This window comes from Raphanus sativus, chromosome 4, assembly GCF_000801105.2.
Source record: "Raphanus sativus cultivar WK10039 chromosome 4, ASM80110v3, whole genome shotgun sequence".
Taxonomy (NCBI): Eukaryota; Viridiplantae; Streptophyta; class Magnoliopsida; order Brassicales; family Brassicaceae; genus Raphanus; species Raphanus sativus.
Window position 1 is genome coordinate 44,025,177 of NC_079514.1, and position 71,941 is coordinate 44,097,117.

Genomic DNA, 71,941 nt, shown 5'->3' on the forward strand with positions numbered 1-71,941 from the left:
TTATATATTCAATTTTATGAATTGACTAAAACATAAGAAAAACAATGAAAAATTCTTTATATATGATAAAGTTATTTAGTTTTCAATTAGATAACACATTAATAAGTTAAAACCTAAAAATGCTATAGATTCTTATTTTTAGATTGCCACAACCTGGGATGTAGTTTTACGTAAATCACCATATTTTTTTCTTTTAAAACCCAAAAATGCTATAATTTAAACTGATATATTGAACAAATACTAAACTATATTATTTGATTTTGGTGGAAAAGTTGGTTATAGGTTTAAATTGACATGAAACAAGGGAAAATTTGTTGAATATTCAAATTGAGACCAAAAGTTAAAAATATAATCATTCTAAAGAAACATACAATGGATATGAGAGTTTGAAAACCATGTGCACATAGAAATGAAAAATGACACTAAGACACATGACTATTTATTAAATAAATAGTATAGATAACCTCTAGAGGATGAGAAGGAGAATTGTTTCACATTTAAAATGAAAAAAAAAAGAAAAAAATAAAATAAAATGAATAATGAATTGTGGTGGTTGATATAAATTTATCAATGGTTGGGATGATAATTTTGCCATCTCATTTTGACCAATGAGAAAAATAGGTTAAAAGAATTTTGTATTATCTTATATTTAAATAACTATGATATTCTGAATTAGATAGCACATTAATATGATAACCCAAAGATACTTTGGATTTTTATTTCTTATTTTTAGCTATATTGCCTTTTAAATTGATATATTTTTATTTTAATAAATACTAAATTTTACTAGTTGATTCTTCGTTGAACATTGGTTATATTTTATAAATAAAACAGGAAAAAATTTCTGGATATGATGAATATACACAATCAAGTGAGTGTTATTGTAGAATGTGTATTTTTTTTTTATAAAAAAAATACACATTCTACAATAACATTCACTTGATATGACAATTTAAGGAGAAAGTTACATTTAAAGAAACATTCTATCTTTTGTTTACTTAAAAAGACACATTCCAAATTTTATACACTTTTGTGTACGGACGTTACTGTTGTGGACGATAATAACCTTATTTTCTTTTCTTCTTTTTAATGCACTTAAACTATTAACAAATGTGTGTGTGGACAAGAGAGACGTGGATAATAATAGTTCGAATATCAACACGTGGACATGAAAATTGTGGACAACATCTCTCATGCTGATTTCTTATTGTCACGGCAAAAATATCTCGCATGCTATCCACAAATCTGTTGTCCATGGATCTCATGTCCATCAATCTTCTACACATATATTTTCCACGTATGTCATGTTGTCCACATATCTTATGTCTATCCACGTATCTTATTGTCACAGCTGTTGTCCACATATCTCATGTCTATCCACCGATCTATTGTCCACAAACTAATGTATATCTATCTTCTACACATCGAAACTCATGTGTTGTTTGCAACAAACAAACTCTCTAGCAATCACTTTGACGTTTTCCCTGTTAGTCACCATCCACAAAACTCTCGTCCACCAGTTTTCAGTCCAAGCAACTCCCATTCACCTATCTCCGTCCACCAAATGCCCATCCACAAGACCACAAGACGTCTCCATCTCACCATGTCCACCGTTCTATATATACGAGTTGACAAAGCAACTGATGGGACAAGAGGTAGGATTCTTGATGAATCAGATTCTTTATTAGAGAAGGTTCGTCGACCCAATTTCTAGATCGAGAAAGTGGAAACAGAGAGAAAGAGATTATGGTGGTTGTGAAATCAAAATCTAAAGTTGCAATATGAAACGAATCGGCAGAGAAAAATAGGCGGCGGAAGAGAACATAAAAATTTGAACACATCGAGAAGGCGAGCTGAGAACGGCGAGGAGACACGACTTGGACGATAGATCTCGCGGTGGAGGATTATGACGGCTACGACTGAGAGCACGACATAGAGGAGAAGTTGGACACAGCTTGTAGACTCACGACGGCTATGGAGATTTTGAAGTAGGAAATTAACCATTCGTCAACCCTCCACCATTCTCCATTTTTTAATCTTTTTTTTTTTAATTTCTATTGCAGAAAGCTTTGTTCTTTTCTGTAAGAATTTGATTTTTGAGGGTTTCTTCTTCTTCGATCAATGTAATCATTAGGTATTTAAAAAATGTAATTGTTAAGTAGTCTGGTCAACTTCGTTTGTGATTTTTGAAGAAAAAAAATATTTAGTATATGAAAAAGGTTTGTTTAATGTTATGAAGAAAATTCTAGTTCTTTTTTTTTGACAACAATATTCTACTCTAACGTGATTCCACCGGTCTAGAAAGCCAAACCGGAAGTATCGAATCAACATATAACATAGCTGAAGGTGAACTCCTTGCCCCGTGTGCAAGCTTGTCCGCCATTATGTTATGTGCCCTTGGAATATGTCGAATAGTGAAATTGGGGAAAAAAGTCTTACTTCGGCGAAATTCCTCCATATGCATAGTGAATGCTGGCCATTCTTCAGGTGAGGACGCCATCTTCACCAACTGAGAACAATTCATAGCAAAAACCACATCTGAGAACTGCAGGGTCTTCATGCACTCCATTGCCCAAATCAGCGCTTCACACTCTGCGTGTAAAGGAGATAGGCTACGTCGGAGATTCATGGCCCCCATCATCTTGTCTTCTGAGTCTATCTTTCGGCAATACCACCCATGTCCAGTAAATACATCTTGTTCCTTCCAAGATCCATCGACAAAGCATACTCTAGTGGCTCCCAAAGTTTGACAATCGGTAGGTGACTGAACATTTCCATGAGGACTTGGTATCAATAACTGTGCCTCTGACCAAAGCGTTTCTTCAAGATCCGCTATCCGCAGTATTTCCTGCGGATTCCCATTTCTATTTGTGTAAATCTTATCATTTCTATTTTTCTAAATATACCACAAAATCCAAGGAAAATAATTTGAATCCACTTCTTTCGGTATCCTCCAGAATAGATAATCCAAACTTGTGAAGACTGATGTTGAGAGAAAATTCCTGGTGAAGATGGGATCCTTGATAAAGCCCAAGTTTGTAAAGCTGGTGGACATTCAAAAAGAACATGATGTGCTGTTTCATCCTCAGCACCACATATATTACAACGAAGATCACATTCAATACCCCGTGTCTTTAAATTTTTGAACACTGGTAATGTACCTGATTGTATTTGCCAAATAAAATGCCGCAACTTTGGTGAGCACTTTAGTTTCCATGCAAAGGCCATAGAGGTTTTATATTTGGTCAAAAGGGTGTTATCCTTGGACCCTTGTCAGGATACATTGTTTCCGTTCGAAATCCTGATTTAACCGAATATTTGCCAGATTCTGTAAACGCCTAGCCATATGAGTCAGGCCGTTGAGTTCGGCTCAATGCCATACCTCTGATAATCTTAACATCGTCTGGATGTATATATGCATTGAGAAGATCTACATTCCATGTCTTGTCTAGTGGATTGATGATGTGCTCCACTAATAAAGATGGATTTAGAAACTGAACCGAGTGTTTTTGTTGTGCTGATCTCGGGCGAGGAGCCGGAATCCAGGGATCATTCCAAACAGAAAGAGATTGCCCGGTTCCAACTCTTTTGATTAGCCCTTTTTTAACCAGAGATCTAGCTGAACAGATACTTCTCCACCCGTAAGATGAAGAGTAAGATCTGTGTTCATCCAGTGGATGAGAATTTCGGAAATACCTTCCTTTAAACACCTTTAAAAATAAACAATCCGGCTTATCTATTAGTCACCATAGTTGTTTTGCCAATAATGTCGTGTTTAGATCTTGTAGATCTCTAAAACTTAAACCTCCCTTTTCTTTGTGAGTGCACATTTTGTCCCATGAGAACCAGTGTATCCCTTTTTTGTTTCCGCTCCCCCCCCCCACCAAAAATGTGCTGTGGTGCTCGTAAGTTTTTTTGTAACCCCTTTTAGAAATCTGAAACAAGACATAACATGCGTTTGCATAGCTGAAGACACTGATTTAATCAACACCTCTTTACCCCCTCTTGTAAGAAATCGAAATGTCCTGCTGTTTACCTTCTTGTTGACATTTTCATTTATGAAACCAAAAATTTGTATTTTTGATCCACCAAGGCTCTCAGGGATACCCAGATAATTCCCCATACCTCCTAAACTGGAGATACCTAGCAAATCATGAATAATCGGTTTGTCCTCAGCTGGGACCTTGTGACCAAACTGTAGTGATGATTTTAAGAAATTAATTTGCTGTCCTGATGCCTTCTCATAATCTTTAAGTAACTTAAGAATTACACCACATTCCTGCACTGTCGCCTTACAAAAGAATAAACTATCATCCACAAAAAGTAAATGAGAAATTGCCGGGCTAGCCCGAGCTACCTTTAGGCCTGTTAACCTTTTTTCCCTCTCTTCCTTTTTAATGTTAGCAATAAGAGCTTCAGTACAGATGATAAATAAATATGGTGACAAAGGATCCCTTTGTCGTAGCCCTCTCTCGGGAACTATGTGTCCCTTAGGTTGTCCATTTAATAATACCTTGTAGGTCACCGAAGAAATACATTGCATCATCAGTGTAACCCAATCTGTCGAGAATCCCATCTTTAGTAGGATCTTTTGGAGAAAACTCCATTCAACTCGATCATAAGCCTTACTCATATCCGTCTTAATTGCTAAAAAATTTCCTTGACATGACTTGTTAGTTCGTAATCCATGAAACATTTCCTGCGCAATTAGAATATTATCCGATATTAACCTCCCAGAAACAAATGCCGATTGGGTCTCCGAAATCAAATTTGGTAGTAACACTTTTAGCCGCTGGCATAACACTTTAGAGATGATCTTATACCCTACATTACACAGACTAATGGGTCTAAGTTCTGTCATCCTATTCGGTCTTGCTGTTTTTGGAATTACACAAATATTTGTCAAATTCAATCTACCATCAAATATCCCAGTTCTCAAGAACTCATTCACCATAAAAACCACATCATCCTTAATTACTGACCATGATTGTTGATAAAACAGTGCTGTCATTCCGTCTGGCCCCGGAGCCTTTTCTGGGTGCATCATAAAAAGTGCTGCCTTTACTTCTGCTTCAGTAGCCTTAGCTAACAGTCTGCTATTCTGAGCTGCCGTTACCGTAGTCGGCACCTCCTCCAAAAAACTATCAAAACCTGATGGGGAAGAGGTAGTAAATAAATCATTGAAATAATTAACCGCCACTCCCTCAATTTCCTCTTCCGAGTTAACCCACGTGCCGTTTTCATTATGTAGACCAGTTATCCGATTTTGGATTCTCCGTTGTTTTGTCAATGCATGATAAGATTCTGTGTTTCTATCACCACAAGTGCGCCATTTGATTCTACTTTTTTGTTCCCAATATTCTTCCTCGTCCCTATAAGCTTCTTTTAACTTTCGGGACACCTCTAATACCTCTTCATTGGACTTTGAAAAATCATTTTGAATTTCCTCAAGTGCTTTTTGAAGAGTATTTATTTTGTCCTTCCCATATGGAGGATTATTCTTTCGCCAAACCGAGATCTCATGTCTACACCACCGTACTCGATCCACAATCCCAATCTTATCGTTTACCGGTGTCGATTGCCATCCCCTAGATATTGAATCCATTAGCCCATCCTCTCCTATCCATCTCTTATCAAACCGAAAAGAACCTCTAAATTTGAGAACTTTATCCTCGATCGAATCCACAATCGGTCTGTGATCCGAGCCTACCATACCAAGATACTCTACATGGGAATAGGGAAACATATTATGCAAGTCATTGTTACCAAGAGCTCGGTCCAACCGGCACTTAACATTATGTCCTTTCCTCCTTCCACTCTATGATAAGGTATTCCCAAGACTAGGAAATTCCATTAAACCACAATTGTCTATCATATTATTAAAACTCAGAAATGTATCCGCATGTCTTAGTACACCTCCTTCTTTCTCATGAATACCTCTAATCTCATTTAGATCTCCAATAATAAATCATGGGTCAGTTCTTGAAATACCAATTCTCGTTAATTTTTCCCAGACTGGTTCCCGTAGGTTTTGATTTTTTTTCCCCATAAACAAAGAATAAGCAAATTTGTTTTCCTTTATGTTCGGTTTCCACATCAATGATCCGGTTACTAGAGGATATAACGTTCACCTTATAACTGGAATCGTAAAAAAATGCCAAACCACCACTCCTCCCTTGAGGATCCACTGTATGAAGATGACTAAACCCAAAATGAAACTGAAAAGATTGAACAAAGTCAAAATTTTGTTTTGTTTCCGACAAGAACATAAACCTGGGTTTATGTTTATAATATATTTCCCGCAAATAACTAATAGTCCATTTACTCCCAAGGCCTTGACAATTCCAACTTAACATCTTCATCTAAATATGAATTTATAAATAAACTGGCCATCACTGACCAATAAACAAACTAACCACGAATCGAAATTTTGTTTTGCCGCGGATCCCCGACACCCATATTCTTTCCGACACCAATCATCCAACCAGAAATAACTAAAACCTATAACGCTGTATGTAAGATTTTCAGTTTTCATAGTTCTGAAAATATAATTCACACGAACCCGAGAAACCTGAATTCCCTTTTGGTGTGGAGGTGCTATTATCCCAACATTTAAATTTAATATATAATGATTCCTTGACTGATTAAACGAAACACACCATCCGTTCTTTAGTGTACTCAAAATCCCTACCGAATAAGGCATACTATTCATGTAACCTTTGCTGCTCTCACCATTATTGATCATGTTTAACCTTACAAAAGCTTCCCTATCAGTCCTTTCCGCACAGACTTTATCCTCCAAGTACTAATAACAAATTTTTTAACCTTCAGTTCACCGAGATAACATTGAGACAGGCGTGTAGAGTCATACCAAGACACCATCTCATACCCAATCCTTTCCATTCTCTCCTTTTTGTTCCCAGTGAGATCAAATAACCCAAAAATAATCATTCCAAGCCATTGTAATTTATCATCACCCATAATCCATAGAAAATTATTCCAAGATGTAACGAAGCACATTTGTCTAAACTTTATCAAAACACCACAATGTAACCGTAAGTCCACTGTTTTATTAAACCAGAGGCAGTTAACTAACAGCAGAGAACCATACAATAAATCATTGGAGAACCCAACCTTGCCTAAGACAGTGAAGGGAACAGAACCAGGAAATAAACACCAATGATAACCAGATGCAATGCTAACGGATTTCATAGACGAATCCCACATTATTCAAACAGAAAAGAAATACTAAAACATCTTACTCAGATGTCTTTGGCTTCATTGTAGCCTTCCTTGATGCCCCCGCACCTTTGTCACCAGTCTTCGCTCCCATCTTGGCCACATTTTTCTTGCGGGGTGAGACCAGACTTTGGACCAGGCGCATCTTCATAGAACCTCCAATCGCTAGTGGGCCTGGCTTTGCTCCTTTCTTCTTTGGTGGCTTCTCACGAGTCTCCTCATTGTTGTCTCGTCCCTCTTCTCCCATCTCGTCAGCCTCTATTTCCTGGTCTTGTGCTTCCACCACATCACTGCCAACTTCCTTATCTTGCACCACCACTTCTTCCTCCTCCATGAAGTCTGTGATCTCCCCTTGTTCCCACTCTTGGTATTCACCCTCCTCCACATCAACTAGTAGCTCAGAATCCGAGAGAATGGCGCCCTCCACCATCAGATTTGCATCATCAAGAGGGTTTGAATCAGGTTTCTCATCCTCCTTTGTCGTCTGCACCATCATACCCTCGGGTACCCGTTGCACTTGAACCGCTTCCATCTCATTCTGTTTCTCCCTTGACCCATCTACCGCTACTTCCTCCTTGTTTACCTCTAGCACTGTGTCCTCATTGAACAGAAGAGCCTTACAAGCTTTAGGAGTTTCACCTCGTTTCTTCACATCTGTAGATTGAGAGCCCATCTGATTTGAAGAGCGATTCTCGCTTTTAAAGGCGTCCATCATCAGTTTTTGGTGGCCATCCTCTCCATTTCGTGGATGCTGAAACCCACCATCCTGAGTCCCATTTCTCCTATCAGGGTAGCCATAGTTTCTGCCTCTAAATGAGGACCCATCGCCATTTCCTCTGGGGAGCCTTTCTTTGTACGCATGGTAGCTACCAGCTTGCTTGTAGGGTCCCGGCCTCTCCCTCATAATTCTCTTTCCCTTATTTCCATTTTTCAGATTGGCTCTGTAATGCTGCCCCTCTTTACCTGTGTCAGCAGAACCATTACCATATGTGACAGCACCTTTGTAGCTTGAAGCTTGTTGCCCCGCCACCGGTTTAGTCCCTATCTCGTCTTCCACGAGCGTCACCTCTTTCTTCATCGTAGGGCACCTAGTTTGGTCGTGTGTCATGCTAAAACACTCCTTGCAGAAGCCAAACAGCTTTTCGTACCTTAGCGACACCATAATCTCCACACCTTCCTCAAACTCAATTGCCATAGAGAAGACCAACGGTTTAAAACCATCGAGCTCCACACGAACTCGTCCTTCTCGTAAGTCAACCTCTCCTTGGACTTTACCGATTGCCTCACCCACACTTCTGAATGTTTGAGCGGCCCTAAACTGAAGGGGAATATCCATAACTCGAACCCAGAAGATGATTTCGTGATGGATAATTGGCCTCAAGCACCGGCTTCCACCTCACTAAAGACACCATCCAGTAATCAAAATGGAACGGCTCCATCTTGAGTACCTCAGCAATGTCTTCTTCTTCCTGAAAGACAAATTGGAACCGCCCTAAGCCCAAATCCGTTCCAACCACACGTTCCTCAACTTGCCATATACGAGGCAGCATGAACAGCAAGACCTTCATATCTTGTTTCTGAGGGTTCATGCACCGCCCAATGAGAGTCTTATCATAAGACGCGATCAAATCCGCATTGTCAAACCGAGGCACCGTAATCTTCAAGATTGGCTTGTTTGCCTCAACCTTTTTCCCACCAGACTTAGTAAGTCATTGACCTTGTGTCATGATGAACCGCACACACCGAAAACAAGAAAAGAGAGAGCTTGTTAGAATATTGCGATAACAGAGCAGTGATAATAGAAGTGATGAATACTACCAAGACTCGTAAACTCCTATATATACTAGGTTGCGAGAATCAAAATAGTTATTGTCCATATCAATCCAGCGATATTCTGAAATCTCCTCCCCTCTAGTGAAATAATAATAAATCAAAGAGTTTCCAAGTGAAAGGCAAATGCGGAGATACCAAAAATCCTTACAATCCTATCACAAATATCATATATCATTGCGGAGGAACACTTTCCAAACTTGTTTATGTGAAGTAATTGTAAATTTATAACCCCCTCTAAATTGATCTTACAATCGTTCCTGATATCCTGAAGAAATCTCAAATAAAGAACTCCAATAAAATTCCAATCCTGAAGTAAATTAAACCACCAATATCGTATTCTATCAATATTCGACAGAGAAAAAAATTCAAACCGTAATGGTAGATGCGCAGATTCTTCTTTCCCAAATGAGGTCATCGAAATTCTAGCCATCATCCATCCCAACCGTAATCCGTGGACAAATTTCCTATCAACACCCCTTTTAGCTCCGAGAAATAGAACCTTTGTGAAGAATCCCGATTTTCTTCAAACCCTAAGGATCTCATCGATCCAGATCTAATCGATCCCCGAACAAACCTTCTCCTCTGGATTCATTGAATGATCCATAACCCTCTTCAAGCCGAAATCATCGCCCCTTGCACCACCGAGATCGATTCGATTCATCCCCTTCTTGTTGCAATCGCCATCGTAGTCGCCATCCATTTTTTACATACAGAAAAATCTAGTTAGATAGGAGAAATAAGAAACAATAGAGAGAGAAAGTTGGTCAAAGGATAAAATAGACAATCAACACTATAAATGTGTGTCAAAGTAGAATGTGTCTTTTAGTGATATTAGAAATTGAAATTGTGTCTTCCAATGTAATTTTCTCTTTTATTTGCGAAGGATTATAAGTAAAGCTGGGTTCGCTGGTCAACCCGCCCCGCGACCCGCGGATCGAGTCATTTTTTTGATTCAAAAATTTCAACATGCATGACCCGCAAACCAATAATCTCATACCCGCACCCGCCCCGCTAAAACCCGCGGGTAAACCGCCCGACCCGCGGGTAATAATAATTATATTAAAAATAGTTATTTTAATTATATATTATTTAGTTTTTAAAAAATAATATTAAAATAAGGTGTTTCTAATTAAAATTATATAAATATTTTATATATTTTACGAAAATGGTTTTTTTAAAAATAAAATTCTTTTTTCTGAAAAAAAATAATTTTTTTAATAAAAAAATCATTTAAAATCACTTTTTCTAAATTTGCGGATTGACGGGTACCCGCGACTCATATTAGACTGATCCGCACCCGCCCCGCTTAAATTAATCATGACCCGTACCCGCACCCGCATATCAAAATTTTGAAACCGCTCGACCCGCACCCACCCTGCAGCGGATCAAATGAGGCGGAACCCGCGGGTTATGATTAAAATTCCCAGCCCTAATTATAAGTAGAACTGATGAATATAGTTGGAATGGTGTGTCGGGGGCTCTCTCTCCTCTTTAGAGAGAGAAAATCCTCTCTCTTTCCATCCCTGTTCTCAGACTCTTATCTTTCACAGGGAGAAAGAGATTTGTCTTTTGTTTTGATGTAAACTACTTTTGTTCGATCGAGAGATCGATTTGTTTTGGTTCGCTTAGGCGATTGTGTTTTCCGGTTAGCGGATAAGTCTTCGCTTTGGCGATTTGGATGTGTTTTCTTCAACTAAAGCAGAGCTTTTCTTCATGATTCTCCTTTTATCTATGTTTCTTTAGTTGAATTTTTTTTAGTGTGCGTTGGCCTTTTGCGATCTCAATATCTATCCCGTCGGTTTTTGATTGAAACCATGTTAATCGTTTCAACTTAACATCCTTTCACGTGAGTCAGTCTTTACCATCAATCTAGCCATATATGGGCACTCAAGGTAAAGCTTCTCGGACAAAGGATGATTAAGTTCTTATGGGTCTCTTAGGTCTTTATGAAGATGATTTAGTAGAGCTGGCATTTGATAATGGTCCAGCAAAAAAGCTTACTTCAATTGACTGAAAATTCCCCTGGTTCAATCAACGATGAATCATGGCTTCTTCGATCAAATAATCGAGGTTGGAGCGACAGGTCTTTGGCATCGGTGTTTTAACAAGAAAATCGACGCAGAGAGTTCCGAGCAAATCTCCATGAGCTTTACAGTGAAAAACAGAGTAAAGGCCGACTGCTGTTATTTACTTTGTTATAAATTCAGGGAGAAGCCTCGGCGGAGGAAAGGAATCCGAGAAGCAACTCAGGGAGTTCTCCGGTGGTGAAGCTCTGAAGCGGTGGCCGCACATCTGATACCTGCATGCTGGACACGTGTTTCCTAGAAAGTGCAGAGATGCAGGCGTGGATTCTGAAGCTTCTCGTTTTTTTTTTTAAATGGGCTCTAATTTTACTATCTGTTTGAGCTTTTAATTGCTGTAAAACCTGATGCCATCATGTAACAATGCTCATTGGGCATAGTTTAATGAAATCTATAGTTGACAAAAAAAAAAGTTGGAATGGTGTGTTTGTTAAGAAGACACGTCAGGAAATTTTGAGACCATTGTCGAAACATAGTGAAAATATTTGATTGGGTAGACACGTGTCCTTAACCCTGCGCTTGGAATCCCTGAAAGATCTGTTGGTAGAGATGAGTGTTACAGTTCGAATCTCGCGTCTTTCAAGAACTCGAGCATCAACCATTTCATGTACAAAATTCTCAACGTTGTACCAATTCGTTTTTTTAATTCCTAGTACTTTTTTGTTTTACACAAATAATATCAAGGTTATTTATTCTCAACTTCCATCGTTATAAGCACATATATCAACGAAGATGTTATCAACCGTTTCAAACAAGTCCGATACTATAACCAAACCTTGAAATTGGCCCAAGGAACAATCCCTTAGTCACTGTCTTCGTCGCTAGAACTCGAGCTATCCATAATGTCGGGCTCTGAAGATCCGGAGAAACCCGGCAGCTTCTCATCATTTCTTATAGCCTTGCTTTCAACGATCGAGGTAGGGGTTACAACAGAGGCAACAACACCAGCAGCTGGTTTTGGGTTTGTGGATTCGGGTACGAGTCCTTGTGCCTCCACGGTTTCCCTAGCTGCTCTTTCTTTAGCTTTCTTGGCTCTTTCTAGTACCTCTCCCTGTAAATGCATATCAAAATATCTATCAACAATCAAGGGTTTTGGTTTGTCATGTACATTTGTCTAACCTTTAATACATGTCAAATCTGACAAAGATGAGGAACTGTCTCAACTTGTTAATAACTAACATTTTGAGCAGCAATGTGATAAAGGTATTTGTCGACAATGCTCCGAGGAGTCACCGACAAGGAGAAAGAGAGTCGAAGTACCTGAATCTCTTGAACTTGCTTCTGTTGCTCAGCCTGAAACCTTCCAATATTACCCAAAACTTCGCCAACTGCGGACTCAATTCGCTCGTTGATAACCTCAGCTAGTGCCTTTCCCAGAAAGAAAGCATCTAACACATTTCTGTTTTCGTTTTCACCTTTACCCAGAAAAAAAAAACATTTTTTATTTTATTTTCTTGATGGCACACGAATCAAACCCATAAGAACATTAAATCTTTAATATTTCTAAAGAACTGTTAAAGATTAAATCTTTAATCTTTAAAGCTGTCAAAGTCACATTTTTATATGAAGATAATTGCAGAAATAAAGCTCAAAAATTGAAAAAAGGTTCTCAGCAAAACATGTACCTCCGTTCCCTTTGCTGCAGCAATTGCACTTTAAAGATGTTCTTCGAACCCTCCCACTTAGTCGTATCCCGCGAATCTCAAACATGGAACGAGGATTGCGGAAATCGAAGCGAACACGAGAAGGTTGATGATAGGCATTGGAGAGAGAGGACGAGGAAGAAAGTGGAACCGCGAAGCTGCTCATCTTTCGCTCTAGTCTCAACCCTTCCAAGAACCGATTGGTTCTCGCTCGTAGTCTACGGATGTCAAACAAGATCTGGATTGGAGTTAAACTGGGCCTAAAAGGCCCAATCTAGAACCTGACATCGATTAATACAAAGTACAAAAAAGAAAAAAACTCTCTAAAAATTCTGAAAGTGGACACATTTAAACTTTAAAATGACATTTATATCATAAAATAATTTCAAGCTAACTTATTTTTTCATCAAATAAAAAAACTAAAATGTATACATGTAAAAACAATGATGTGTCTGTTTTTTCTATAAAAAAAACTAATGATTTAATTAATAAAATAATAACATAAACATGAATTAATTGAAATTTTTGAAATTTTAAAAAAATCAGAAATATAAATAAAAAACAGAGAACTAAACTAAAAACAAAAATAAATAAGATTAAATTAAATATAGTAAATTAAATAAAAATTCAGACAATTAAAAAAAAATAAAGAACAGTTCACAAAATTCATTAAAATTTTAAAATTTTAAAAAATCAAAATAAATTTTTAATGACAAGATTATTTTCTTAAGAACACTGACATATCATTGTTGACAATAACAAGTTAAAACATATCAATGATAAAGATCATCGTTTCTCATATAACTATTAACAATGACGGTTTTAAACATATTTCTAATAATAGTTTCCAACATCATGTTGAAAATGACGATAAATATGTAAATAATGATGTTTTAGATGATCATCATTTAAAATGTTAGATATGTCAATAAGGATATTTTGACAAATATTCTTCTATTTTTGGGAAATTTTTTAAGTTTTTATTTATTTTTATTTAATTATATAAATTATTAATTAAATTAATTTAATTTATTTAATTTTTTGAATTATAATTTTCTGATTTTTATTCAATTTCTTATTTTTATTTAGGTTTTGATGTTTTAATTTCATTTTCAGAATTTTAATTTAATTTTATTTATTTTATTAATTAAATAATCCACTTTGGTTTTTCCGTTTAATACACCCTGCAGTTAGTAAGAAGTTCATTGTAAGTTCTCTAGCTTTAGGTTTTTGCTTTTGAGATTTAAGCTATAGATATTTTGGCTGCGACTTTATTTTTAAGTTGATGTGATTAATTTTTAAACATATCCAAAACACTAAATAAAAGTTGTAGAAAAATTGATTTCTACAGCTAGTATATTTTTTTTTTTTTTGGTATGCTCTAGTTTCATTTTTAAAAACTAAAGCATAATTGTTTCATAAAAGTGCTTTAGATAGTTAGGTAATAAGTAAGATAAAAATTCATCACTTTCTTTACTCAATAACACAAAATAAAATTAACACTAAATACTAAAATAAAACATAATATCAGTAGAAATTTCTCTTAGACTTAAACAACATTATGTCCAGTGTTATATAGTCTAAGATTGGTGAAGAAAATAAATCATAAGTAAAATTTTAACAAAGTTTCTTGAGTATACCTGCTTCCCGCAATGAGCGTCGAGCGACGCAGTTAAGTGTCGGCCGATGCGTGGTAGTGTGGTGTCGAGCAATGTTGGCCAGCCATCGATCGATTCTGGTTCTTAACTCATGAACCTCAGATCTTTTTTTTGTGGATTGCGATAGAGATTGTCTGATGTTTAAATAAAAATCGACAGATCTTGATCAGATCTAGGTCGATCTTCTGCCCAGTCGCAAAACATCATCGTCTGCGCTCCCCTTGCGATCAACCGGTCTTGCTACCGGATTGACAGATCCTAAACTTTTTTTCTGAAATAAATAAACAAAAAATCATTATAAAATAAAATTAAATTAAAACTAAAAATTATCTAACAGTGGATTGTTTCTCACTCATCTCTTATTTTTCAGTTTTAGCTTGACTTCTGAAGATAAGATTCAGTCCAGATGAGAACCTCCAAAGACTCTTCTCCTAACAGTGGGTTGCTCCAAAACTTACCTAACAATGGGTTGCTCCAAAACAAGTCAATATCTACTTCCTTCAGCTTCAGCACACTGCTTGTGAAAACCTCCGTAGACTCTTCTCCTTTTTCTATCATCTCAGCAATAAAGAGAGCTTGAACCTTTTTAAATGTATGTGAGAAGCATCTGATGCACATTATGTATTTCCTGACACTATCTGAGCAACGACGATCTAATGACAATTGATGACCGCCCTTGGTTATATTTCTCTTGTTCCAATTCTTTTTCTTTCTATTATTTCCTCCATATTGTCTGTTTCGGTTTCTGCGTACTGAGATACCTGAGGGGTGTCGATCGACACTAATGTTACTGACGAGACCTTTTTTACATCAACTTTGAAACTTGATTTTTTCATGAAAAAACAGCTGCATGCAGAGAATCGTCTCTTATCCCAATGCAGTATCCTAGATGCACATTTATGTTGGGTGGATAGGTAATTCTACTTTAGAAATAGCGCATGGAACCACAAACTTTTTAGGGTCATGTATCATCTTTACTCATATGTTTAGGGATAACAAGGTGTTAGGCCATCGACTTGTGCATTCTCTCTTCAATCAGTTCTAGTTCAATCATGTAACCTGGCAGTTCTTCCAGCAATGAGTGTCGCTCGATATTAGGTGGATGTTGATCGATGCTAGCCTTTAGTGAAATCTCCAGATCTTTTCCCGTAGTGTGCCAATCGTCATCAAGCTTCAGTTCCGAGTCATAAATCACATTTTCAGGATGTTCTTCATCCTTTAGCTCCAGAAATCTTCCATAATGATATCTCTATTCAAACCCAAATATCCAAGTTGTTCTGTGTTCAGTTCTTCCCTTTTCTTGTGCCAACTTTCAACGAAAAATGTCCCACTTATAAGTAATATATCATCAAGAAAATCGTAGAGAAAGACTCTTTCAATTTCCTCCCAACAGGTTAGAGATTCTGGCTACAATTAACTTAACCAGCTAAATGAATCCCCAAAGAGAGAGTAGAGGAAGATCTTCCAAAGTATGTGGTATTCAAATACTTCTTGATGTTCGCTCTTTGAGACTAGATCAACAAGTTCCCTAGTGTAGTTTATGGGACCTTCCTGAGAAATACCCTGTAAGGGTTCCTGAGATACCCAATCATACTATTCACGGTTCAGCTCAAAGTCATTCATCTCACTTCAACTACATCAGGGATTATAACAGCATATCCATGAATTGATTTTTTTTGCACTGTTGCGAGTGCGACTTTCTTGGTCTCATAAATTCTCATCAAAACTCAGTATGAGTACTTCGACCTTCTTTGTCTTCCCGCAAGAAGTGTCGACCGACCCTGGAAGAGTTTCGTCCGATACCTGGCTTACGCTGTCGATTGCTGTTTGAGGGGTGTTGATCGATATTGCCATCTTAGACTTATGGTATGCGTGTGAATCAGCAGGATCCTTTTTTGAAGGACTCAAAAGTTTCATCTCATTGATTCTGAGTACTGAGATGTATATACCTGAAACACAAGAAAATAAAAAAATCAGTAAAACTAAAAATAAAAACCTAGACAAAGTCCAACACATATTCTAATGATGATCAGGATCCCCAGCGATAAATTTGATGTGCTCAAGTTACCCTTAGAGAAACTCTCAAAAATAAGAGGTAGATTGCAATGCTTAGAGGTCGTATCCACAAAGACCTGATATTTCATGAAATAGACTTTAGTTTCAGATTAAGCTAGGTAAAAATAATAGAAAGTAGTAAATAATAAAGTAAATAGAGGAGTTGTTTGATGGAAGAGTGGTGCTCGATTTAGAGTTTCATTATGGTTATCAGAATTATAATCTATAGATGGTAAGTGGTTGATCCTAAAACTCGAATACATTAGTAAGATATCAAGTTCTTGATTCGGGTCCAATTAGATGAGTAGGTCATATGTTACAGGTCTCGCATGTGAACAAGGAACGAGTATCGATCGATACTACACAGTGTCGATGGATACTTTTTTGAAATAATTATACTGCAGGGCAGTTTTGAGTTTCTTTTTACAAGATAAGGCAGTTTATGCTCTTCATACACTTTCTCTTCTCCCAAAATATGTTTCACTCCTTTTCATTTCTAAAACAATTGAAATCTAACTAAAAACCTAACTAAATAATAAAATATTAATTTATGTTCTTTCTTGTCCTTTTATCTTTTTTCTTCGTCTTCTTCCTTTCAAGCTTTTTATTTTCTTCTAAACTAAAATATGATTCTTCAAATTATTTTTTCAAAATATCTTTGATGTAATTATTTTCTCTGTTGCTTAATGTATTTTTTTAAGATAGGCCAAGGCATATATCTTTTAATTATTTTCTCTGTTGCTTATTTTTTATGTTGCTTAATGTATCTTTTAAAAATATATTTGATATCATAATTTGTGCAGTGTACAAAAGAAGTAGAGTACATATTATTTTTTATAAAAAATTAAACATATGGACACTAAAACATATGAATAATGTTCGCTTTGATATGATTGAGCTTAGATTTTGGACTTATCAATGAGACGTTATTCAAGTATATATGTACACCAGAAATATATAACATTATAATATATAAAATTGTACATATGTACACCAAAAACTATACATGTGTCAGTCATAATTGTGCGTGTCAGACACAAGGTCAGAAATATATCAACACCTATGCTATCAAGATCTAAAATACGTCTTTCACGAAAATGAAAACATTTTTACTCACGTAAACCATGTTTCCCCGTCTTTATACATTCAAAGAAAAATCTCTCTCTTTAACATGTACATGCGTACACTAATATTATGTACACATCCATGTGGTCGCCCAATGTATAATATTGTCCACATGTATACTTATGCATAGATACCCACATGTAAGACCAATTTTTGTTTTTGACTTTTAATAACAAACGACATGTGTATACACATTGTAACGTGTATACGTGTAGAAACTTGAACAAACTAAAAGCTTAAGACAAATGAACATGTCATTTTTGTGTACATCTTGTAACGTGTACATGTGTACATTGATAATGCACCAATATATGTAAAGAAGTTGTACACATATATGTGGATTTAATGTACACATGTACACTAATGAATGTACACGACTTCACAATATGTGTACATCTAACATGTATTTTAAACATATGTGTGCGTGTAAATATCTGATAAAATATAATATGTATTTTGTACACAATCATTTTGTGTATAATCTATCTTATTAAAGCTGAAGTACAATTTCGGTGTGTTTGGATACTTGGATAAGAGTATTAAAAAAATTTGGTGTGTTTGGTTACTTGGATAGCATTTATAAAGAATAAGTTTGTTTGGAAACTTGAATTGTAGTTAAAAAAAATTGTTTGAAAACTTGAATTGTATTTTTAGTAAAAAAATATCTCTATCCAAATAAAATCATTAAATCCATTTAAACTTCCTATATTTTAGGAAACTATTAATTGATCATATATGTTTTCGTGATACACAATATTTTTCCCCTAGATTTTTAAATTAAATAAATATCATTCAAATATTATAAATATCGTAGGAGGTTCGAGTTGGATCATTTTTAGTCCGGGTTGGTTTGTAGCAACCTAAAAATCTATTCTATTAATTCTCCTGTATGACCAATTGATAAATGTTGTGTCCACCTTTTAAATTTTATAACTGCCATGAAATCAATATTATTAATTTTATAACTGCCATGAAATCGAAGGTTGTGTTGACCTTTTAAATTTTGTTATTAACTTCCTCTTAGTTAGTGTTAAAAAAAAAAAAAAATTTCCTCTTAGTTCCAACTTTTTCGGACCCATACGTTTTATTGTTTAACAAAAAAATGTAAATAGCTAAATCATTCTTTCTCTACAAAATAAGTTACAAAAAATAGCCCATTTCGAATTCAAGTCATGTTTTATTCTTTATTTTATTTAATTAAATTATAATCTGAATATAGAAAACTGGAGGGATTTGTTTTCTTTTTAATGCCATCAATAAAGCTTCGAAACATCATCAATATCAACGAACAGTCTGTTTCATTGTAAATGAGATTCGTAAACCCAAATATATTAAAACATGACATTATTACTATTACCCATTAAACAAATGATTTACGTGTAAAACATTTACACACTAAAAACATATTTGGTAACCATGTATATTTTCCAAATAAAAAAGCTCAAGATGTCTTTAAATTGTGATCCTTTGGATTCGAAAAAATTTTTTTATAAACTCATTTAGTTTAACGGATTTTAAATAAGTTATCAACTAAATAATATTTAGTAAATTTACTAAATGTGATTTTACTTAAATTTAATGAAGACTATATATATATTTAACAAATATATTAAAAATTATTTTTTTAAAATTATTTTTCAAAATTTTGTTCGGTTTTCAATGTAGGTTGGGTTTGATATTAATTTTCGGAAATAACACTTTAAGAATCGTTCGAGTATATAGTTTATGTCTAATAGAGTACGAGAGTTTGATTTTCGAGTCGGATCCAAATCAGATTTTTTGTGTATGAATATTCTTGACTAATTATGTGGGTAACTATTAAGAAAATATAACATGTTATAGACTTTACAAAAATAAAAATAATTTCTGAAATACAGGTACCATAAATATATAGTTATGCAACTTGACAGATTTAATATAGTTATCAAAAATTATATTAAATTAAATTAATATTAAACAAAAATATGATTACAAAAAACACAAATGCGGGTGCTGGTACAAATTATTTATTTGCGGGTTGTGCGGGTCATATTTTTTGACCAAAACAAAATTAAAACCCGCGGGTTGGCGGGTTTGACAGGCAATCCAGCCCTAACGTATATTGAATCAATTTTTAAATTGCTATTATTTAATAGAAATATATTTTGATTAAAATTTATACACAAATATGATTACAACGAAAAATAAAAATATAACCAGAAAAAAATACAAATATGAAAATTAAATTAAAACAAAAAAATATACCCGCCCTTTTAAGGGCGGGTCAAAATCTAGTACGATATTAAGCATGTACACATGTACAATTTGCATGTAATGTACACACGATTTTTATCACTCACATCAGAACTATAGTTTCACAGATCTCAAAAGATAGATGAAATAACAAAGATACTGATTATAAACATATTTTCTGAAAAAACAACATTCATTTTACAAAAATAAAAAATAAAGAACCCAAGAGGGAAAAATAAAAAAGAAAATACATGGGACCCACTTTACTCTGTTTTCTAGGAAGATATATGATAGTTGTCGGCAAAATCAGCTATTAAATTAGTGAGCGAATATTTAGTTGTAAACTGACTAGATTATTTAGAAAAATGAGAAATATTTAGAAGAAATTACCTTAGTAGTATAAACTGCCATATTATGTAATTAAAAACTTAAAAGTGCCCTGGAGTGAAAATAACTCTACTTTTTTAGGCAAGCATCAACGACCTAATTTATATGTTCACTAGCTTAGCTAGACGAGCTCTTTCATGCGCCTAACAACCTAGCTTAACAAAATTATTATCAGGTAATGAACCTACTTTCATAGTTGTCTATTTTCCTAAGTTCAAGGTTCTAGGTAGCTACTCTAGAACACAAGCATTAGATCAATTCTTTAAAAAATCCTATTAAAAATCACCTTAGCAGTTCTATATTTCATAATATCATATAAAACCATATAAAATCCCTAAACCTAACATATGGGTCTACTCAGACATGATAGATGAAAGCATAATCAAAGAACGAATAGAGGAAATAAAAATCAATGTAAAAATCAAAGGAATTCCAAGAGGACTCTGAAAGAATTAATCTCTTCTCTCCTAAACTAAGAGAAAGACTAAAATAAAAGCATAAAATCATAGCCTAAACAATGCTTTAGATGAACCTCGAACCAGTGGAATTAGAGAGTCAACTCAAAGCTCTATATTGTGCCAAAATATGAGCTCAGTTGCACAGTGGAAAGCCTCCTTCCATATCTAAACTTATGATGCATTTGCGCAGTTATGCAGCTGATCAAAAAGCTCTAGAATCTCCAAAGTTCTCCAAAACGTTACTAAACATGAAAATACCCTAAAACTGACTACAAACCCACATAATAGACTCAATAAAAGACTTATATCATGGTCTAAAAGTGGTATATTATATGTTATATAAGTAGCCATGAAAGCTCTCCCAAGTAGTGAAGACGTCTCCCAGTCTAGCTCAATGTCCAATATGTGGAAATCTATGGGGAAAATGGCATCGCCAATCTCAACATGTATGACTCTGAGAATCCCTCAAGCATTTACTCTAGAGCAATCTACGAGTGTGAACATGTCACTACATGGTTCTATATCCAAACCCAACTGAAAAGCCTTTGATACATGCATTATGCTCACTGCAGAGCCTGTGTCACACAAAGCATTTGAATACTTGTAGCCAGCAACGGTACATGGAACCACGAACTTCCCTGAGTCACACTTCTTTTCCAACTTAATCACCTTTCTAATCTTTGCTTCTATAGAGTGAAACATTAGATGGATGTCAGCCTCAGTCACATTTCTCTTACTGAAGTATGTACAGAGTGCATGCTTATGGTAGGAATCATAAAATTCTTCTTCCATATTCCCTTTGTTAGGTTCATGCATCAGATGGGCAACAATCTCATCCCATTTCCTCTTGTCAAATGTGGACAATTCATCTATAGTTGGTGAACATCAATTGACGTGTGTAGAGTGTCGTTCAACGTTATCTCCCAAACAGAAGTATTCTTGATTAAGTGAGGGCATCGATCGACGTAGTGGGGGGGGGGAGGGTCATTCGACGTTGATAAACATCGACGTTAAACAGGAAGCTTTCTACATGTAGACCATCTTCTTCCAACCTTTCATGCCTCATTTCCTGTCAAAAAGCATCTTTAATGATAGCGTTGACCTGACGCTTTCGTCCAACTTCACATTTCCTTTTATCAAGGCTTCTTGTCTCCTTACAGCATCATTTGTCTGGTTAACTTGAGTCTCCTGATTCCTCATATGGGTGTTTAAAGCTTCAAATTTATTGTCCAGGTTAGTGTACACAGCATCCAGCTTCCCATTAAAGTCTACAGTCATATTCCGTTGTCCCTCAAAGACCTGAGCAATTACAGATTCAAGCTTGATGTCACGTGTATCTGAATCAGGAGTAGTAGGAAGAAACTCCATAGTTCTTATTGTTGTTGTTTTTGTTGAAAGGCTTTTGGTATTGAAAGTTCTGGCTATTTCTGTAGTTACTTCTTTTGCCAATTCCATTGAAGTTTATGTTGCTCAGATGATTCTCGAAGACATGACTCTGAAAATCATAGTCATTGACAAAGTTCACATCCTCTTCCTTTTAATCGTCAACAGTAACCTCAACAACTTCTACACCCTTAACAAAACGGATCTGCTTCTTCATGAGATTATGAACCAAATCCAGCTTTGCCTTAACCTCAGCCATCTTCCCCTTGTCCAAATTATATGCAGACTTCTTTCTATCGTATTCTGTGTTCTTGCTGATATTGCTAGATGCCAAGTTATCTATTAATCTCACAACCTCTTCTGGTAGACTATAGCGAGACCTTTGAATAAGGTATTGAGTATTCGAACCTTTTTAAACCATGGTGTGGTCAGTCTCTCTGATCAGGCTTGAATCTGGTCTAGGTTTCTATGAAACACCCAACTGGTCCCTAGAGACATGGAGATCTTGTTCGTCAAATCTTCAGATCTAGCATCGTCGTAGAAGTTACATAGGAAGGCGTTTTTGATAGCTGTCCAAAAATTAAGAGACCATGGGTGCAACTACTTGAGCCAGTAAGAAACGTCTCCAGAAAAAAAAGTACTTGAAGAGCTTGTAGACAAAGTAGTCCTCATGGAATTCATTGACCTTAATCGTAGAGACCAAATCCTTAAACCTCTCTAGATGGTACATAGGATGCTCTTGTGGAAGCTCATGGTAAGGCTCCTGCCTCCACAAGAGTAAAGTACATTGGCTTTAACTCGAACTCGTTCTTCTGGAAGGTAGGAGGACGAATATTGAACCTGTTGGCATAGTACTGATCAGCCAAGGTCTTAGGATGAGCAGCCTGAAGTTTCCAGGAGCTGCAGCCTCAGCATTGGCTGCAATATTCTCTCCATCGGTAGCATCATTAGCTGCTGCTTTTTTTGTCAATGACTACAGCCCCATCAATTCTCTGTCCTGCTACATTATGTAGGTTACCATCTTGATCTCCATCAGCGTCTTGAATCAAGAAAATTTGTGCGACCATCTATGTTTGATGAATGTGGGCGTCAATCGGTGCTACTTAACTGTAGATCGATGCTACCTGCTTCTGATGGCGGATAAAATGTTTGAGCTGTGCAGGATTCGGATGACCAAAGAGTTCCCTTTCCTTGCTTTGTATACTGAGGGGCATGCAACTGAGAGAAACAAGAAAAAAAATTCAGTACCAAAGAAATTAAGAACTATACTATACCTTGCCACCTAGTTTAATGGTGAATCAAACACTCCCCGACAACGGCGCCAAATTTGATTTGCTCAAATTACCCCAAGAGCACTCTCTCAAATAAGAAGTCAAATACAGTACTTGGGAATCGAATCCACAGGGAGCGTGGATCACACAATAAAATATCAGCTATATGTAAAGGTAGAACATAAATAGAAAGCAGTAAAGGAAACATAACGAGTTATCGGTTTGCAAACAACAAGGGAGAAACTCTTGATCCAGAAAAATCAAACATGCAATAAAAACTCATATTAGTTGTTTCAAGGGTTTATTAAGTTCAATCCTAGAACGGCGACAACTATCTAAATCTAGATCTTCAGAGGCCAACTCTTGTTGTGCGGCCAATTTCTCTAGACCGGCATTAAGATTCAATTTGATATGTTCACTAAGTTATATAAACCAATTCTCGTTGTATCTATCAACCAAGCTAAGCAGGATTCAGATGATGATATGACTCACACTCTTGTTTTATTCTAATTATCCTAAGATCAGGTTCTAGTGAGTATCAATAGAACAAGCAATAAGAACAATCTTGATGAAAAAGACATTGGGTTACCCTAGCAAATCTATCAATCAGAAGTTAATCAAAACCTTAGACAATCCTTAGATCTAACAAGTAAATTACATAGAGATGATAGAAGAACACAAATCATAATCTGAAATAATTGCATAAAGGTGAAAGGTAAGTAATATTGGAGTTCCAATCAATCTCTGAAAGAGTTCTAATCTAATTTTTCCAAAACCTCTCTAAGAATAAGATAAATATTAGCCTAAATAGTGTCTATAAAATAGATATAAATAGGTTTAACACATCCAGGAGTTTCTTCGCAATTTAAGAAACTTCTGGGCAAAAGTGCAATTCTTGAAAGTCTTTGTCCGACTTGCCATTTCGCATTAGCGTCGATCCAAGCCATGGCAGCGTCGGTCGATGCTCACATAGTATCTCGACTCTCCTTTCTGCACAGCTACGGGTTTTCTTCTCTTCAAGCTTCATTTGCTCCATAATCTCCAAAAGTGCTCCAAAACGCACCTAGACCTGTAACAACCTAAAACAGACTCGGAGTACATAATAAAGATTCTAGATATGGCCTAATATCTGGTCTAAAATAGGTAACTTCTAGGACCTATGAGGAGTCTATGTTGCTCGACGACATACTCCATCGACCCTCGCATTTTTCTGATCACGAAGAAGAGGACGATGCTCTGAAAGAACAATATAACACGCACAAAACCAATCCTAGTCTAGAAAAAACAAATACTGAAACCAAAGGTGCCCAAAACCCAAGGATAATACCCATTCGCAGTCAGCAACCTGAACCAAAGAAAACAGTCCACCTTTGGTGCCAGCAAATTCTGCACTTTCCACAACCATAAAGGACATTCCATGGAAGAATGCCAAGCTGTACTAAGAAATAAAAATAACAAAGAGGAAGGGAATGGAGACGTCTTAAAAAATTAGAAACCAAAGTCACACTTAAAACATTATGAAGGTGAAACTCGCTTCCCACAAAAGGACATGAGAAGTCGAAGAAGACTCACCAAATTCGCCTCTACTGGCACCCAAAAAGAAAGTCAATATTACTCTATGAGAAAGCACATCCACACCGACAAACATTTATGAAACAGACGAGTTTCCCAATGAGGTTGCAACTTGCATCGACATAACCATAGCAAACTGACACCTAGAAAACCCGAACAACAACGGTGAGTTCAAACCTGATTCAACATCTTACTCCAACAAAAAAAGCAGTAGAACAATATTTAAAAAATGTTTCCAAAAAATATCGGTGGATGCTCAGAGGCGGGGAACTCCTCAAGAATCCCATCGCTCCAAAAAGAGTATCCACCTAAATAACAGCTAAAAGTCACACGACTTCGACCCATTTGGGGGCAAAGGGTACTGCCCGATGAAAAAGTGGTACCACCCAGAAAGAAAGGGACATTATCAGTCAAAAAAGAAAATTGAATCTGCATATTTCTTCCCGGAAAGAAAATAAAGAGATTTTCGTCCAAACAATTTTTTTCGGAAAAACGTTCTTTCAGAAGATTTTTCAGAAAAATAGCATGGTTTTATAAAAGAATTTTCCGTAAAGAACTTCAAAAATTTCTATGAAAAAAAATTGTAAAACAAGCAAAACAAGTTTTGCGAAACAATATTCAGTAAAATAAACCTCGGAAAGTTTCTACAAAAAAACTTTCATAAAACTATCATAACAATTCTGAAAGTAAACAAAATCATCAACAGAGAATAGAAGAGACGCGACGCGACAAGGCAAGAGGATGGACTCTTCGCCAAGCCTCATTACCTGTGACTCACTCTTCTTTCCTCATCACCTGTGACTCACTCTTCTCTCCTCATCGCCGGACCATACAGCCACTAGCCTCACTCTCTTTCTTCATCTCCAAAGCACATCTCTCGTGAACCTTTCCTCTCTCCTCATCGCCAAATATCATTTCCAGTCTGAGCTCATCTTCCATGCTCATCGCCCGTGAGGCTCTCTCTCTCTCTCTCCCTCATCAGCCATGCTCATCACCCATGAGGCTTTTTTCTCTCCCTCATTAGCCACACCCATCTCCCATGAGGCTTTCTCTCTCCGTCATCACCCATGAGGCTTTGTCTCTCCCTCATGAGTCATTATAATCGCCTATGAGGCTCTCTCTCTTCCGCATCAGCTATGTTCATCGCACATGGGGCTTTGTCTCTCCCTCATGAGCCATTATAATCGCCTATGAGTCTCTCTCTCTCTCTCTCTCTCTCTCTCTCTCTCTCTCTCTCTCTCTCTCTCTCTCTCTCTCTCTCTCTCTCTCTCCCCCCCCTCATCGCCTCAGGTTATCGCCCTCAGCTCCTCTCCATGTCCTCATCGCCAAAACTCATCACTCATAAACCTCTCTCGTTCTCATCACCTCACAACATCGGCCATGAGATCTATTCATCACGTTCTCAGGTGAATTATGTCTGATACATTCTTCGTTTCATCGCAAACAAAGTTGTTGTTGAGATTTACGTAGAAACACATCTTCTCGTAAAATTTAGCCACAAGTCGGTAATGGTTAATTTGAACATCAGATTTTTTTCAACAAAGAAAATTGTTTTTATCATTTCATAGACCAACAGTACAAAAAACTACAATCACAATCGAGTTGATGATCTTTTAGAGAAATTTCATAGAATATGCATAAGTTGTAAACACAATCTGAAACGGACTAAAATACGATAAAACCCACTTACAACTTAGGACATGAAGCAGCCATTGATAATATGGCGGTTCATCCTTACTTGTAGAGGATAATGAGAGAGTACAAGAAAAATAGAATATTTCCGAGAAGGATAAACTTGAATCCCAAAAACTAAGGCAAATGGAAAGAAAAGGAAGATACGAATCTGCGGGAAAAGGAGATTCGGCAGACCTTTGTGGAATAAATAAAGGAAAAATTACCAAAATAGAACCAAAATTCAGCATGGTTGTCCTTATAATATAAAATCATCATTTAGTTGTCCCCTTAGTATAATCTTTTTCATAATCCCAAAATAACTCTTGATTAATCTAATTAAACACATTAAACTAATATAATTTTTTAAAAATTAACTAAAACGTTTTAAAAAGGGAAAAGGAAAATAAAAAGGTTTAAAAAGTTTTTAATAAAAATAAAATTAGTAAACTTTATAAAATAAAAATAATTTACAAAAATTGTTTTAATAAAAAACATTAAATAAAATTTATAAAAAACTTTTACAAATTTTTATTTTTAAAAAAGTTTAAAACGTTTAAAACTTTAATAAATAAAATTTGTAAACTTTATAAAAAAAAAACTTTACAAAAAGTTTTTGATAAAAATTTTAAGCAAACTTTATACAAAATATTTTACAAAGTTTTATTTTTATAAAAAGTTTAAAACGTTTGTAAACTTTTTAATTTTATCAAACATTTAATAAAAATAAAACTTTTTAGAAATTTTCTAATAAAATTTTAATAAAGTAAACTTTGTAAACTTTATAAAATAAAAATAAAACTTTACAAAAAGTTTTTAGTAAAAAGCTTTAAATAAACTTTATAAAAAAATGTTTACAAAGTCTTTTTTACAAAAAGCTTAAAATGTTTGTAAAGTTTTTAGTTTTATTAAACTTAAAAAAATAGAACAAGAGCTTATGAAAATCACAAGACAAACTATGGAGATATCATAGATTGGTGAAGAAAAAATGCAAAATCATTTTTTCACAAGTAAAATCGACCATAACACGTTTTAGGAAGTTAAGATATTTTTAGGAGATTTTTAGAATATTTCCTTAACTGAAATTTCATTAATTTTCGCAACAATCAGATATTCTTATCCGTAGAATGCGTCTTCTAAAAGTTTAGAAGAATGATAAAAATCTTGAATACACTTTCTACTTTGAGTAGACGTAAGAGTACATTATAGAAAATACATTCCCTGAAATTTAGAATACTTTATAAAAGTAGAAGATGCATTCGGAAGGAAAGTGAATATCTTTACGATTAGTAGAATGCGCACTCTTCTTATTTAGAAATTTAGTAAATAGTATAATGAGCGTTCTATAAGAAGTGGATGAATGTGTTTATTTTAGAAATCGTTTTCTACTATATCACTTTCGTAGAAAACACATTCTACTTTTAGTAGAACATATTTAAAAAAAAATATTTATCAAGTTTTTGAACAAAAAAAATACCAGCTTGTGTATATATGGGTGTTTTATTAATTGTTTATATTTTTAATAAAATTATTTATTTCATTAGTTTTCAAAAATACTAAAGATAAAAAAAAAATAGACAAAAATGGTTTTATACCAAGAGAACAACAATCTGGTTTTTTTATTCTCTTTTGGAAATTTTCCCATAAATAAACAGGGGCGAGGCAGAGAAAGAAAAAAAAGAAGTTTTTCGCTATAGAAATTTTATGCACTTAGAAACCTTAGTCTTTATGCTTGTCATGCTTTGTTTTCTATTGCTGGCACCCCATTACTACCTGAACGTCGCAAAATTTGATCTCTTGTTCAACTCCTTGCAATTTAAACTATGATTGATTTGTTCCTCGAAACGGGTCGTCCGCTACCTCTCATATAAGCTCAATCAAAAAGCAATAAAAATCTTTTCACATATCTTTTCGTCTTTTCATTATTTTGTATTTGTGTGGTTACTCAAAGAATCTGATCCCTTCAAAAAAGTTATGCTTTCTTTCATTACAAATTTGACAGTGTCGTATTTGGTGTGGTAACTGTAGAACCTAAAATCTACACTCAGTATTTTGTAGTGTTTGTAAGTAAACTAGGGAAGTGACAAAAGGTGTAGGCAACGATATCCTTAGAACAACACGATGTAATCGGAATTCGGTAGACAAAAATGGACTTTTATTGATTAAGATGTCGAGTACAAAAAATAACAAAGAGATCGATTATAACAAGGAGATCGATCAATAGTAAGATCTAAAACGAAGTGAGAAAGGTGAAAATGTGTGGTTTGCTCTCTCTCTAGGGTTTTCGTCGTGTGCTTAGCATTGATCTCCTCTCTCTTTTATAAGCTCGACTCCGCTATTCTTGTAACTGCTTCCGCGACCTTCTCGACTTCAGCGACTTCCTTTTCTACTTCGTTGACGTCGCTATGGGTCTTGTTCTTTTACGGTCCATTTTAAATATGGCCCATTTTAAATATAGCCCATTTAGCCTATGTCCAAAATTGGGTCCAACATTTGTCCCCCAGTCTCTTTTCTATTGACCGAAATGGAAAGAGACGGTTCGGTTTGCTTGGTTTGGGGATCGGTTAGATTTTCTCTGGTTATTAATGTTTTGATTTGTCTGTTACTTCGCACCGCACAACGGTCGTGCGCGTGAATTTCTAGGGCGAAGGGGGAGCGATTATGGCGGTTATAGCGTAGCCTTGGCAATTATTGCGTTTCTCGGGAGCTGCGATATAGCCGTTTGAGCTTTTTCTTTAAATAGCGATGAAGTTCCAATTTTTCTTTTCCACTTCCGATCATCTTTCTTTCTCTTGATCTTGCGATTTCTTCTCTGTTATCTTTACGAGATGTCTTCCTTTTCATTCCCCCGTCCGACGATTAAGCAAGAGCATCTTGAAGAGTTATACTCCTCGTTCGGTGTCGATTGCGGAGCATACCTCAGTTTCTTCGAGTCTTGCGGGCTTTCTTTCCCATTTCCGAGGCAAGTGCTAGAGATTCTTGCCGAGCTTGAGATCTCTCTCACGCAGCTATGCCCGAATCTTCTCAGCCATCTCCTAGCGATCCTCGTCAGAGCCAGGGAGGAGAAACTCTTGTTTGAGCTCGAGGAGTTGCATAGTCTATATCTCATAAAGCGTAACCAGAGAAATCCTGGGACTTTCTTGGCGTCTCCTCGTCCTGGCCTCCTCGTGATTGGGACTCCTGGGCGAAATCCTGGGCGAGAGCAATTCTTTGTCTTCAAAGTTGACTCGTCCACAGTAGGAGACTTTGATTTTTCCCTGCTCCCTCGTCGCTGGGCCAAGAATATCAGTGATGTTTTGGATTTTTTTTATTTGCGTGTTATTCAAGGAATCCACGCGATTGCTCATTTATACTCTTTTTTTTAATAGCTCATCCGAAGGTTTCTCCGATGTCGGATCAACTCCGAGGTATGGTGGCCGTTTTGAAACGTGGAGATACCGATTGGTCGTCGTTTACTAGGGAACAAATTTGTACTTTGAATTAACTTCCGTTTGGTTTAGGAATTTCTCCTGCGATCTCGGGGTCGATCGGGTTGCTCGAGGAAGCTCACTCTTCTGATCATGAAGAGCCTACTTCTGCGGAGGAGGTCATTGCTCCTCCTAACACGAGCCGTTCTGAGAGGTGCTCGTTACGGAGATCGTTCAGGATCTTGGCGTCTGCTTCGAAGAAACCGCCGGTGGATCCTACCCCGTTGTCTTTGAGTTCTGATTCGAAGGAGGATATACCGGCTCGCGAGCTCGGGTCTGTCAAAGCTTCGCGAAGTGTTTCTCCGAAACCGTCGCGACCTTCTTCCAAGACGTCGAAAAGACGGAGAGTAGGGAGGAGCGACCATTCCCCTATACGCGAGAGCAGTGCTGGTCCTAAACACTTGGGTGAAGGGACTAGCTCTCAAAACTTCGGGGCGACGTTCTTTTCTTCCTTGGAGGAGGAAAACGCTTATAATAAGGTCGCCAAGGCGAATGCCAAGGTTTGATCTTAGAGAATCATTATTTCATTATAATTTTCTGCTTTATTCCATCGTTTTCTGACTATATTTACTTCCAGGTCATGGAAGCTTGTAACGACCTTGTCCTGAAGATGGCGGAGCGCACGGGGGCAGATGTGGAAATTGATCGGATCTCTCTTGACTTCAAGAGGATCTCTGCTGAACTTGAGGCTGCTAAGCGGGAGAACAAGGAGGAGGTTGAGAAGATCAACTCCATGATGACGGAGTGGGTGAAGGTTTGCGATGAGAAGTCAGTTCTAGAAATTGAAGTCGCTGCTCAACAAGCTAAGATTGCTAGGCTCGAAGCTGAGAAGGATCGACACGTTCATCGCGCTTCCAACTCCGCGCGTCGTGAGATGTCGCAGCAGTACGCGGTCATTTTGAAGTCTTTGGAAGACAAGTGGTCCGACAAGAAAAAGAGATGGCGGCTAGGATTCAGCTTCAGGAGGTGGTCGCGAACATCGACCTTCTGACTGAAATTAAGGAGGGGAGCTGCGACGTTGATGGAGAATTGGCTTGTTTGCAGGATTTAGAGAGGGACTGCGAAGTGCTCGTCGAGTCCTGCCCTTCTTCGAGCTGGACTATCTCTGAACTCGAACTCCCAAAAGGGTTGGAGGAGTTGGATCTTGGGGAGCCGTCAAACGTTGGGGGCGATGCAGATTCCTCATTTCTTTTCTTTTTAATTTCGCTTTTTTGCTGGATAATTACGTTATCTCGAAGACCCTATTTTTACCTGGATTTTGTGGGTTTAAATTTGAATCGTTAGGATATTATATTTTTCTTTCGATAAGAATCTTTTGGTGTTTCGGATTTACTAAAATCTTTTGGTTTGGATATTCGTAGTACTTCGTTCTTTATAAGACCTCGAAGCTTTGACTTAGGTTTCATCCGAACAACCTTCGAACTCCCTATTTTCCTTTCAAGTAGAGCGATTATGTCAACAAGAAGATCGAACCCCCGTGAGGCCGATAAGTCGAGGAATCGAATCGGAAACATCGGTGCAGAGAGGATTCGATCCGGTGATGTTAGCGAGGCACTTACTGAGGTTCTTCGTGAGGAAACCCGAGTTCCCCAAGTTCCTTCTAGACAGGAAGGCAAGGAATCTGGTGGCAAGGACTCAGTTATTCGTGTGAAGTCGAGTAGTCCTACTGGCTCGGAGGGTCGCGAACGTCACTCCAAGAAAGCGAAGACAAATGGTTCTGACCATCGCCCAAGTTCTCTTGGTGATGTAGTCGCGAAGCCGTTTCATTGGCAATTTACTCACTCCAAGGATTGTCCGATTACGGAGGATCCGGATAGTGTGGCTCATCTAGTGAGGGACTTTAAGCCTGCTGGTTTCCCGCTTCCTTCTCTTCGGAACATGACCGAGCGTGAAGCTTATGTCAAGATAGCGGTGGCTCACGCCAAGGTTGGTTCGCTTAACTTTTCGAACGACTTGTTCGAACTTACTCTGGAGGCTAACAACGAGTTCGCCGCGACCTTGGAACGGCGCCTGCAAGATGTTTCGCGATCTGACGAGCTCCTCAAAGTTAAGAGAGTCGTGAGGGAGCTTAAGTCAAACCTGAAACTATTGCAGGAGCGTGATCGTGCCAATTCCGATAGTTTGTCTGTTGCGGAAGAATCGGAGAACCGAATTGCTTTGCTTGAAGCCCGTCTTAGGATTGCGAAAAACGAGAGGAAGTCGACTCTCGAACGAGTTTCTTTGCTCGAATCGCAGCTAGAGTCGGACGCCTCGAAGCATGCCGATGTTCTCTGAAGTTCGATTCGCGAGGCCAAGAAAGGCTTGGCTGATGATTATCAGAACACTCTGAAGTCTTTGAAGGAGAAATGGGAAGGCGAGCGGTCTAAGGTCGTTGACGAGCTCCAGCTTGGGGAGGTTGTCGTGAGGATAGACCTTCTGAAGGAGATAATGGGCAAGAATCTATTGGCTTCGGGTGACGCGGAGCGATCGGGAGAGAAGGGGGTCGAGCTCGGAGAGTTTGATGTGTCTGTGATGACCGAAGAGCTGGATCTTCCTCATGGCTCGGGAGATGACTTCGCCAAAGGGGCCTTTGATGGTGATGAGACGAAGCACATGGACGGGTGCTTTGGAGATGGAGAGTTCGACGTCGGAGAGTAGTTTGTAGGAAGCTGCTCTTTATCGATTGTTTTCCATGTTTTTTATTTATTTATTTGTTTCTGTTATTGAATTTAATAAACTGAATGAGTTTGAATGCTTCGTATTTTCTTTCGAAGGATAGAGTTCTGGTTTTTCTTTTGAACTTTTGATTGAAGAGAGTTGATACTCCGTCGATGCCTTGTCGGCGCAGAGTAAGGTTTTTACTAAAACCAATATGCCGCATTTTCCAGCGGGACTGAAATGTGCTCTGAGACTTGATCAGGGCCTCGAGCTTACACCTAGTCGATTAGTGAGCAGGAGAATTGTATGGTGGTAAAACTTGTGTTTTGAATAATGTAGATCTCGGAAAGATTGCTTTTTGATAAATTCTGACTGTTAATTTATTACAATCAAATTCTTGTTAAAAGAAAGTCTGCGTAATGGGGTCCTTAACTTGGATAGGTCGCTTGTGTTGCCGCGGGGTGCTCCCTTCTGGTTTTTAATGTTGGGAGGTGACTGAACCCTGTCGCGAGCTGCCTACGTACCCTTAGGAAGGGATCAAGTCTTAATGTAGCTCAATTGTTTCCCTTTAGTTAAGGGTCGCTTTGGCTTTTGATCGTGTACGAGTGTTCGTACGGTTCTTGTCGGGGTATCCGTTTCAGCTCAAGAGTGTGATTTGATGTCTTTGAAGCTCGCGAGGTAGCATGTCCGAGAGCTTCACTGACTTCCGCGAATAGTTTCAATGCCTTTCGGAGTTGGGAATTTCAGGCATTGCTGGTAAGTCGATGGTACTGGTTTCGTACTGTATAGCCAGGGTCTTCCTAAGATAGCATTGAACGGTGCCGGTCGGTCTATTACGATGAACTCCACGATCTTCCTAACGTTTTCGGCAGTGACTGCGAGCTCGATAGATCCTAGGGAGTAAGTTGTTTCTCCTGCGAATCCGATGAGCGGGGTTGGTTCTTGTTTAAAGAGAGTTTTGGTGAATCCCATTCGTTTGAAGGCATCGTAGAATAGGACATCGGCTCGCATCCTCCGACATCGAGTCGTAAAACGAGGGCGTCGTCGTGTGGTTGATCAAGGCCTGCGGTTTCGTTCTCGTCGAATGTAATTTCGTGGTCAGGACCGGAAAGAGGTTCTTGGATTCTCAGAAGTCTTTCGGCTTTCCGCTGGTGAGCCTTAATTGAGTTGACGGAGTTGCAAAATTTTGATCCTCCGTAGATAAAATCAATACGTCGTATGATCTGAATGTTTATAGTGGGAGGGAGCCATTTCTTTCTCCATGCGGACTGGTATTGCCTTTGCCCCCCAGATAGCTTGTAGCTGGGCTGCTGCATGCTGTTTTTATTTCGGTTTCTGAGTTCGTATGGCCTCATTTCCTTTAAGTGCTCTCTGAGTTTTGTAACTCTATCAGCTAGTTTTGGCTTGATCGGTTGTCTTTTCGGTACAAGCTCGAATTCTTCATGGAGTCTGGGGATTTGTATGGTGATTGTTATGTTTCCTTGCATCGAGGTCGCTGTCGTACCTTGGACGTCGTATCGATCTCGCCTGTTTGTGCTTAGCGAGATCATGTCGACCCGCTTTTTGGGAGCGGGCAGTGGCGAGTTTGGTGATTCAGCCTCTACCTCGCGAGCCCTTTTGTGGGAAGACGTTTTTGGTTTTTTATCGCTTTTTGGAGTTGAAGGGAGTTCATCTTATTGAGAGTTTTCTTCTTCCTCCCTTCTCTCCTTTTCGCGTAACGCAGCGGACATTCCTCAGTGGAATGTCCTTTTCGTTTGTGGAAGTTGCAATGCTTGTTCAGATCGAAAGTCGATAATTTGTTTTTCGGGGAATTATCTATTGCGTAAGAATGTTGACTTTTGGTCGGTGCTTCCTTAGTTGTCGAAGTCTTTTTGCTGGCGGCATTTTTGCTTGCCAAAAATTGTTCTTTCAAGTTAGGTACGTCCTCTTCGTACGCTGCAAAGAACGATGCTCGATGCAGCGCGTCATCTAGCGACACTGGAGCCCTGACCGACATTTCTTCTTTGAATTTAGAGGAGAACCACACACCATTCTTTAAGGCGGCGAGAGCCACTCCGTCGTTTAGGTTTGCAATTTTCGCTTTGATTTCTCTGAATTTATTTATGTACGCTTTTAGAGGCTCGAAGGGTGCTTGTTTGAGGTTCCATAGATCGGCTTCGGTTGTTCTTGTTTCTATGAACACTGAGTACTGCTTTAGGAACACCGACACTAGTTGTATGAAGTTATCGATCGAATTTTCTTCTAGGCCGGCGAACCATTCTAGGGCGGAGCCCGTGAGGTTCTCTGCGAAGAAACGACAGTACCTTGCCTCTTTTTTATCGTCATTGAGATGTGCTCTGGATATCGCGAGTCCAAAGGCTCGGATGTGAGCTTTAGGGTCTGAATTTCCAGAGTACTCGGGGAATTTAATTTTCCCGATGGTGCTTAGCTTCATCCCCGAGATTCTTTCTGTGAAGGGGGTCCTTCGGGTTTCCTCAATAGCGAGGTCGATATATGGGGCTGCGCTTGTTGCCATGTGCATGATGGCGTGTAGTCATTTGAGCTCGGCATCGTTTTTATCGATGTACTCCTGGAAGTTCCCATTTCCTCCATCGGTCCTCAGGTCATCATCTCTTCGCAGAGTTCCAATGGCGGTAGGAGAAAAGGGCGGCACTTCGTTTCGTCTGTCCTGGTCGAGACCTGTGCCAGGTAGCTCGAAATCTTCCGTCGTTGAGTGATGGACTCTGGAAGCTCGTAGGTTAGAAGGCGGGGTCTCGAATCGAACTCCGTTGGTTCTTCCGATGACACCATTGGTTCGAAGTGGTGTGATCGGGGAGCCTTGGGTTCGTGTTGGGTTTTCTCCGGTTCCATTTTAACTTAGGTTCTGGGGGATCGGGCTAGTATACAGGTTGTTAAGCGAATTATCTCCGGGACAATGTCCCGATCGAGCACTCGAGAAACCGAGGGTCTCGAAAGCTCCGCCATTTGGTGCTCGAAGCAGTGGATTCGTCTGGGATCTGTCCTGAATGCTAGCTCGATGTTCAGCGAATTCCCTTTCGGTTTGTTGTAGCCTAGTGGTAATTGCTCGATGAGAGATTTCCTGCTCCTGAGCTTTGTCTAGGAGAGCTCGCACCATGCCTCGAAGCTCCGCGACTTCCTCCCTTGCTTGTTATGGGGGAAATCGGTCTTATTGGTTGAGTTCGGGTTAGCGAACTGTCTATCGGAAATCTATCTCCAGTTCGACTGCAGACTCGGGGTCCTGATCGATCGGGAGGAGGGACTCCGGCTGAAGGAGCTTGCGGGATCTGGGTCGGATCGTTGATCCCGCTCACGTTAGCTGATCCGATCGGTAGGTTGATCCCTTGATCGGCTCCGACTGGATCGGCTAGGCTTGGGCCTTCGGTGGACCGTTCGGTTTCGGTTCGGTTGAATCGGTTGTTCGGATTATCGGTTCATAGAGGACAAGTACCAATCGATATTTTCTATAATGAAGAATGGTTTCGGTTCGGAATCAATCGGTTTCGGATCGGTGCGGTTGAAGGAAACGAAATCCACTACCAACCCAAAACACTATGGTTCCGGTGTGGTTTCGGTTTTTAACAACCATAGTCAATCAAAAATAACCAAACAAACCGAAATATACCAAACTTAACCAAACATCCGAAAATTCCATTGAAACAAACTGAGTTCAAACACACCAAAAGACAACTGAAACACAAGTTTTAAACATAACAAGAGATAAAATTTGTGTCTAAACTTAAAACCAACATTCAAAACAAGAACAAGTCTTCAAATTGCAAAAAAAAAAAAGATAACTTGAAACCGAGATTAAAAAGATAGCCATGATCTTCTTAAGACACCACAAAGCCTTAGTCTTTTACTCTTCTTCTGCAACTGGAACTCTTTTTTCTTCAGACTCTGTTTCATACAAAGTCAAAATCAATTAATAAAACTAAACCTGATGTTATAAGTAAAGAAGATGAGGTGTGTAAGAATTTACCTCTTTCAAGCCTGTCCATATCTTCAAGGTCATCTAGTATCTGAGGATTTGTAAGCATTCTTGACTCCAATTTTATGTCTTGCTTCATCCACTGCTCTGTGCACATCAAAACCTCCACCATATAATGCGTCAAACAGTTCCTGTGAGGTTCTAGAAGCCGACCAGATGTACTAAAGGCACTCTCTGAAGCAACTGATGAGACTTGTATAGCTAGAACATCCCGAGCAATCTCAGACAAGATAGGAAACTTAACTGAGTTCTTTCTCCACCATGAGAGTACATCATACTCCATTCCAACCATCAAGTCAGGCTGTTCCACGGACTCCTTAAGGTATGTTTCCAGCTCATCCTTCTTTTCTCTAACCCCTATTTCGTTTAGCTTCTGCTTGTATCTAACATCCATCCTCTTGTAACCCACAAAGTCATCCACGACCTCCATCCTTTCACTGCTTTGGTCTCTCAGCTGAGTAGATTGGTCAGACTGAGATGATTGGTCACTTGGATCAACCCCGGGTCCATGTCGTGAGCTGTACTCTTTGAACAAGCTCCTCAAGAGACACATCAAGGACTCATACATCTCCTTGTAGTCAACTGTATCCAGCCCATACAACTCTTCGAACAGAGCTTTGCAAGCTCCAACTTATTGCTGGGGTCGAAGACAGTGGCGACAATTAACATCATGTTAATATTCTTCATGCCATTCCAATACTTCTCAAACTTCTTCAGCATCTATGTGGCTTTAGACCTCATTTCAGAATCAGAGCTTGTGGAGAGACCTATCAGATTAGTCGCAATGGTTACAATCTCACCGTAGCACCTATGGGAGTTGAGTGAAGTTGAGGCCGAGACCACCAGTGTCGAGTTGTAGAAGATGACCAGGAAGTGACACAGCTTCTCAATAGCATTCCAGTCCCTTAGCTGAGGAGGTCCTACCCTCTTTTCTCCATTTTCCATCTCGCTAAAATGATCATTGTACAGCTTGTCTTCTACTTCCATCTTATTGAAAGCCACCTTGAACTTTAGAGCCGTTGACAACATTAGGTAGGTAGAATTCCACCTTGTCTTGAAATCCAACGGTAGGCTCCCCCTTGTGATCTTACCAGAGTCAACTTTCAACTCAAAAGAGCTCAACCTGTTAGGATGCGATCTAACATAGGAGACAGCATTGCGGATAGCAACGACATTACGATCTATTTCAGCCATTCCATCATTAACTATCAGGTTAATTATATGGGCACTACATCTCAGGTGTAAAAACTCGCCATCTAACACAAAAGCCTGATCTGAACCATGGACAAAACTACTCTGAAACTTCCTCAAAGCTGAACTATTGGCAGTAGCATTATCGACAGTTATGCAGAACACATTTATGATTCCCCATTCAGACAAGCACTCTAGTAAGACATTGGCAATAGTCTGACCTTTGTGATCCATGATGTGTTTGAACCCAATGATCAGCTTCTTCAACTGCCATAAATGGTCAATGTAGTGCACTGTGATGACCATATAGCTCGCACCTGTATACATTGTTCAATAAAAAAACCCATGATCAGCTTTCTAATATTACTAATATGTATAAAAGAATTGAGAGATGTCAAAAGTATAAAGCTTACCGGTTGTTTGACAGACCCAAATATTTGTTGTCAAAGACACTCTTTGATTGCTTCTCAAGAACCATTTCTTGAGTGCATCCTTCTTTTCCACATACATCTTTTTAATGTCTTTTCTCGCAGTTTTTCTTGAATGAGGAGTGTACCCAAAATTTACCTACAATCATAAAAAGAGAAGACATCAGTTACAACTAAACATTATACTTGAAGATTATCATAAGTTAGAAGAACATTAGACATTACTAACCTTGTTACAGAATTGTTTCCATGCTACGCTTTCAACGAATGATAATGGCAATTGTCCTAAGACAACCATCTGATTTGTGGCTTCTCTCAACTGACCTTCAGTCAACTTAGCCTTCTTAAGTCTCCCTTCATCATTAATGTTTGCTTGCTGATCTTTTTGTCCCGCCGACCAAGCAAGATGGCTCTTACATTTCTCAAGATGGCTCCTTAGGTTGGACGTTCCTGAGGTTGTGAGACACGAAAATGTGTTCTTGCAGTAGTTGCAAACACACTTGTTTCGGTCTTGTGTATTCCTTGTGTAGTGCTGCCAAACGTCGGATCTTGGAGGGAGAATACGCTTCACTTTGCTTGTGGCTCCACTAGCTCTCTCTGACTCTTTCCTTGTCTCGACACTACTGGGATCTTGGCCAAGTGATGATGCTGAGTCCATCTGAAAACAAAAAAAAATAACATCAAACGTTAGACTTGCAAAAAAAAAAATTAACATCAAAACCTCTGATCATAACCGATTCCATTTAAATCATAACGACATAACCTATTCGATTCAACTTTAAAAAAAATAAGAACACAAAGAAGAACTGAAGAAACAGAAAGAAAGATAACGGTTATCTTTTAACCTCTGATTGGATTCTCGATTGCTGGTGTGAAGAAGAAGAAGATGGAGATGGTAAGACATTTATAGAGGCCAGTTTGAGATTCTTAATGATGATCAATAACCGAAGAGGTTTTTTTTGGGAACCAGGATTTGTAAATATCGCCTCACCGCTAGCCTCACGCATGAAAGAGAAGAGACCGATGAGTTTCTGTGTATCGGTATAAATGAATGTATGTATATGTAAGAGAAATATATAAATGCTCGGTATGTTTCGGTTACCTTATCTTGATCTCGGTTTGAAACCGGACCGGACCATAGCCGAAATTTCTGGGCTTTAAAGTCCAATCGGTATTTTCTTTGGGTCCACTACCGATCCAAAACCGATACTTCGGTGCGGTTTACACTATGGACTTCGGCTTCAGTATATTAAGCCCAGGCCTAGGATCGGCGTTGTCGGTTCTTTGTTGAGGGATTCCAGATTGATTTGGATCCATAATTGCGCTTAGAAATCCTAGATCGGGTTCTTAGCAAGGATGTTTTTCGTTTATCTTCCCCATAGTCGGCGCCAAAATGTAGAACCTAAAATCTACACTCAGTATTTTGTAGTGTTTGTAAGTAAACTAGGGAAGTGACAAAAGGTGTAGGTAACGATATCCTTAGAACACAACGATGTAATCGGAATTCGGTAGACAATGGACTTTTATTGATTAAGAGGCCTAGTACAAGAAATAACAAAGAGATAGATTATAAAAAGGAGATCGATCAATAGTAAGATCTAAAACGAAGTGAAAAAGGTGAAAATGTGTGGTGTGCTCTCCCTCTAGGGTTTTTGCCGTGTGCTTAGCATTGATCTCCTCTCCCTTTTATAAGCTCGACTCCGCTATTCTTGTAACTGCTTATGCGACCTTCTCGACTTCGGCGATCTCCTTTTCTACTTCGTTGACGTCGCTATGGGTCTTGTTCTTTTACGGTCCATTTTAAATATAGCCCATTTAGCCTATGTCCAAAATTGGGTCCAACAGTAACCTGTCTTGGGGTTTTCTCCTCTTCAGTGTGGGGTGTGGCTGTTCGGGAATCACTCCTAAAAAGTTTAGGTGTATGGGTTCTTAGATCTACAACCTTTCACCACAGTTTTGGGTCCACCACTGGTCTATGGTGGTAGCGGGCGTTTGGCCTTGGCGAGTGGAGTTTCTTCTTTTCTTATTGCGGTCTGCGGTGTGTGGTTTTGTTCCATCCGTATGTGTGTGTGGTTTTGTTCCATCCATATGCTTATTTGGGTCTCCTCGGCTCGTGCTGGTGTCGACTGCTCTTCAAGGTTGGTGTGTGCTCTTCAAGGTTGGTTTGTGCTTGGTGTTGTGTGGCCTTCCTGTCGCCATCTCTTTCTCCCTGTGAGCCTTGCTGCAGTTTGGATTTAAGTGAAAATTCTTTGGGTATGTGGTGAAGGGTAAACTTCTATAGAGCTTTTGGCTTTCTTGTTCACTTGGTGGTGCTTCTCCGGAAAGGGTGCTCTCTTCATGTTTGAATGCACTTATTGTGCGTTTGATTAAACGGATGTACATGGTAAAGTGTTGGTTGAATGGAGGCAGCAATCTTTAGTCGTCTTTCTCCATACAACGGCATTGCCAGTTGAAGATCCCTCTTCGTGCTGCTGCATCTTTGGGTGAGCGAGCGAGTCTGAGATGTGATTCTCTGTGAAAGTTGTAGTTTGTGGGTCGATCAGAAGCTGCATGAGCCGTGTAAATCACGGTTAAAGGGCACATTTCTCTCCTGGTAGTTCGAGGCAACTGGTTCTTCACTCTGCTCATTCATTTGTCTTTGATCTAGCATTGCTCCGGTGGTGTCTAGTCCTAAGCTCTCTCTCTCTAGATCTCTCTTGTTCTATCCTTAGTTAATTTTCATAGTAGGTTCTTCTGTTTAGTTCAATTTATGTAAATTTGCTACTTGTTATAAGTGTAAACTTTGTCTAAAATGACAAATCTAGTAAAAAAAAATTTCAAAAGGAAAAAAGTAAAGTCAAACAATCAATGCTTTAGTGGTGGGAGTAGACATGTAAAAATGGACCGCAACCTGCACGTTATGTCCAAGTAACCTAATAGCGGAGCAGGTCTGGACATATATATACAAACCGCAACCCGCAGCGGATCGACCCGCACAAATCAAAATAAAATTAAATCTACAGCGAATTGGGATATTAGGATGCAGGTTGCATCCTTAACTTTTCTAAAATGTAGAGTTTTAATGAAATATAAAGATTATAAGTAATTTGAAATCCATGTATTTTTATAAATACTTTATTATGTATAGCAAAAACGCAACAAAATGAATTTTGTAATCAACTATCTCAACACTTTAGTCTTCATTTGTTTTGTATTAACTGATAGAGTAGGTTTATAGATAATTTTTCCTTTTATAGATAATCGTTCCTTTTGTATTTCTGTTTATTATATATTTGTTTTCTTCAAATTTGTTAACTCTTATACACAAGTGTTTGATAGTAATTAAAAATGAACATATTATATATAAATAACTTAGATGATATGAATTCTGTAAAATATATTTGTTTATGGTCTCTTGTTTTTCTATGATTTCCTTTATTGTTTTTTCTATAAACTGAACATTTTTCAATTTTATGTACATCATTTACTGAAGAAAAACTCGATGATTCATTTTTATAAATTATACTCATTTTTTTATAAATTATACTCATTATTAATAACATAAAAGTAAGATAACACATTTTAAATATTATATGAATGGTGCGACCGGTGGATTGGCCCGCAAAACTGCTTCGCTTATACGGGATGGACTTGGACATATATACAAACCGCAATCCGCAGTAGATCAACCCACACGGGCCATATAAAAGTTGAACCCGTTATGAATTGGGTTACCTGGATGCGGGTTGGCCATATCTCTAGGCTGGAGGTAGAAGACGCCGTTAAAAAGAACGCGTCACCATCAAAACAATTCTTAACGACGCGTCAAAATATAATATAATTAACAGACTCACACAGCTTCTTTGCAACCTATTTATATATAAATACTCTCATCACCTCTCTGATCTCTTTCATTCAAGATATATTTCTCTCTCCCGTTTCACCGAGGAGAGAAAAAGCTTCAGCAATATCCAACAATGGCGGTCGCTAGAACATTGTCTTCAGTCTCACCAACTCTGATCATAATTCTTACACTCTTTCTCCATGTAAATGCGTAAGTTAGAGATTCTTAAATTGCGATGTGATCTTGGATTTTGTGTCTATCACTCCGATAGAAATTCTTATTTTATGTTTTGTCTTGTATTATTAATTACAATGTAGAGTTCAAGTAAGAAAGGAGTTGAAACCTGATCCGAACTCAAGAAATACATCAATGGCGGATTAGTGAGTTCTCACTTCATTTTTTGGCGTAGATTTAACTCCGCCGTTCAGATTGGATCTATTATATTAAAGAAGTCACTTTGCATGCTCTGTTTTCTTCTCAGTGAATGGCATGAACACGCCGTTAAAGACCCAGAAGAAATAGCAGCCATGGTCGATATGTGAGTCTCTCTCTCAGTAGTCAGTATAATATATATATACACACATAAAAAGTGGAGAAGAAAACACCTTTTTCGATATATTTCGTATTAGTAACGTCTCAGATAGTCAAACGAGGTGATACTTTAACTTGAACTTATGTGTAGGCCAAAAGAAAAGAAAAATATTCAGTTTCCTTTGACTACTAGTTAGTTAAATTTTCTAGTGTAGTGTGTTTAGGTATATAACATATGAAAAATTCCTTACCATGAAACAATTCCTCATTTTAGTGAGGCACAATTTCCTTTGAAACATATGTGTAAGCCAAAAAGAGAAAAATAATTCATAATTTCATAATAGGAGATACTATTTTAAAATTTCTGTATATTGAGGAAAAATTAAATAAACATGTGAAACCCTTCTGACAGAAGAACAGCAATTTTATTGAATAAAGCCACACACCGTGATTCCCATGTATAGCTCTCTATTCCCTCCTAAGATCCACCGACGCCCCCTGTATTAATGTTTGCATACATTGCATATGTGTAATTAATATATATAATGTCTTATTTTAATAGAGTTAGTACACAACATTATATTATTTTAACGTAAATTAGAAAATAGTAATGAGGATCGGTGTTTTTCTATTATCTTTTATTTTTGTAAAAGTGAGGATCAAGGGGTTTAAACTATTTTAGGGTGAGTGGAAGAGGAACATTATTGTTCACGATAATTTTGACAAAATATAGTTTTTATTCTATATATGAAGCAATATATCACTTTAACACGTTAAAAACGTTCAAAAATTGTTACGTTTACGGGATATTTGTGATTGGTTGATTATAAGATGTTACAACAATTTAATAATAAATTATCAATATAAACATATTATAACATTATAAATATTAAAACAGAATATTGTGAAAAATATAATAATTATTAATATAATATGATTAATAATAGTATTATGTTTATTTATTTATTTATTTTTTAATAATTGAAAGTTATAATTTTAATAACTTTTTTGACAAAAAATAATATTTTTGAAAATTTATGTTTAAGCTTTTAAAAGAATATTTTGTTTCATTTTATATATGTGTATAACTTTATATTTATGTATATTATTTTTAAAAAATTCTAAAAAATAGCTATTTTAAAGTTTTTATAAAACAAATTATGATACTCTTTGTGAATTTAAATTAATATATAAAATGTATATATATTTTAATTTATAATATTTTAATTTTAGTTTTTAATTTAAAATTTTAAAATATTTAAAAAATAATTTTATATTTTGTATCCATCCGCAACCGTAAACGATAACTAGAACCATCTTTTAATTTTAAGAGGTTCGAAACAGTTTAAATTTATTTGTAACAGTTTATATAATTATTTTGAAATATTGTCAATCGTTATTAACAATAAAAACTGCATTTGGGAGTGATAACTGAAAAACCAGTTAAAGGTTTTCAGTCACAGGTTTTTAGTCACGGAATTATATAGACAAATGACCAATTTCTGAATGGGATCGTATCCCATGAAATATATAATTCCTTATGCTAGAGGACATTTAATTACCCACATGGCCCTACCTCACCAGTACGTCAAGTTAAATACAGTACAATATTGCTTACTTCTATTCGTGTCTCCCCTAGCTTGACTTTTTACACTGTCTATAGTAGTGAATTAGAAACCATGTGATCGGTCTCATGAACGAGTAATAAATCGAAACTTGATCCGACAACCGTACATATTTATTTTCACGTTTATTTATATATATTTTTACATAATTGGTATATATTTTTATGGTTACTCATATATTTAAATGTTTATATAATTATTTCAAATATATTTATAGTTTTCTCATGCTATTAATTAATTAATTATTTAAAATCATCACATATGTACATGTTGATTTTTTTTCCTTCTGAAAATATATTAAACGACCAAATATGTACATGTTGATTCTTAATAAGTATTTAATTTGTCCCATTAATTTGATTTTGATTTTTAAACCATTTTTTATGCATGAAATAACATATTTAAAAATTATTTTGTATTTTGTTCATTATAATTCTAACCCATAATTCAGAGAGATATAATTTCTTTGGCAATTTTATTTTGTTTATTCATTTTATATAATAAATTAGTCTATATAAAAGTTTAAGATAAATATTTTTCATACATGTATTATAGAGTTTTATATTTATGAAAATAAAATATATTAACTTATCAATTTAAAATAATTTTATCATATTTAGTTCATTATATGGTATAATTTAAAATTATAGATATTCTTATAAAATGGATAAAATATGATAGTTCAGTTATATTTTATAAAATGAAAAGAATATAATTCTATCATATTTTATCCATTTTATAAGAATATATATATATATATATATATGTTAATCTTATTATATAAAGCTTAGTTTTTCAAAGTTACTAATTAACACGATTGCGACACATGGCAATTATAACTTTAAGATTGTGACATGTGTTAAAATACATATAAATAAATAAAATCAATCTTGTCTTTTTAAAGATTAAACCAGAAATATTTAAAAGACTGTTTAATAATACTAAGTTTCTTTTATTCAAATCCTAATTTAAAAGGTCATAACCAAAAAATAAATTGTCATTTAAAAATGATTTTATTAAACCAAAAAAATGTAAAAGGCTGATTAATGCTAATTTTATTTTATTTAAATCTTAGTTAAAAAGGTCATAAACCAAAAAGAAATTTATTACTCCCTCCGTTTCAAATTATATGTCGTTCTAGAGGAATTTTTTTGTTTCAAAATAAGTGTCGTTTTCGGTTTTCAATGCAAAATTTATTGACAATATTATATTTTCCATTTTTCTATTGGTTGATATATGTTAGGTGTATTGGTAATAGTGTTTTTATTTTGGAAATATGTAAAATTAAATGCAATCTTAATCTGTGTGCATAAGGTTAGAACGACATATAATATGAAACGGAGGGAGTATATAAAAAAGAAAAATGTAAAAGACTTTTTAATGCTAATTTTCATGTATTCATATCCTAATTAAGAAGTTCATAACCCAAAAAAATATTTACATATAAAAACAATTTTTTAAAAAGTAAAAGTAAATAAAAAGTAAAGATAAATATGAAAGAAATAAAAAACAACTGTAAAGAAATATTAAAAAAGTCAAAGACTGTTATGTTAATTTTACTGATATTCATTGTAAAAATATTACTGATATTGAAAAAGCCTAATCTTGAAAATGGCAACTTTTAATCCTAGACAAAATAGAATTGTAAAAGATTATGTAATATTAATTTCTTTTTCTAAAACCCTAAAAACTGTAAAAGAATATCTGATAGTTGTTTTCCTTTCTAAAAATCCTAAACAAAAGAGATTTTTGCCCTATTTTTAAGTGATAACCAATTGAGAATTTTAAAACATTATTTGATAAAATTTTAAGAGAGAATGTTGATGATGAACATGATACTAAAAATTATATAGTTAATAAAAGAAGTGTAAAATTTTGTATTGATACAAATTGTAAAAATAGTAATTTTTAAATTATTTATTAGTAACTAAAATAATTATTTGATAGCTTTTTTTTTGAAATTCTAAAGAGAATATAAATTGTAAAAGGTTACATAACAGTAATTTTCCTTTTGTACATCCTAAACAAAAAGGTAAAAGAGTATTTAAGAATATTTTTTTATTTTTAAATTGTAAATAAAAAGGAGATTTATAAAATAGAATGTGTTCCATTTAAAACAAATCCTACATAATAAAATTTTAAAAACTTATTCAATAAAGTTTTTAATTATTACATAAGAAAGTGTACGATGATGTCATTGACTCGATTGACGCTATTTGACTTTTAATTTTTTTCTTTTTTATAACAAAGTGTATAGATTTTTTTCTGTAATCTTAGTACAAATTTGATAGCAATTCATCTATGGACCATGATTATAAAATATTAACTTAAACTTATGTGTAACAACTGTTTTTTAACTATAAAATAAATCTCACATAACAAATGCATAAAAATTTATAAAACTATAATAAATAGTTTATTGTTTTATGTTTTTTTATGAAATTAAAACATTAAATAAAATTCGTTGCAACGCAACGGACTTATATTTAGTGTATGATAAATTTTCATTACTAAGTACGAAATTAGTGAAAGTACCTATGTTCAATTTTTGACAATTAAGATCTTGTTATAATCTTTTCAACAGATTTGTTATATATATATATATATATATATGTATGTATTTTTAAAATTAAAAGATATCAAAAGATATTATGATTAAAGCATTTAGTTTCTCAAAAATATTAAAGTAGTTAAAAAGATTATATATTATTAGTATTAAGGAAATACATTTAATAAATTTTCTATAAAATTGTCCAACTAAAAATCTCACACATGAAAGAAACTATTTAATAGAATAGATAGCTGAACAAATAGTACAAATATGTTTTGTTTTTTTGCAACAATGATACAAATATGTTACCAAAAAAACGAGAGTTGTCCGTGGCCTTGGGGTTATAGGTTCTCGTATTCCGTTACCCATCTCAAAATTGTACAATAAACATCTGTGCAAGATCGCAAAGAGAAAATCATGGCTCGATTTGATAAAATCCGTAACTTTCATTCTCTTTTAATTTAACTAAATTTTCATGACAAAACCTGCAGGAAGATACGAAACAGTACAGAACGTAGGAGGTTAGGTTACTTCTCCTGCTCAACCGGAAACCCAATCGACGATTGTTGGCGTTGCGATAAAAAATGGCATCGCCAGAGAAAGCGTCTAGCAAATTGCGCCATCGGATTTGGACATAACGCCGTCGGAGGCAGAGACGGACGTTTCTACGTTGTTACTGATCCCTCCGATCACGATCCGGTGAAACCTAAACCCGGTACGCTCCGGTACGCTGTGATACAAGACCGACCACTATGGATCGTCTTCAAGCGCGACATGGTCATCACTCTAAGTCAAGAGCTCATCATGAATAGCTTCAAAACGATCGATGGTCGTGGCGTGAACGTGCACATCGCTGGTGGAGCATGTATTACGATTCAGTACGTGACGAACATCATCATTCACGGGATTAACATTCATGATTGTAAGCGTACTGGTAATGCCATGGTTAGAAGCTCGGAGACACATTATGGTTGGAGAACGATGGCTGATGGTGATGGTATCTCGATTTTTGGGTCGAGCCATATCTGGATCGATCATAATTCTCTGTCGAATTGTGCTGATGGTTTGATCGATGCGATTATGGGATCTACTGCTATAACCATTTCGAATAACTATCTTACTCACCACAACGAGGTTAGGTCATTTCTTTTGACTCTTGTGGCTTACGTTACTAAGTTATCGGATTAATTGAAATCTTAGGACATATGCTGGTAATTTGGTCTCTCTAGGAATGTTTACAACATAACTACCAGATTTTTTTAACACAGAACTTATTATTACTTTTCATACACAACTCGCTTTTTCCTTTGATTAATTAGTATGATGTTTTCAAGGTGCAAAGAATCCTATAAATGAAGATGAAGAAAGTTGCTCTACTTTTATTTCGATGTACATTCAAAAGCTGACAAACAATGATAATGCAGGCTATTTTGTTGGGGCATACCGATTCCTACACCAGAGACAAAATGATGCAAGTGACGATTGCATATAATCATTTTGGGGAGGGTCTTATACAGAGAATGCCCAGGTGAATCTTTGGTTTCCTCCTACTGGTTAATTCATATTCAAATTCTTATAAACTTTTGGAAGCATTGGTGTTATTTCAGGTGCAGGCATGGATACTTCCATGTGGTAAACAACGATTACACTCACTGGGAAATGTATGCAATCGGTGGAAGTGCAAACCCTACCATAAACAGTCAAGGAAATCGATTCCTAGCCCCAGGAAACCGTTTTGCTAAGGAGGTATTTTGATAAATCCCCGTTTAGATCAGTTTTTAATCTCTAAAACCAGACATAATAATAATTTTTTTTTTTGAGCAGGTGACAAAGAGAGTAGGTGCAGGGAAAGGAGAATGGAACCAGTGGAACTGGAGATCACAAGGAGACCTATTGCTCAATGGTGCTTACTTCACTTCATCTGGAGCTGGAGCTTCTTCAAGCTACGCTAGAGCCTCTAGTTTGGCTGCTAAATCATCTTCCCTTGTAGGCATGCTTACCTATAGCTCTGGTGCCCTGAAATGCAGGATCGGCACGCCTTGTTAATCATTTGTATACAACTTTGGAACCAAAACTGAACACATAGAAACTATATGAAATGGGAAAGAACGAACTCATTTTCTTCGTTCCCATGTTTTGACTCCAAGTTGTAGTATAGTACATTGCTTCTTCACTCGCATAATATTCTTCTATAAATAGATCGATTGATTAAGATCAGAAAATTACTATATTTTATAGGCTTCATTTAATTTTGGACTAGGATTAAATCATATCAGATAGAATGGTTTTGTAATGGAACAGATCGTCTCTACCAAGTGAGGATTACAAACATAAAAACTAAGAGAACGCTGTCTTACAAAGTTTGCATTCTTAAAATGGAGTTTCAGTCCCACTTCTTTTTCATTAGCGCTGTATAAAGCTGATCTACGATCAAATGTACGTTTTCAAGTAATTTGTGTTATAGTTTGTGCGAATCATGTTTTTAATAATAACTAAATCTTGACATTGACATGCACAACTGCGCAGATATTTATTTTCTTTCATATTTATATAAATATTTTATTTTCACTTTTAGATTGGTATATATTGTAATAATCATTTTGGCATCAATGTTTTTGTCTCTAACTGTAAGAGCATCCGCATTAGCGGATCTAAGAGGTTCATGGGCCCGAATTCTTAGGGCCAAATTAATAAAAAAAAATGCATTTAATTTGGTGAACCGATCCTTCGGCATGAACCTGAAGAAGGGAGTTCAAGCCACGCGTCGTGTTCTCAGTCACCTTCTCCTCCAAAAGCACCTCACCCTCTCGCCAGTCTCTCCTTCGTCATCTCCGATCTGTAAGTCACTGCAAACTCGTTTCCCCCTCCCACTGACTTGCCGGATCTCTGGTGTCTCCAACAAACTCCGGCGGAGTAAAACCCTAAATCGACTCTTTACTTTTTTCGCCGCCGACCAAAGGGAATGAAGGTGTTCCATCTCGACCGCGAAAACACTCTCTCTGTTTATCTCTTCTCCGATGTCACCAACTCCAAGTACTCTCTCTCTCTTCCTTGCTTCCGTACAGATATTTATGAGAATCTCTGTTTAGTTTAATCTATATTTTAACTATAAAACCTGCTCAGAAAGCACTTGTCTCCAGTGGGGGTCTAGTTCGGTGGTCTAGATTATTGATTTATAGCTGTTGTGAGTTAGGACTGGAGAACAGTTAGTTGTGTCTTGAGAGAATGAGAAAAGTATCTCGGCACTAATCTGGCATCTCTGGTTTGGTGAATTGTAATAAGAATAGATATATACAAACAACTTTTCTAATATTGTTCGTTTATTGCTCCAAACTAGATTATAGAATCATTGAAACGATGTGGGATATCTCAAAGCTCTACTTACATTCTAGCTGCCCGGTTCAATGCTTCTCCCCTTGAGGTCATCATCATCATCTAAATAATTCATGTTCTTGCTTTTTTTTTAGATTCTGTTTTCTTGGAGACACCAAATACACATATTCGTTTCCCCCTCCTAAGCGTCACAATTATTGTATAAGTTTAGCTTAGGGAGATAAATAGACTTGGTTTCTCAAACTGGCCTTTTCAACTAATGCTTATACGCTTAGGAATATGTGTTTGTGTTTGTAGCTTACTCGGACAGAGCAAAAACGTTTGATTCTTCTTAGTGTTTCCTTCACGGCTTCAACCTGTTAAGCTAGATGGGCTTCACACTTAAAACCAATTGGTGATAAGTGGATTGACCCATCTATCTTATATACTAGTGAATATTAGTTCCAACTTCCGATGTGGGACACTTTGTGTCTAATACGCCCCCTCGAGATGATGGCTCTTTGAGCGTCAATCTCGGAATTTATGGGCAAAGATCGATGGGCCAGCTTTGGGCACGGATCGATGTGGATCGGGTTGGACTTTGTAGATCGTGGGCTCTGATACCATGTTAAGCTAGATGGGCTTCACACTTAAAACCAATTGGTGATAAGTGGATTGACCCATCTATCTTATATACTAGTGAATATTAGTTCCAACTTCCGATGTGGGACACTTTGTGTCTAATACAACCTCTTTGCAACCTTTTTTTTTAATGTCGTTATTGGCTTTACAAATAGTTTGGCTACGTAGGTGGACATTTAAGTTACTTTCGTTAACAATGCTCATAGATTTCACAAAGTTCTATAAACTTCAGATCCTTAATATATGTAACAGAAGTTAAGTGGGCACTGTTTTTGACTTGAGATCTTGCGTTAGGACTACAGTCTTCTATATGAAAGTTATGAACCCCAATTTCAGGTTTACTAATGGGGGAATACAATTGATAGAAGTTCATCACTATTTATGGTCCCATCATAAAATTATTAAAAAATGTCTATGAACCCCAAGAGGGGGTTCACTAATGGGGATGCTCTAAGAGTCAGTTCTTTCAAAATATACAAAAATCAATATATATTTTTTTATTTTGATTACCACTTGATAACAATCAAATCCATGATAAAAAGTTGTTTACATCAATTATTTTGTACTTAACTAAAAATATAGCTTTAACCGACCAAAGAGAAAAATATGAGACCTCAAAAACATAACTATTAATATATTTGTAAATATATAAATTTAAAATAAATAAATTACCTAATAAATAAAATCACCATAATACTTTTAGATAATTTTAAGGTACATAAAATTAGGAATGGAAATGAACGAAAAGACAATTTCTTAAGAATCTATGCAATTTTGAAAATGAAAACACACTTGTTACACATTTTGACTATCTGTTCAAAACTAATGAAATTTTCCATGTTTATATGTTTTTCTCAAATATATTTAATGATATTTGAACAATGTCTTTCTCTTTTCTAATCTATTTTTGATTGTTGTGATTTTTTGGTTTGACATTTCCTACAACTCCTTATATAAGAAACTAAGTTTTGCAATGGTTGACAGTCAAATATTGCGAGGATGGTTAATACCAAAAGTTGCAATAGCTCATCATCAAATGCTACAATCACAAAAATTACAACAATCAATCTATATCTAATACAATAAAGTAGGTATATCTGCCTTTTCTTGCGTCCACGTCGCTCAGGAAGGGTGGAGCTTTTTTCGACACGTGTCGACTCGGTAGGGCATCAGTGTTTCCCACGCGTTTTGGTTTTGTTGCGCGTCCGGTAGCTTTTTTATCTTTTGCTGGGCTAGACTTTTGTTTTTCTGTTTACTCTAACAGATTTAACTTGCGTTTGGGCTTTTTAAAATTATTGTGTCAAGCCCAAAAAATTATAGGTTTCTTCATCTTCTCACCTTTTATTTTTCTCCGTATCTCAGAGTCCGAGTTTTGCAGGAAACAAAGCGCCGATCAACTCGGCGTAACGCCTCGACCTTTCATTAATATGTTCTTTAATTCGGGCTTTAACGTGATCGACCCACTTCTTCCACTCTGAAGCATTCAATTGATCTCACCAGCTTCTAAAGTAACTGACGGATGCTCCACCTATAAATGTGTATGCTCCCAGCGATAAACAGAGTAACTCCCGCAAATCAGAAAGAACAATCTCTGTTAATCACCATCTCCAACAATGGCGAGTTCCTCCATCTTGCTTGCTAATTTACAAGCTAACCGCTGCTTAGACACTGTGAGATTAGAAAAGAAAATTCTTCTTTATCACCTTGATTGAATGTTTTAGAGTTATCCGATTAAGTTCTTGCCTGGAATCCACAAGTTTTCGGTGATCAATGCTTTATGATAGATTTTTTTTGTTCAAGCTTTATGATAGATTTATCTTATTATTATGGCTTTATGTTTATTTCAGTTTCAGTGATTGAGAGTAATGAATGGCGGGAGACACATTTAAAGCACTTACAAACCTTGTGTGCTCATGTTTGTTAGGAATCGGTGATAGCTTTCTTTTTCTCTAGCTTATAGAGAAAGTTTGTATCAAACAAATAGTAAGTTTTGCGTTTACGCCTATATCTAAAGACAATCGTATAGCTAAATTAGCATGGTAAATACTTTAATGGTTGGTTGGTGCAGATTTTGAAGCTTGCTTTGGACAATGATTGATTGTGGCATACTCAGGATGATCTGCAAGTTGGACTCAAAGACCTACAAGACTTTCTGAAACCAACGTAACAAGTGAATTCTTACCAGGATATTTGATCGATATAGTCAATGTGAGAACTTACTTCCCTTTTGCTTGTGGTGTCCTTAAATGTTTTATGTTTTAATCTTTTGGGATTTGACCCCTTTTTTCTTATCAGAAACACCAGAAGCTAGGACAAGCCTTTTTTACCATTACATGTAAACATGTTTCTACTGTTTAGTATCTTGCTTTTCCTGTATGATCGGAGCTTCAAACTCACATAACATGTTCTGAAAGGACTGTGATTGGTGATTGGTGAAAACAGTAATGCTGGAACCATCAGGCCAACAAGACTTGGAGAGCAGTCAAAACTCATTGAATTTGGTACAATGCATTGTCTCTGTGATCTTGCTGATGCACAAGGACATCAAAGTCAAGGAAGATATTATCACCATCCAAGTCAGAGATTGAATTGGTTCTGCACAACGTTATCACACTGCAGGTGGCCATTTGTTCTTTTTCCTATTCTCTTATCGTTATATATTGCAAATCCATGTTTCTGATTGTGTTTTTACCTCTTTGATTTTCTTTGCAGTCCTCCGATCTTGACTGTAGACATATGATGAAAACCACAGAAGAGCAACTTAGGATTGCATCTAATAGCTTAATAAGCTGTGCAACAATATAATGATTTGTGCTCTCGGTGTAAAAACTATATGACTTTCCTTTTTTTTATTTGGGAAAGCACCAATTTAAAGTACACAATTTTGATAAAGATATGACTTTTCTTTGCTTACTTGAGAAAGCACCAACTTAAGTACACAATTTTGCTATGCAATACGAAAGCTCTGATTCATGGCTTGAACATGGTCCATGACTAGCTCTAAGTGTGCTTCCAAAAGGCCATGAGTTCAGGCAATATTTTGCTGTTGACCCCACAAGTTTCTAACTCAGATACATGACAAAAGAAGTATCTGTTGGAAACTCAAAACTAATTAGATTTTTTTTGTCACAAAAAACTAATTATATTCCTAGATATAACAAGTAAAATAATAAATATTTAGTGAAAAAACTTAATTAACTTCAACTTGGTAAAAAATATTTAGAAAATAGCAAATTAGTTAGTTGTAGATTAGATAATCTAAAATATATAAATTTCAAAAATACATAGAAAATTACAAAAAAAAGAAAAAAATATGTTTATAATATTGTTCTTCAAATTTCATCAACAAAATAAATAAGAAAATTTCATACGACAAAAAATATTATGAAAAAGAGAGTTCAAGATCGGTAAAGTTTATAAGGTCAAATTTGGATGGAAACTAAGCAAAATAAAAACAAACAAACAGTGAAATACAAAATAAAAGCAAACAAATAGTGAAAGCTCATTAATAAACTTTTCCACATGATTAAAATAATCAAATTATCATGTTAAATGTTGCCAACAATTATAACTCAGACGAAAGCATGACGGAAACTTTTCAGACACAAACTCTGTCGTTTATTTCAAAAACCTAAGCTTATGATATTTTGCAGCGGAACCATCAGATTGAAGAATCAACACATTAAGTTAATGAGTCAATGTTTGGATAATGACAATCCAGAGACTCATTACATTGAAGTGTTAAATCATTACTTCTTTCATCACAAATCTATCAAAGGACTTAACCATCTTCACCAATCCGCATATGGGAACTATCAAAGTGGTATATTAATATTGTGGAGAGGCAATTTTGAAGAGGAAAAATATTTTTTCTTCAAACAAGATAATCACAGAAACAAACACAAGTATTTGCATTTTTTCCTTCTAGAACTCAGCTTTATTTTATGTTTAAATTTCAACTGATTTTACTTTGTTATGACTATTATCTTTTTATTATACTTTTATTGACTCGATCAATCACAACTATTTATGTTATTTCATATTGACCTAACCAACTTCAAAACAAAGTAATACACTGTTATCGCTAAAAATAGATAAAAAATTATCATTCTCTTTTAACATATATTCATCTTCATATTTTACATATTTTTTTTACTAAAACCATAAAATAAATTATAAATTCATATAAGAATAAAACATACGAACCCGGCGCGTAGCGCCGGAAAACCACTAGTTGTACTAAAAGGCAAATATAAGCCATGGAGAAGCTGTCCACGTCATTAAATTAAATCAGCCAATAGGAGAACCTGAATTAGCCACGTCACCTTTGCTTGAGACAAAACAATTTCACGGTTATGTTGAACCCAATCTCAGAAACCATAATCCCAGAGCCGTCGGTCGATTCGTTTCTCATTCACTTCATCTTCTCCGTTTCCCTTCTCGCGATCTTCATCACTACTAATAATCAAACCTCCTCTCCCATCTTTAATGTCTTTCGTTTCACTTCCCTCTCTATCTATTTCTTATAAACCTCTTCACCTTTTGTTGCTTTGTTCTGTTCTCTCCAATCCAATCGTAGCTCAATTGTTCTCTAATATTCTCCGGAACGAGCTCACAAAGGTATCAATTCCATACTCTATTACCGAAATTTCTCCTAGGTTTCTTCAGTTTCGGGTCTCCCAACATGTTTGTGACAGTACCCAGAAGCGTTGAGCTTGATCTGTGAGAAGAGGATTCATGGGTGTCACGTTTAGGATTTCAAAGATTGGTAGAAAGTTTGGGCAGAGGGTTTCTACTGAATCGTGTGATCCTGACTCTCAAGTCTCAAGAGCACCTGAAGAATCCGAAAGCAATCGTTCTAACAGGGAAATCAAAGGCAGTTTCTCTAAAAAAATTCTAAATTTTGAGCGTTTAGTAAGTGAAATTGAGGTCATTATTCCTAATAAATTGGTAAAATTTAATTTATTTTATTTTTTTTGCTTCAGGGCATTGTTGAAAGCCATGGTGGTGAATTTCTGTAGCCATCTTTACTTGAAATATCTCCAGGTTAACATCTAAGCCACTTTCGCTGAGAATAATCCTGTGAGCTTTGTTGATTTGAATGCGTTTTTTTTTTCTTTTCTTTGCAGAGCATGAAGTTTCCTTCGTATTGAGTCTCTATCTGAATGTGTACTCTTTAGGAAAACCCTCTGAGGTATGTGGTAGAACTTCATGTCCTGAGATATATCAGGTATAGTAGTGTGTTTGTCTTCTAGATCGAGTATAACTGAGTCTATTTTGGGTTTTCTTATCGCAGCCAGTTTTCAGAGGCAAGAAGTTTCTTTTTCAACAAAAGTTGGGTCTCTTTTATTTGTCAAAATATGCGACACTGCGGTAGACTACTAAATCAAGGTGAGCTGTCTTTTCATTGCAAGATGCTCTTGATGTTCAACTGTTGTACTTTCGTTTTAAAGGAAACAAAAACAATAATCACTATCAAATTGTTGGTCGTGGAGCTGTGAATGGCTCACCTGCTGCTCAAAGCATCCTTTTCTACGCATTCTTTCTGGTTAAAATGTTGTTTTGTGTAGTCTATCAATTTGTGCTTTATCTAACCTCTCTTATAATTCTTTCAGGTTTCATCAGATGCTGACAGGACCTTATAACTCAGTACGCCAAGCTAGAAGAGGACTACGGAGATCCCACCATTTATCCAAGAAATTCTTGAGAAAGCTATCTTGCTCTCCAAGAGAAGCAAGCCCAAGCCAAAAGACTCCAACTAACCAACTGCTCTCTCCTATTAATTTCCTCTCTTTTAATACTAAATCTCTTGAGTGTAACTGCTTCCTCTTCTCTTTATTTTGCAGGTACAAGCCACGTGACTGGATCATATCAGTGTCCCACATCTTTGATCGCCATCGGCGTCCAGCTGCAGTAACGTTTGCAATTCACGTAATGCTTATTTTTCTCATAGGTTCTGCTCTTTTATATTAACATGAAAGATAACATGTTTAGATTGCAATGAACAGGGAGGGAACAACTACCTTGGAGATGATATTCCTGGTGGTACATGTGTCTCCTGCAAAAGCTCTAATGGACAAAGGTTAAGTGGTGATGAGCAGAGTAAGAGATTGATGGAATCCCCTCAAACCAGACACCCCCATCCGGTGGAAAACAAAAGCTGCACTGCACAACTATGAGGGGATCAATCCAGGGGAAGACCAGGTTCTATTTCTCTTTAGTTTCATTGCAATGTTTTTTCCTAGATATTCTCAGAATTTTATTCGTTGAACCATGTTTGCATCTTAAGCTATTAATAATACGTAATCTATACTTCTAAAGAGACGTTGCTTTCATTTGTATACTATTTCTCTGGAGCTTGATTATAATGTTGTTTTTCTTTTCTAAAAAAATAAACATATGGTTTGCTCGACCAGGTTTTAAACTTCTACCATAACTCAAATACGCTTTTACAAAAAAAATTTAACTACTCTATCGACATGTACTATTTCTCTTTAGTTTCCTTGCAGTGTTTTTTTTCCAAATATTCTCAGTATTATGTTTCTTGGACCATGTTTGCATCTTCAGCTATTAATAGTATGTTATATAATTAATTACAGAGCCATGTTGGTTTACACATGTCTACTTAGCATCTTTTTTTTTTTTGCCAAAATGTGAATTTCAGATTAAATATGAGAAGGGTTTGTAAACTTTACAAAAAACTTTAAACAAAATGGAGTTCACCTTGGCAAAAAGAATAAAAACAAGGTGAAGTCCATTGAAAGAAGAAGAATTTAAACTTTCTAGAGGTTCCTTAACCATGATAGCATAAGGGTCCTTGAAGTTCTTCTTGTGCTGTTTCCCCCAAGATAGTGTCTCTGATGTTGCGATCAATAAGCTTGCAAATCGTTGAGGGAGTTGATGAGGTACCATCATGAAGTCGTTTGTTTCTTTCAGCCCATATGCAATAGATAGTCGCATGGGAGACGAGTCTCTTAAGAACCAGAGGAGCATGAGAGTCTTTTAGAGATAACCATTCAAATAAAGCTGTCCAAGTGTGAAATCCCGAATGGTTATAACCAAGTCTTCGAAGAATCAGTGTCCATATCTGCTTGCTAACTTCGCAGCGAAGGAGAAGGTGGTCTCTCGACTCTATGGCAGAATCACAGAGACAGCAGTTTGCTGAGTTTCCAAGGCCCCAACTAAGAAGACGAGCGCGGGTTGGCATTCTGTCGTATTGAGCTATCCACATGAGGAATGCGTGTCGCGGTGTTGCTGACTTAAACCAGATAGACTCAGCCCATGGAACCGTTACATCTCTGTTTCTTAATGCCTCCCGAGTACGAGAAGTAGAGTAACTTGTCAAGGCGTCTCCATCAACTGGCTGAGAGAAGGTAGATGAATATTGGTAAGGTGAATCTGCAAGGTTTCTGCAGCAGGAGATTTTGCGCCTCGAAGACGCCAGCCATTATCATCACAAGAATCACTTACCGTAGCAAACAGAGGGATGGAGAGTTCACGAGGTCCACTACTGCCAAATAAATCTTACTGAAGCTCAATTATAATTTTGTTTTTCTTTTCCAAAAAATAACTTATGGTTTACTCGGCCATGTTTTAATCTTCAACCATAAGTGAAATACGAATTTAAAATTTGTTATCTATAAACTATTTAAACATCTTTGATGGTGAAAGAAATGAAAACAACGCCAAGTTTAATAGACGCATCAACGTTTCAAATGTTCTACGTTTTAAATATCGACCCAAAACTTAAAAAAAAAATATATCGACCCAAAAAACAACTAATGATGTATATGCGTGTGATGAGTTGACGAATCTAAAAAAATATGTTTTTAGAGTAACGCTTACGCTTGCTATTGAGGCCAACAAAATGAGTAATTGGAAGACATATATTTTATGTTACTCATAGATAATCAGATAATGATATATACGTTCAGCCTCACTTAGCTGAAGCAGCTTAGTTCCCCTTAAGCATGTATTTAATGCTATAAACAAACCAACCTCTCAAGTTGTAACTGAGATATTTAGGAAGAAACTAGGAGTCAGACCAATAGTTTTATACGAGTAAAACATTACTCTGCGGGACGTCGATATTGTAAACCTTTGCACCATCGTACACCATCGTACACCATCCATTGGGCATAAAACCAGAATCCGATCCAGAAAAGTAATACCAAACCCAACCAAGCATTGGTTAATTAACCAAACAAGTTTAAAATTTTCGTATCCAGAAAACCTGAACCAGACCTAACTCGAGTTAAAGTATTCTAGGTATCTGAATATATCTAAAATAGATTTATACACCAAAATATATTAATTATATTAAATTTAATATATTGAAAATATCCAAAATATATATAAGGTACTGTGAAGTTGTCAAAAAATAATTGAAATATGCAAATATTCAAAAATAAATGTTTAAAATAGCTAAACAATACCCAAAACACCAAAAAAATTAAAAATATCTATTGATCCTCTATTCAAATATTCAAACCTAACCCACGTCTATATTAAATTTTAGGTATCTTAGTATATAATCAAATTAATATGTTTTATACTATTTTAATTTTGTTTTTGAGAAATTCAAAGTATATAATGAATTTTAAAATTTTAAAATAATTTACTTCCAACATATCAGGAGGAGGCCGAGTTAAAATAACAATTAACCATTTATTAAATTTGTTGATATGGACAAAATTTTAAAATAACAATTAAGGAAGATAATTATATGAAATTAGTTTATTTAGTTTTATAATTTTAATCTAACTTAAATATATGTCTCTGTATGCAAATTCATAATTTTTAAAAAATCATATTTACTCAGAATATTATGGATTACCAAATTAAAACCACTTTTTAACATCAGTTCGGTTCGATTATAATTGGCTGTTTTTACTGGATTGAGCACCCCAAAATAATTCATCGACCTCCTTATTGTTTAAACACCATCAGTCCAAACACACTTTTCGTTTAAACATATGATCGGAAAATAAACTATCAACACACTTTTCCGCGCGTAACGCGGAAAAAGAATCTAGTACTATTAAAATTGAAGCATGATCAACTGATATTAGTTGGGTCCAACTATTTTTTCAGTAATACATACACAAAAAATAAACTTTATCACTACAAGAGAATGTGGCGTTAACGACCAACATTAACGACCACAGAAGTGTGGTCATAATTTTGGATCTACTGTACGACCAATTTATGACTAAAGTACAATTGGTCATACATTGGTAGTAAATTTGCAACTAATATCTGTAGTAGTAAATTAGTTGTAATTATACATCTAATTTACGACTACCATCCCAGCTAGTCGTAAAACAGTTGTAAATTTACGACTTATTTACAACCAACGATTTACATCCAAATAACGACTGATTTACGAGAGCTGTAGTAGCACTTTGGTAGTTAAGTTATCATTACACGTAAATACGTTGTAAAATCGCCACCAACCAAAATCAAAATTTCTTTATAAATATGATCTTCTCCCTCATTCTTAAGATGCACCAAAAAAATGAAAAGAGCAAAAAAAAAAACGAAAAGAGTAAAAAAAATGTCTGGAAATATTTATGAGGTTCGGAGTTGGATGTATGCGCATAAAAATTCAAGCGGAAGAGTAACAGACGAATTTCTCAACGGAGCAGAGATATTCATGTACCAGGCCGGACAGATGCCTCTGACAAAGGAAACATGTAAAATGTTATGTCCTTGTCGTAAATGCAACAATACGAAGTTTGCTGCTAGTGATACCGTTTGGAAACATATAGTAAATAGAGGATTTACTCCACATTACTATCACTACAAAAAAACATGACTTTAACGACTACAAAATTGGTAGTAAATTGGTCGTTAAAAGGGATTTACAACCAAATTACGACCAATTGTGATTGGTCGTTAAACGCTGGTCGTAATCACCAATTGGTCGTACATTGGTCGTAAATTTACGACTCAGAGATTTGGTCGTAAATCAGTCGTATATTTACGACTACGAGGATTGGTCGTAAATCAGATGTACAATTTTAGTCGTAAATTAGTCTTAAAATGTGGTCGTATATTAGATGTAAATTAGTCATGAGTTTACGACTAAAGTACATCGACGTGGAGGTAAAATGGTCATAAATTAACGACTACCTTACATCTAGATCATATATACCTTAGTCGTTAGTTTAAGACTAATTTACAACGCACAGTAAAATTTAATTACTAAATTATTTAAATAAAATAAAAAAATAATTAAATAATTAAAATTCATAAAGTTAAAAAAAATATAAATTTGATAAATTCCATAAAACATAATATATAACATTCATGAAATTAAAATATTAAAAATACAAAATAATTAAAACTGAGTTTGGCTCTCGGGGACATTGTCTGAAGAGCGGGAGGTAGAAGCTGATGGATCCAACGTCTCACCGAGAAAGATACTCCCATATGAGGTCCCTCGGTTTCTAAGTCTCTTTCTACCGCTAGCCAAACAATATCGTCAATCTGAAAAAAAACATGGATGGTTATAAAAAATTCAAATAATTATTTAAAAATAATCTAAAACAAATAATCTAACTTCATCCTAAACTAATTCCAAACCTAAACTAATTACATCCTAAACTAATTCCAAACCTAATATAATCACCTAACTAACCACCTAGAACTAAAAAAAAAATACCTAAAGAGAGAAGTCGATTGGTTGTAAGGGAGAGGGAAATGAGATGTGAGTGTGCAACCAAATGGCTATGCAATGGGTATATATAGAATTTGACGGGTGGTCGTAAATTGGTCGTACATGTACGACCAAATAAAGACCAATGGTCGTACAATGATCGTAAATATACGACCAATTTACAACTAAAGGTGCATTTGGTCGTAAATTGGTCGTTCATTAAAGACTAATTTACTACCAATGGTGGCATTGGTAGTAAATTGGTTGTTTATTAATGACTAATTTACGACCAATAGTGCATTATACCCTAAACTCGAAACCCAAACCCCAAACCTCATAACCTCAAATGTTCTAACATAATTGTGTTTTACTATTATTAAACTTTTGGTATTGCATTTCAAATTATATATAACTTATCATCATGTTTGCTCAATTATATATGAAATTTTGTTTAAAAAATAAAACTTTGTATTTTGAGTATGAAAGTGTATAAAACTTATGAGATTTGGGATATGATATTTGAGGTTTGGGGTTTAGGATTTCAAGTTTAGGGCATAATGCACTATTGGTCGTAAATTAATCATTAATAAACAACCAATTTACTACCAATGCCACCATTGGTAGTAAATTAGTCTTTAATGAACGACCAATTTACGACCACACGTGTCATTGGTCGTAAATTGGTTGTTTATTAATGACTAATTTACGACCAATAGTGCATTGTACCCTAAACTCGAAACCCAAACCTCAAACCCCAAACCCCAAACCTCATGACCTCAAATGTTCTAACATAATTATGTTTTATTATTATTAAACTCTTGGTATTGCATTTCAAATTATATATAACTTATCATCAGGTTTGCTCAATTATGAAATTTTGTTTAAAAAATAAAACTTTGTATTTTGGGTATGAAAATGTATAGAACTTATGATATTTGGGATATGATATTTGAGGTTTGGGGTTTGAGGTTTAGGGTTTCAAATTTAGGGCATAATATACTATTGGTCGTAAATTAGTCATTAATAAACAACCAATTTACTACCAATAATGCATTATACCATAAACTCGAAACCCAAACCCCAAACCCCGAACCTCATGACCTCAAATGTTCTAACATAATGAAACTTGATCACTCGTCATCAGAAACATCATCCACTTCATCATTTTCTTACTTATTTGTGTTAGAACATTTGTGTTTTACTATTATTAAATATAATCCGGGATATAAAGAACTTCCAGAAGATACAACGTTCGAAGCCAACGAAGATGAATTTGAAGAAAATGATGAAGTGGATGATGTTTCTGATGACGAGTGATCAAGTTTCATTATGTTAGAACATTTGTGTTGTACTATTATTAAACTCTTGGTATTGCATTTCAAATTATATATAACTTATCATCATGTTTGCTCAATTATATATGAAATTTTGTTTAAAAATAAAACTTTGTATTTTGGATATGAAAGTGTATAAAACTTATGATATTTGGGATATGATATTTGAGGTTTGGAGTTTAGGATGTCAAGTTTATGGCATAATGCACTATTAGTCGTAAATTAGTCATTAATGAACAACCAATTTACTACCAATGCCACCATTGGTAGTAAATTAGTCTTTAATGAACGACTAATTTACGACCACACGTGTCATTGGTCGTAAATTGGTTGTTCATTAGTTAATAATTTACGACCAATAATGCATTATACCCTAAACTCGAAACCCAAACCCCAAACCCCAAACCTCATGACCTCAAATGTTCTAACATAATGAAACTTGATCACTCGTCATCAGAAACATCATCCACTTCATCATTTTCTTACTTATTTGTGTTAGAACATTTGTATTTTACTATTATTAAACATAATCCGGGATATGAAGAACTTCCAGAAGATACAACGTTCGAAGCCAACAAAGATGAATTTGAAGAAAATGATGAAGTGGATGATGTTTCTGATGACGAGTGATCAAGTTTCATTATATTAGAACATTTGTGTTTTACTATTATTAAACTCTTGATATTGCATTTCAAATTATATATAACTTATCATCATGTTTGCTCAATTATATATGAAATTTTGTTTAAAAAATAAAACTTTGTATTTTGAGTATGAAAGTGTATAAAACTTATGATATTTGGAATATGATATTTGAGGTTTGGGGTTTGGGGTTTAGGGTTTCAAGTTTATGGCATAATGTACTATTGGTCGTAAATTAGTCATTAATAAACAAACAATTTACTATCAATGCTACCATTGGTAGTAAATTAGTCTTTGATAAACGACTAATTTACGACTACATGTATTAGTTGTAACTTTACGACCAATTGTGCTTTAGTCGTAAGTTGGTCGTAAAGTGGTTCCAAAATTATGACCACGAATCTGTAGTCGTTAACATTGGTCGTTAACGCCACGTTTTCTTGTAGTGTATATTTGGTTTAACCACGGAAAATGTGATAGTAGGAATGAAGCTAGTAGTAGTAATCAGGTTGAAAATGTTCGTAATAAAGTTGAACCACATTTTCCTTCTGAAAGTGTCATTCAAGAAGATCATATGGTAGATCATGATAGAATGCATGATATGGTTACCGATGCATTTCGTGAAACTACATCAGTAATTGAGGAGGTCAAAAATGTAGAGGGGCCTAACTTGGATGCAAAAAGATTTTATGAAATGCTAGTAGCAGCTAATGAGCCAATTTATGAAGATTGTAGAGAAGGTCTTTCTAAATTATCATTGGCAGCTAGGATGATGAATATCAAAACTGATCATAACTTACCTGAAGTTTGTATGGATGCATTGGCTGAGTTGTTTAAAGAGTATTTGCCTGATGAGAATTTGTGTGCTGAATCTTATTATGAGATTCAGAAACTTGTTCATAGTTTTGGTTTACATTCAGAGATGATTGATGTTTGTATAGACAACTGTATGATATACTGGGGAAAAGACGCAGAATTGTTAGAGAGTAAATTTTGCAAGAAGCCACGATATAAACCGTAAGGACGTGGACGGAATAGGGTGCCGTACCAGCGGATGTGTTACTTACCTATTAAGGATAGACTGAAGAGATTATATCAATCTGCGAAGACGGCAGCATCGATGAGATGACATGCAGAACATGATTAGAAGGAAAGAGAGATCAATCATCCCTCTGATGCAAAAGCGTGGAAGCACTTGAATTTGGTGTACCCTGATTTTGCAAGCAACCCCCGCAACGTTTATCTTGGGCTCTGCACAGATGGCTTTAGTCCATTTGGAATGTCTGGAAGACAATACTCGCTTTGGCCAGTCTTCTTGACGCCATACAACCTTCCACCAGAGATGTGTATGGAAAAAGAATTGTTTTTCATGAGTATATTGATATCTGGGCCAAACCATCATAAGAAGTCACTTGATGTTTTTCTACAACCTTTGATAGAAGAATTGAAGGAATTGTGGTCAACAGGCGTGCAAACATATGATTGTTCAACGAAAACAAACTTTACAATGCGAGCAGTTTTATTGTGGACTATTATTGACTTTCCTGCATATGGGATATTGTCGGGTTGGACGACGCATGGAAGACTATATTGTCCATATTGTATGGGAAGCACAGACACATTTCAGTTGAAGAATGGTAGGAAGACGTCTTGGTTTGATTGCCATCAAAGATTTCTTCCCATTAACCATCCATACCGAAGGAACAAGAAATTGTTTCGGTCAAAAAGGGTTGTACGGGACACCGCTCCACCATATTTATCTCGAGAGGAAATCGAGAAGGATATTGATTACTATGGTGGATGCATCACAATCATTAAAGGCGGTAATTGAGATACTCTTGCAAATATGCCTGATGGTTACGGGACTCAGCATAATTGGCACAAGAAGAGTATATTTTGGGAACATCCATATTGGAAAGATCTACTTCTGCGCCACAATCTTGACATGATGCATATAGAGAAGAACTTCTTTGACAACATCATCAATACATTGTTGAATGTCCCCAGCAAGACAAAAGATAACAAGAACTCAATGTTGGATTTGCCTGCATTATGTTCTCGGATTGAGCTGCATAATAGAAACGATGGGAGAATTCCAGTTCCCATTTCCAGATTGTCAGCAGAAGCAAAAGCGGCGTTGTTCAAGTGGGTGTCATCAGATGTGAAGTTTTCTGATGGATATGTTTCAAATCTATCAAGATGTGTTGATCATCAGGGACATAAGTTTTCAGGGATGAAGAGTCATGACTATCATGTTTTTATGCAACGACTTCTACCATTTGCATTTGCGGAGTTGCTTCCAAAAAATGTTCACGAAGCACTTGCAGGTAACAAATTATTAAAGTTATTAGTTCTTCTTTTTGGAAAAAACTTATAATTGTAAATTGTTTGTAGGCATTGGAGTTTTTTCCAGAGATCTCAGTGCACGCACCTTAACTGTAGATGTCATCAGACAACTTGATGAGAATATCTGGATCTTGATGTGCAATTTGGAGAAAATTTTTCCTACGTCCTTTTTTGACGTCATGGAACATCTGGTTATCCATCTTCCGTATGAGGCACTACTTCGTGGACCTGTTCATAATGGATGGATGTATCCTTACGAGCGAGCTATGAAATATTTGAAAGGGAAATCAAAAAATCTGGCAAGGGTGGAAGGTTCAATAGTTGCTGGGAGTTTGAATGAGGAAACATCTCACTTTACGTCCTACTACTTTGGGTCACAAGTTCGAACACGGAAAAGGACTACGAGCAGATATGATGATGGTGGTGTTATACCGACATATTTTGGTGAAGATGTTCCGTACATTTTCTGTCAGATTGGACGGCTAGGTGGAAAACTGAAAGAAGTTTGGTGGTCGAGTTCAGAAGACGCTCATAGTGCCCATACATATATACTCCTTAACTGCGAGGAGATTGAGTTATTTGAAAGGTAATTAAAATTATTTTGCTTCTAAATTTTACCACACATATATACACTTTAATGATCATTTTGTTTTAAAACAGAGATTTTGTTGCCCAAGTCGAAGAGGCTATACCAGGAATATCAACCAATGATCTCAACAAAAGGAAAGACCAACACATTGTGAAATGGTTAAAAACGCAAGTATACATATCACACTATATATAATTAACAAAGTTATATATATATATATATATTCAGTGAAGTTGTATATATGTTGATGTTCCAGGTTCAGTATGATGATCAATTTTATCCTCAATGGTTTCACGAATTGATACAAGGTCCGGTCGGTAAGGTCACCATAACACCTATGTATTTCACACGAGGATACACTTTTCACACTTACGAATATGGAAGTCGGCGAGCAACAATGAATTATGGAGTTTGTGTAAAAGGTGAAACAGATTTCTATGAAATCATACAAGAGATCATCGAAGTGGAGTTTCCCTGCGTAATAAAGCTTAAATGCGTTCTTTTCAAATGTGACTGGTTTGACCCCACAGTCAACAGAGGTGTTCGGTATAGTAAGTTTGGTGTTGTTGATGTAAATGCTACACGGAGGTACAACAAATTTGAACCATACATATTGACTTCTCAAGCAGACCAAGTTTGTTTTGTTCCATACTCGAGGATCAGACAATCTGGAATATCTTGGTTAGCCGCTATGAAAGTTACACCTCAGGGCCGAGTATTGAATATTGATGAACAACCGCCTTTACAAGAGATGCCGTCAATGAAGTAGAAGTACCCGAACAAGCGGAAGATGCTATCTTACTTATTGATCCGCATAATCCGGGATATGAAGAACTTCCAGAAGATACAATGGACGAAGCCAACGAACAAGACAAAATTTTTGAGCATGTAAAATATTCGATATTCGATATTTTTAATTTATGTTTACATATTTTTTACATATGTACTAATTAATATCTATTTATAAATTGAAGGTCGCTCCGAAGAAAAGGGGACGTATACCAGGAATCGGGAGTGTGAGCGATGTCCCGAGTGCGAGAGTTGAACACGCTGCTAGACGGGAAGAAGATTCCTCGTTCTGGAGGGACTTGGAAACTGCGAACCGAACCATAGCAGACCACAACGACAAATTTAAGGTTATGGCAAACATCTTCGATATGCTATTAGGTTCAACCCCACACGTCGACCCGTCGGTTGCGTCAGCGTGGCAGAACATGCGTTCGAACTTTGCCGGTCCCGACCCTACTTCGGAACAGCAGGCAAATTTGGAACGACAAGCGGATGAGAGGACTTCTTATCTCTTCGATGATATAAACCTTAATGTTTAGTTTTTTCGGTTTTAATTATTTTGTATTTTGAATATTTTAATTTTATGAATGTTATATATTATGTTTTATGGAATTTATCAAATTCGTATTTTTTTAATTTTATGAATTTTAATTATTTATTTTTTTTATTTTATTTAAAGAATTTCGTAATTAATATTGTGCGATGTAAATTGGTCTTAAAGTAACGACTAAGGTACATCTAGACGAGATGCAAGGTAGTCGTTAAATTACGACCAATTTACATCTGCAACGATGTACTTCAGTCGTAAATTCATGACTCATTTACATCTAATATACGACTACAATTTCCGACTCATTTACGACCAATACTGTACATCTGTTTTACGACCAATCTGAGTAGTCGTAAATGTACGACTGCTTTACGACCAATCCTTCTAGTCGTACATTTACGACTGATTTACGACCAATTGTGTTAGTCGTACAGTTACGACCAATGTACGACCAATTGGTGATTACGACCAGTGATTAACGACCAATCGCAATTGGTCGTAACTTGGTCGTAATTCACCTTTAACAACCAATTTACTACCAATTTTGTAGTCGTTAAAATCATGTTATCTTGTAGTGTATATTTCCTAACATCTAAATATAATTTTTTGTAACCACCACTTACGAAAACCATAAAAATCAGGATCTACTTTAATTTTCTAACTGCATCTAATTATTTTTTCTTTTTATATTAGTGTCCACCCACTCAATTTAACCAGTTACAAAAGACAAGCATTTATATATTGAGATGTAATTTTTTTTGTCATCGTGAGATGTAATTAACATGGTGACGTGTATCAGTTATGTTTTTTATAAACATCTACTTGAGTTTGGTAATAAAACATGGGCAATTATAACTGGTATAATATAAAAACTACTAAAATATATAATATGCTGCAAATTTTATGAATAAAATTTAAAAATAGTTTTTTGAAATACATATGACATGAGTGCATGGTTATGAAACTTGACTTATTTAATGTAGTTACAAAATAAAAACATATTTTGTAAGCATTTACAAACTAAAAACTTACTTGTAACCATATATATTTTGAAATTTTCCAAACTAAAAACTCAAGATATTCTAAAATTGTGATTCTTTGAGTTTCGAAAAATATTCATATAAAATTATTTATTTTAACGGGTTTTAAATAGGTTATTCAATTAAAAATATATTTTTTAATTTATTAAATGTTATTTTCAGTTAGTCAAAACTATATTTACCCACTTAGACACACATTTTTAACAGAATATATTAAAATTTTATTTTTCCAAATAATTTTCAAAAACATTGTTCGGTTTTCCGTGCAGACTGGTTTGAAATTGGTTTTCAGATATAACACTTTAAGAACCGTTCGAGTATAAAGACTAGATCTAATGGAGTATGAGACTTTGATTTTTGAATTGGTTCCGAATCAGGTTTTCTGGGTACGAATATTCTTGATTAATTATATTAGATAACTACTCATAAAATATAGTTGCAAACTTTAGAAATAAAGTTAAAAATAATTTCTGAAATGCATATGGAACAAGTGTATAGTTATGCAATTTGACATATTTAATATAGTTACCAAAAATTATGCTAAACTAAATTAATATTAAACAAAAATCTGATTAAAAATTGCAAATATAGAAATTAAATTTCTCAAATAAAATTTATAACAATAAATATACCCGTCCTCTGAAAGGGCGGATCAGAATCTAGTTCATCATTAAAATTTACAATAGTTCATCACCAAAAATTGAAATGTTTACTTAATCAGTTGCAATTGTTCATCTAGACAATCACAGTTATTAACCTAAATGGTTACATAGATTCACTTAAATGGTTACATAGATTCACTTAAATCTCCAACAATCTTTCTCTATTTAAGTGTAATAATAAAATTACAAATAAATAATACATATATCAAAGTCATACATGATATCTCACGTTTTTATAGGTTTTTAGCACCTCATTTTAATTCATTTTAATCTCATTAGATTGCATATTAGGTGTATATATTGCATTAGAGTATCCATTTACATATCACAAGGATTTCATTCACATTTAAAAAGTTTTGGGCGAAAATCAAAGTTAATCTGCATGTTTAAGACTGGCGCTAAACTGAAAAGAAGCAAAAGCCAACGCACTGCAAATACATAGAGGACAAATTGCAACAATAAAAGTATGGGGTTTAATTCAGGAGGTTGTTTCTGGAAATTCGAAAGTCTGGATCAAGTTTGACAATATCCAAAAGTTCAAGGGCCAGATGTGAAAATATTCTCAACTCCACCATTGGAGAGAACAATGCTATCTCTTCACAGAATCTAAGGCTGATTCCGATGATGGCGATGGCTGAGAGCACGACAAAGAGTTGAGAAGGCCTGGATGAGAAATCCTGGGATGGATGGATTTGACTCAATGACGATGGAATCTTGTCTTGGTGATTTCACGGTGAGAGGAGAGTCGGTCACGGCAGAGAAGTAGAGCATGACGAAAACATGAAGGAGGTAAGACTAAACCGGGTAAAAATATGATTAGGTTTTGTTTATTAAATGTTAAGACCAAACTAGATGAATAATTTTATAATGTTAGGTTTGACGATTGTGTATTACAGATTAAGCCCATTTCATGAGATTGACATTGTAATTTAATAACGATGAAGAAAATCTATGTTGGTTAACCATACCGAAATTGTAGGTTTAGGTGTCATTATAGTTTTGAAATATACGGAATGTTTTAGTAAGTTATAATAAAGATATAATTAAAAGATAAATAAAACATAATTTTTTAGGATATGTTCAACTTAAAAAGTTCACCCAAATAAGATACTATGAATTTTGATGGATGGCAACAATGTAATTATGAGTTAAATAAGTTTGTTGAAAGTAATAAGTCATACTTTTAAATATAAAATGTAGAATTACTGTATAATCATTGTATGTTGACAAATGAATTTGGAAAGTCGTGATCGGTTCACATCAAGTTCTGCTACAACTTGAAACAATCTAAGGGGGTGTTATTGGATTATGTATTTATAAAAAGTTATATAGATTTAGATTTTCTAATGATTCTAGTGTTATTCAATTATGAATTTTCAAAACTATATCAAAACCTGATGTTATTGGTTTATGAATTTGAAATAAGTTGTCAAGAGTTTTTAAAGTCTGGAGTTATTGGATTAGTTATTTTACCAAATCAACAAAAAATTTGTGTTATTCAAAAAAAAATGAAATAACTGTTTTTTCATGACTTAAAAGTCTGTTGTTATTCATTTGTGATTCTACATATTTTTCTTCACAAAATTTGTTTAGCAAAGTATTGCCTATCGTTCATGTATTCTCAAATACTTTTTATAATTTAACCAAATTTAAATTAATAGCATTTCAAAACAAACTCTACAAATATTGGTAGAAACATGTCTTCATTCACTCATCACCGTAAAGATTTAGAACACGTAAACTTTGATATTAATTATAAAAAGCTAACTAGTTACAGATGAAATGTAGAGATTAGTCAGATTCTCATAAAGTCAGTGACTTGAGAAATGAACGCAAAAACCTTTGATCTAAAAAAAATTGTGAACTTTGAGAAAAAAAATTAACTGAGAACAAAGAACAACAACAAATGGAATACAAACTGGAAAAATGAAGAGGATAACAACAAACGTAACAACACAATATTTAGAGATACTCTACATAAGTTTATAATTATCTTCAGATAAAGACTCTAACAATTTACAAAACTCTTTGAAAAAACTTTTAAAATAGAAAAAAAATCTTCATAACTCTTTTAAAATTCAGAAATCAATAAATTTTAAAAAATCATCAGAACTCTTTTTAAATCACAAACTAATAACAACCCCTAAAGTCCAATAAGTGATGTAACACCATCTAAAGTCCAATAAGTGATGTAAGCCACATAAATTTATTATATAATTAAGATTGAGTCCTGCTCCTTACCTTCTTTACGTTAGACATGTAAAGGAGGAAAGAAGAGAAAGAGTAAGTTTTATAAAATTGTAAATACTTCTGGAAAAGGATATACTTTTTTTTTGAACTGAAGGGTATACTTTTAATGGCAGCTAAGAATGATGAACAAATATCACATGTCCAAGTTTGAAACAGTCCATTTTGTTTTTGACATACCTCACATAAAACATTACTAGTTCTGCGGGTGTTCGTTTTGTTTTATATATATGTCAAAATTTTGTTTTTATATCATTAGTGGTATAAGTTATAAACATT

At 35.6% G+C, this 71,941-nt stretch overlaps 5 protein-coding genes and 3 long non-coding RNA genes across 12 annotated transcripts; 4 read left to right on the forward strand and 4 right to left on the reverse strand.

The window, feature by feature from the left end:
• Positions 1-7,258: 7,258 nt before the first annotated feature.
• On the reverse strand, positions 7,259-9,772 carry LOC108851113 (uncharacterized). Its single transcript, XM_018624532.2, has 3 exons — positions 9,647-9,772; positions 8,625-8,924; positions 7,259-8,557 (listed from the first exon to the last, which is right to left on the reverse strand). The coding sequence occupies exons 1-3, from the start codon at positions 9,770-9,772 to the stop codon at positions 7,259-7,261; spliced, it is 1,725 nt and encodes a 574-aa protein (XP_018480034.2).
• A 2,055-nt stretch (positions 9,773-11,827) lies between these two features.
• On the reverse strand, positions 11,828-13,015 carry LOC108849357 (uncharacterized protein At4g13200, chloroplastic). The gene is made up of 3 exons (XM_018622902.2): positions 12,779-13,015; positions 12,414-12,568; positions 11,828-12,204 (listed from the first exon to the last, which is right to left on the reverse strand). Exons 1-3 carry the CDS (start codon positions 12,960-12,962, stop codon positions 11,956-11,958), a joined length of 588 nt encoding a protein of 195 aa, XP_018478404.2. The 5' UTR covers positions 12,963-13,015; the 3' UTR covers positions 11,828-11,955.
• Positions 13,016-24,036: 11,021 nt separating this feature from the next.
• LOC108851933 (uncharacterized) lies at positions 24,037-27,004 on the reverse strand. Its single transcript, XR_008945181.1, has 2 exons — positions 25,705-27,004; positions 24,037-25,080 (listed from the first exon to the last, which is right to left on the reverse strand). It is a non-coding gene; the product is annotated as an uncharacterized LOC108851933 (long non-coding RNA).
• A 2,432-nt stretch (positions 27,005-29,436) lies between these two features.
• On the forward strand, positions 29,437-31,066 carry LOC108851117 (uncharacterized protein At3g60930, chloroplastic-like). Its single transcript, XM_057008334.1, has 4 exons — positions 29,437-29,896; positions 29,977-30,015; positions 30,109-30,575; positions 30,653-31,066. The coding sequence occupies exons 1-4, from the start codon at positions 29,437-29,439 to the stop codon at positions 31,064-31,066; spliced, it is 1,380 nt and encodes a 459-aa protein (XP_056864314.1).
• A 3,246-nt stretch (positions 31,067-34,312) lies between these two features.
• LOC108851115 (uncharacterized) lies at positions 34,313-35,227 on the reverse strand. The gene has a single exon (XM_018624534.1). The coding sequence runs from the start codon at positions 35,225-35,227 to the stop codon at positions 34,313-34,315; it is 915 nt and encodes a 304-aa protein (XP_018480036.1).
• A 6,698-nt stretch (positions 35,228-41,925) lies between these two features.
• Positions 41,926-48,963, forward strand: LOC108852983 (putative pectate lyase 14). The gene is made up of 7 exons (XM_018626451.2): positions 41,926-42,352; positions 42,460-42,522; positions 42,624-42,680; positions 47,341-47,983; positions 48,274-48,377; positions 48,457-48,595; positions 48,674-48,963. The coding sequence occupies exons 1-7, from the start codon at positions 42,276-42,278 to the stop codon at positions 48,893-48,895; spliced, it is 1,305 nt and encodes a 434-aa protein (XP_018481953.1). The 5' UTR covers positions 41,926-42,275; the 3' UTR covers positions 48,896-48,963.
• Positions 48,964-52,140: 3,177 nt separating this feature from the next.
• On the forward strand, positions 52,141-53,716 carry LOC130512017 (uncharacterized). The gene is made up of 6 exons (XR_008945539.1): positions 52,141-52,473; positions 52,651-52,786; positions 52,872-53,011; positions 53,099-53,138; positions 53,246-53,422; positions 53,516-53,716. It is a non-coding gene; the product is annotated as an uncharacterized LOC130512017 (long non-coding RNA).
• Positions 53,717-55,164: 1,448 nt separating this feature from the next.
• On the forward strand, positions 55,165-58,504 carry LOC108823047 (uncharacterized). 5 transcript variants are annotated; one of them, XR_008945185.1, is made up of 8 exons: positions 55,165-55,423; positions 55,501-55,717; positions 55,789-55,849; positions 55,933-55,997; positions 56,100-56,194; positions 56,419-56,734; positions 56,812-57,007; positions 57,468-58,504. It is a non-coding gene; the product is annotated as an uncharacterized LOC108823047 (long non-coding RNA). The 5 variants fall into 5 exon arrangements; XR_008945186.1 differs by having other exon boundaries at positions 55,508-55,717; XR_008945184.1 differs by having other exon boundaries at positions 55,166-55,717; positions 57,740-58,504.
• The last annotated feature ends 13,437 nt before the right edge of the window (positions 58,505-71,941 follow it).

Coding starts and splice junctions, on each gene's coding strand:
- LOC108851113 (XM_018624532.2), bottom strand. CDS start 9,772: ATGGATGGCGACTACGATGGCGATTGCAACAAGAAGGGGATGAATCGA. Junction 8,925..9,646: donor CAATGAATCCAGAGGAGAAG/GTTTGTTCGGGG, acceptor GGTGGGAAAAAG/GTTGAGGCAAACAAGCCAAT. Junction 8,558..8,624: donor CTTTAGTGAGGTGGAAGCCG/GTGCTTGAGGCC, acceptor ATTCCCCTTCAG/TTTAGGGCCGCTCAAACATT.
- LOC108849357 (XM_018622902.2), bottom strand. CDS start 12,962: ATGAGCAGCTTCGCGGTTCCACTTTCTTCCTCGTCCTCTCTCTCCAAT. Junction 12,569..12,778: donor CTGCAGCAAAGGGAACGGAG/GTACATGTTTTG, acceptor TTCTGGGTAAAG/GTGAAAACGAAAACAGAAAT. Junction 12,205..12,413: donor AGCAAGTTCAAGAGATTCAG/GTACTTCGACTC, acceptor ATGCATTTACAG/GGAGAGGTACTAGAAAGAGC.
- LOC108851117 (XM_057008334.1), top strand. CDS start 29,437: ATGTCTTCCTTTTCATTCCCCCGTCCGACGATTAAGCAAGAGCATCTT. Junction 29,897..29,976: donor TCGCTGGGCCAAGAATATCA/GTGATGTTTTGG, acceptor TTTTTTTAATAG/CTCATCCGAAGGTTTCTCCG. Junction 30,016..30,108: donor GATGTCGGATCAACTCCGAG/GTATGGTGGCCG, acceptor CGTTTGGTTTAG/GAATTTCTCCTGCGATCTCG.
- LOC108851115 (XM_018624534.1), bottom strand. CDS start 35,227: ATGGCAACAAGCGCAGCCCCATATATCGACCTCGCTATTGAGGAAACC.
- LOC108852983 (XM_018626451.2), top strand. CDS start 42,276: ATGGCGGTCGCTAGAACATTGTCTTCAGTCTCACCAACTCTGATCATA. Junction 42,353..42,459: donor CTCTTTCTCCATGTAAATGC/GTAAGTTAGAGA, acceptor ATTACAATGTAG/AGTTCAAGTAAGAAAGGAGT. Junction 47,984..48,273: donor ATCTTACTCACCACAACGAG/GTTAGGTCATTT, acceptor ATGATAATGCAG/GCTATTTTGTTGGGGCATAC.